General features: G+C 35.2%; 5 protein-coding genes and 2 pseudogenes across 5 annotated transcripts; 3 read left to right on the top strand and 4 right to left on the bottom strand.

Moving 5' to 3' along the window:
• Positions 1-5,489: 5,489 nt before the first annotated feature.
• LOC148689343 (uncharacterized) lies at positions 5,490-6,164 on the bottom strand (annotated as a pseudogene).
• A 5,617-nt stretch (positions 6,165-11,781) lies between these two features.
• On the top strand, positions 11,782-13,473 carry LOC137707475 (1-aminocyclopropane-1-carboxylate oxidase). The gene is made up of 4 exons (XM_068446351.2): positions 11,782-11,962; positions 12,085-12,311; positions 12,486-12,819; positions 12,938-13,473. Exons 1-4 carry the CDS (start codon positions 11,858-11,860, stop codon positions 13,238-13,240), a joined length of 969 nt encoding a protein of 322 aa, XP_068302452.1. The 5' UTR covers positions 11,782-11,857; the 3' UTR covers positions 13,241-13,473.
• A 7,514-nt stretch (positions 13,474-20,987) lies between these two features.
• LOC148689344 (uncharacterized) lies at positions 20,988-22,562 on the bottom strand (annotated as a pseudogene).
• Positions 22,563-25,815: 3,253 nt separating this feature from the next.
• Positions 25,816-26,598, top strand: LOC148689345 (uncharacterized). Its single transcript, XM_088688442.1, has one exon. The coding sequence runs from the start codon at positions 25,816-25,818 to the stop codon at positions 26,596-26,598; it is 783 nt and encodes a 260-aa protein (XP_088544568.1).
• Positions 26,599-33,775: 7,177 nt separating this feature from the next.
• On the top strand, positions 33,776-35,476 carry LOC137707776 (1-aminocyclopropane-1-carboxylate oxidase-like). Its single transcript, XM_068446693.2, has 4 exons — positions 33,776-33,961; positions 34,084-34,310; positions 34,484-34,817; positions 34,936-35,476. Exons 1-4 carry the CDS (start codon positions 33,857-33,859, stop codon positions 35,236-35,238), a joined length of 969 nt encoding a protein of 322 aa, XP_068302794.2. The 5' UTR covers positions 33,776-33,856; the 3' UTR covers positions 35,239-35,476.
• Positions 35,477-40,393: 4,917 nt separating this feature from the next.
• LOC137707836 (inositol diphosphatase DSP4) lies at positions 40,394-43,726 on the bottom strand. Its single transcript, XM_068446760.2, has 5 exons — positions 43,391-43,726; positions 42,993-43,086; positions 41,049-41,106; positions 40,911-40,954; positions 40,394-40,808 (listed from the first exon to the last, which is right to left on the bottom strand). Exons 1-5 carry the CDS (start codon positions 43,657-43,659, stop codon positions 40,623-40,625), a joined length of 651 nt encoding a protein of 216 aa, XP_068302861.1. The 5' UTR covers positions 43,660-43,726; the 3' UTR covers positions 40,394-40,622.
• Positions 43,727-64,451: 20,725 nt separating this feature from the next.
• On the bottom strand, positions 64,452-65,554 carry LOC137709159 (uncharacterized protein At2g29880-like). Its single transcript, XM_088688443.1, has 2 exons — positions 65,381-65,554; positions 64,452-65,105 (listed from the first exon to the last, which is right to left on the bottom strand). Exons 1-2 carry the CDS (start codon positions 65,552-65,554, stop codon positions 64,452-64,454), a joined length of 828 nt encoding a protein of 275 aa, XP_088544569.1.
• Between the last annotated feature and the right edge of the window lie 6,535 nt (positions 65,555-72,089).

Below are 72,089 nucleotides of genomic sequence, written 5' to 3' on the forward strand. Positions count from 1 at the left end.
TCCCCGATGATATCAATATCACTATCAGTTCAATGAAATCCATATATAATTTGGCTTCTTATATCCACATCTTTCACCTTTTATCCACGATCTTGTACCTTTTCTCTCATTTTTTTAGCCAATTAGATTGTATAAATTAAAGAAAAATCAAATATTACATAACTAATTAAACAGACGAGGGCAAAAGGTCAAATACAACTATTAGACTCACTTTTCTTAATTTAATTCACCATGTGATTAAACTATTATTGTCATAGATAGGGAAAATAGTCTACACAAATCAGCATGGTTAATACTCAATACCCTAGTTGGTCAAAATTCAATAGTCAAAGCCACCCATTATTTTTCCGTTTTTTCCCTTTTCTTAAGACCTAACAAACCAGAAGTACATATATTATTTAAGTATATAGCCAATAGCCACCCATGCATATATAAAACACAAGTGAAAATAAATAGAAAAATTGACTATTATTGATATCACATGCTCTCACGAACCCTAGAATTTGTTAAGTATGATAACTAGCCCTTCATATTAGAAAATGTTCTTGTACAATGAATTTTCCTTGGTTGATGCAACATGTGTTACGTATGTAGGTGCAGGGGCAAAGTTAAAAAGTTAGATTATCTAGAGCACAATTAAGCAGTGGCGGATGTAGATCCTCGTAGAACCCCAAACGTAGCAGGCGAAGCGCCAAATTTTTTTTCAAGTTGTTTTAAGTGAGACATTTTATCGATAACTTGTATAACCAATACTCATTGTATACTTAGCGTACATCTCCATCCTTTTTTGACATTTTAATTGTATTTTTAGATCAATATTGGTATAGTCCACAAAGAGATAAATCATATAGACTTGACTCCAATTTCTTCTTTGTGGACTATAAACTATTGATCTAAAGATACAATTAAAATGACAAAAAGGATTAGTACCGAGTGATATAATTTGTGGTGGTGGTGAGTTAATTATTATTCACCATAATTCGACTCGACGTCATACCAAGCACGGAAGGAAGCTGCAATTTAACAGGGCATTGGTTCCTGCTCAAACCACTTTTGAAGGACAACAACACAAGTTGAGGCACGTGCCCCCTGTGGCCCTTAATAAGATTTCCCACGTTTGAAAACCGCTATAGAGCTGGTAACCTTTTCGTTTATTTGCAACACGCAAGTTTTTTAGAGATTTCCCAACGTGATCATGTTCATAGCTCATGTGAGAGAGTCAGATATACAAATTTACAGAATTGAAACTGAGAATAGAGTGAAAATTTGAGACCTCTTCTAACACCGAAAAGAAAAGCATTGGTAAGTTTCATGAAGAAGAGGAAGACGTGACAAAACAGAGAATGGCTAATTAGGTCAAGCAAAACTACCGCGTAGGGAAAGAGTTTAGCGTGATTGAGTGTGATATGGCGTGACCTTCGGATCGAGTTTTTTTGCACATTAATTTACCAGTTAATAGTCAATAGTCATAGTTTTGAACTAGGAATAAGATTCCCAAAATTTCTCAGTTAATAGTCAATAGTCATAGTTTTGAACTAGGAATAAGATTCCCAAAATTTCTTACTCCATTTCCAAATGTCATAATTATCAAGTTCAAGTTTGAAACGTCTACTTTTAAACTAGCTAGCTGATTAAAAATTAAAACCCAGAAAAATAAAACTCAAATTTACAGGAGCAGATTAAGGAATGAAAAGTGAAAGAAAAAAAATTACATAGATGTCGAGAATGCTAAATAAAATAAGAATAACCCTAAGAAAATAGCACCGTTGCAATTACTTCTTTGTTATTGATCATCTTGACATGTTATTGATACTCTAATTAACATAAATTGAGTATACATATGTTATCGATACTATTTGATAACATAACACTACAAGAAAAGTTTGTAATAATTACTAACATTAGTTGTACAAAATGAAATTACCAAAGCATTTAGGGGTAGATAAGCCTTTACCATAATAATATTGTGTATACGTTGTCAATTTTCTACCAAATTTTTTTTTCTTTCTGACAAATGCTACAATAGTCGTGCTAATTGAAAGCTTTTCCAAGACTCAAAACACCTTAAATCTGTCGTGTCGACCATCCACAACTTGCAACTTTATACCTAATTATCCATGGAATTAGTGGACAGAGGAAGGGGTCTCTGTCCATTGTCCAATATTAAAGTTCAATTATTTACATCATAGCCACTAAAATGATTAATGGTCCAAAAGCAAGATGCGATATCTTCTCCATACATGTTCACGTTTTGGTTTAGCTCTTAGGATCTGTCCCTATCCGATTGAAATTTGTACATGAATTAAAAGAAATCCAATAAGTTGAAAAATCTCATTCCACAAGTAGAAGCTTCCAAATTAATTTTCATAGTGAACAGGACCTGCAGAAGATGCACAAAGAACTCACGAACAATGTGGTGGGATAGGAACCACATTTTTCATCAATTAATCGATCATATCACTTGCTGTTGCTACCAATTATCAATATGCATGGCATGTGCAATGCTTTCCAAATGGGCTTGTTTTGCTGTGTCCGAAAGCGGTTTGAAGCAAAACATTACTTTGTCCCATTGAGTGCCATAGCATTTACCGACCATTCACGTAGGATTGCTTCCCATAAACTATTACTTTGATTACTTTCCACTTTATAAAAGCAGTAAGAGATAATATTATATTTGGATGGTACCATGATCATGGGTGCATTGGATTGTGAAAGGCAATTAAAGGGGCTTCCCAAGCTTACAAGGATCACTCAATCCGTCTTCCACTAGCTATATACCTACTAAGTTTACTTATATAAAAATAAAAATAAAAAGACACATCAAGTGATGAAAAAACCAAAAGAAAAAAGAAGCTATATATTCATATTTAAAACCGGTGTCAAAGTTGCTTTAGAAACTCAGTTTTAACAACTGAAAGAAACCCTAGACAGCTATTTATAGAAGACGTCGTGAATAAAAAATTACCTCAGAGCCATGCATGACAGATTATGGTTAATATCATGTCTCGTATCCTCACCTCAACTGATCAGTACTTTCTCATTTCTATATTTAAAGCTAGAGAGTCTCAAAGTTAATTAACTTTGATGTGATAAATTGAAGGTTAAATTATCTAATGGTTTCATGAAGATTGGCAGAATTTGATTGGCCGCTGAGGTCAGATCAGGTGAATATATATGCTTTGGAGGTATGGGACTGACTCAACCTGTTGTAATATATGATCTACGTGAGGAGGATGTCTTCATGTCATGTACCGTGTAGTTTATTTCTGACTTATTTATTGAATGAAATTTATGCAGTTTCTTAAAAAAAAAATAAAAAAAAAATAGTATTCTGTTGAGTACAACCGAAAGAGAGAAAAAGTAGATAAACAATTTTCTTTTATTGGCTCTTCCTAGTATATATGGTGGGTAAATTATACAAAATTACCTTAATTATGGGTCGAACGACACTATCATACCTCATTTTTCAAAATTGACAATGTCATACCTTATCTTTAGAATTTGTTCAATGTTATACCTTCATTAGCTTGTTCGTGAATTTCTCAGTTAAATGCTGACGTGACTTGATTCGGGGCCTAGTTTCTTGCCCAGATGGATTCCACGTGGCACCACACCCAATGTTTTCCCGCCAAATGGCATCCATGTCAGAAAATATATTTGAATTTTTTTTTTGGTAATTTGAATTTCAAAATTTGAAATTTGAAATTCACTTTCCCGCCAAAATGTGAGAAAAAGGTCAGGAACCATTTTAAGCACAGATTATCATCCTTGACCTCGAATTTGAAAAATCTCACCCAAAAATGACTCATCATTTCCGAATAAAAATATGAAATAGACCAAATTATGCATAAAACCTGCTTAATTATCTAGAAATTCATAAACCTTTTAAAAAAACTAACTGAATTCATCTAACATCTCCAACCAACATTACAAAACCTACTGAATTCATAAAAACCTGCTTCATCATCCATTCAATTCACAAAAGACCTACTAAATGCATAAAACCAGTTCTAACTTTACAATTCCTTTACAAAAAACAACCATCTATGCAAAAAACTGGTGGCTAGATTGGTTGGTATTTCTGTGCTTGGTGCCTTTGGATGATTCAGTTATTGGTTTGCTTGGTCTTTATCTGCTTGGTGCTTCTAGGTGATTTAGTTACTGATTGTGAAGCCTAAATCCAAATTTCATTAAGAGGCAAAGCAAGTTTTTTAACTAAATCCAAATGTTTTACAACTAAGGAAATGGTTAAGTTTTTACCTATGTTCTCCTTGTCTTCTTTTTAGGTGCAAATGTGGATGGTGATTGTCCTTGAGTAGATGTGGATGCCTACAAAGCAATTTAAAGGATTAAGAGTCTGATATGATGTTAAAGGCTTTAAAAAACCACATAAAGTAGGAAATGTTACCTGTTTGTCCCTTGGAGGAAGATGTCTATGATGAGTTCTTGCATTATGACCTTCTTTTTTGCATATGGTACATTTCAAACTGCTTTGCCTTTTCCTTCCTAGCTTACTTCTTAGCTTAAGTGGCTGAGGAGGACCTTGAGGATTATTGGTTGGGTTTGTGGGAGTTTGTTCACCCTCATTGTCCCTCTCAGCAACTCTCCTCCTCCTCAGCCTTCCAGGTTGCCTTGTATATGTAGGAGGCAATATTGGTGGGTTTTCAGTTTCCTCCCACAAAGACATCTCATTCATCGACATTACTAAATGAGAATACACCTCCAAGTACTGTGCCTTCGAATAATAAGCATCAACATAGTCTTCCGATTTTTCTCTCTTGAAATTTATGGCCGGTATTGCATAGTTGCATGGGATTCTTGTCAACCACATATTGCTTCCCCCTTCTAGTATCAACTTGAAATTTAGTGCCCCCTAACCATTGTGCAATGCACCTGCCACTTTGAATTTTGGTTTCCTCCAACTTCTTCTTTATTTTAGGATAGAGATCTCTAACTTTGTTCACCATTATATCCCTTCTTATCTGAATTCTCTTCATCAAGAGTGTGTGAATAAAGAGTAGCATGGTGACAATACGTTTTTGTCTTGGCACAAGTATGACAACATTGAAACTTTCACAGAGATTGTTTAGCAACATGTCACACTTGGGATATGTTTCAAAATGGGACTTGCTCCAATGATGTGCAAGCTTTTTCACCAACAATTGTAGGCCTTTTCATCCAACTTCTTCATATCCTCCATTGTTTTTTTTGAAGTGGGGAACTGTTGTTGTTTTGGCTATTGACCATAAAGCATCTTTCAAAGTTTTCCCCTTGAACAGATTTCTGAACTTGGTATACAAATGTCCCACACAAAATCTATGGTGGGAATTAGGGAGGACTTTTTTAAAGGCTGTAATTAACCCCTTTTGTTGATCATTGATTAATGTCCATCCCTGTTGATTGACAATCCCAACATCAATGGCCAGTAACTCTAAAAACCAAATCCAACTGGACTTATTCTCAATTTTTATCACCACGTAAGCTATAACTCATGTTTCATCATTCGGATCAATCCTAACATCACAAAATAGCTGACCTCCATGTACACTCTTTAAATGGCACTCATTTAATCCTATCAATGGTCTGCACCCTAACTTAAACCCCTTTTTGCAAGCCCTTAAGCACACAAATATCCTTTGGAACCTCTGCCTATCCAACTTCACCTTCACAGTGCTTCTAGGGTTAGTCTTCCTCACTTCCTCAACAAAATCCCACAACTTTGTGTATTGCTCTGCATGTTTTCCCTCAATGATCTTCAAAGCCCTATCTAAAGCCCTGTAAGCCTTTCTCTTTGTACAAACATGATTCCACTTTGATTTGACAGTTGCTAAAAAGGAATCTACATGCTATGTGGGATTAAGTTTTATCCTGTCCATGTACAAATCCGTCAGCAAAGGGGACTTCAAGTTCTTGTTTGCCCAAGTTCTCCCACAGGTGTGTTCATCAAGTATGGTCTTGATCTGTATGCTGTTTGAACCATACATTTTTCTAGCATAACACTTCCAAGGGTAGCCTTTTGCACACTTTACTGTGACTTTCAACTTCTCATTCCTAGGAAAGTGGATTTCCCCATATCCATTCACTAGGGAGTACATGATGACAACTTGCTTGAATTGCACAAGATCCTTGAAAACAAGCCCTAGTGTAAGAGTGAGATTCTTCATGTCTGTTTTCTATTGAACTTTGGAAAACGCTTTTGTTTTTTGCGTCCTTCATCATCTGAAGCATGTACACTCTCAAGGGCATTAGAGTTATAGTTTGGATCATCAACCACATTTTGTTCCAGAGTTGCAGTATCAAATTCTTCTTCCCGTTGCTCTTATTCTCTTTCCCAGCTTTACTCAGATTACCTTGCACTTCTTTGCTCATAATCCCTTTCATCTATTTGCTCAAAGTTCCTTTCTTTTTTGTGCTCAGACTCCTTTGCATTTTCTTCCACAATACCACCAAACTTGGAAAACACTGGGTTATCAGCATCACTCCTATATTCACTCTCTTCAAACTCACTATATTCACTCTCTTCAAACTCACTATCATCTTCTTTAGCAGCTTCTTCATTCTCTTCTTCAACATTCCCATCAAAACTAATAGGTACATCAAAGAAGACTTCAGCATCCCCATCTCCTACCTCAGTATCCCTTTCTTCTACCTCAGTATCCTTTTCTCCTACCTCAGCCACAGATTTCCCCTTGTTCTCCTCTGGCCTTTCACCATTTTTCTCTTTCTGACCATTCCCATAATCAGCATTTCTCTCTCCTACCTCAGTCACACATGTTGTTTACACTAGTTAAGATGTGCAACAATCATTCACTTTTGGCCCTTCAATAGCTAGCAAGTCCCTATATCTTATTGGTTTAAGTGGTGTTGGCCTAACATCCCCCTCTGAACTACTTATCTCCTCAATTACCAATTTACTTGAACCACTGACTTCCATGGACTTCAGAAACTATTGCTTTTGGGTTACAACTTCTTCTGTTGTTAATTCTTCGATGTACATCTCAATCACTTTGAATTGGCTTCAAAACATTGGAAAGGTCCATGTTAGGAATCTTGTAATAGTAGTTCATGAACTGCTCACTGTATCAAACTGCCTTCACCATATCATCTATCACCAGCAGTGACATGAGGTCTTTATCACAGTTATCTATATATGTCACTTTTCCCCCATCGTAGAGGTCATAATTTATCTCCCCACCATGATGCAATTTAATAGATGATAGTTTTAGATATACTGAAATTCACAAAAAAAAAAAAAAAAAAAAAGCCCTAATTAAAAGCCAACAATAAACAAAAGAAATTGCATTTTAACCTAATCATAAGCCAACAAAAACCAAAGCACAACATTCTTCACAAAACAAAGCACATGACTAAGAAAAGCCAAATCCGACACACTATATGCAATTAACCATTTCTTGACAAGAATAAACAAAGCAATAAAGCAACAAACCACAATAAACTACCTTATCTTGACAAGAATAAACAAAGCAACAAAACAACAAACCACCTTATATCGACAAGAATAAACAAAGCAACAAACCCATTATCCAACAACTCAGTAACCATTTCGAATTAAGAAAGCATAAAACCACCTTTTCAAACAAGAATAAACAAAGCTACAAACCCATTATCTGACACCTCAGGAACCATTTCGAACTAACAAAGCATAAATCCACCTTTTCAAACAAGAATAAACAAAGCTACAAACCCTTTATCCAACACCTCAGGTACCATTTCAATTTCACAAAGCATAAATCTACATTTTCAAACAAGAATAAACAAAACCCACATTCAACCTATTCCAATAAATAAGTTTAGTATGCATTTGGAATCATCAAAAGCACAAAAAAAAAAAAAAAACTTACAATAGGTAGGCATCGTTTCATCGGGATCCTCACACATGTACCACCCCATGTCTAATCCTTCGATTTTTCTTCGAAGCTAATGGAACCCAGATGAAACCCCCTTCCAACACCAACAAAGTCAGGGAAGCGAGTCGACAAGATGATTTGGGTTTTTCGCTGAATTTCTAATATGATTGTTCAAGATTTGGAGCCACTGGTATGAGAACTAGGGTTAGGGTTCTTCTTTTTTTGGAATTGGTAATGGAATTAGATCGACATGGTTTGGGTTTACCGGGGGGAAAACCAATTCAAATGGCACACTTTACAACGTACCCTTACTTTTTTAATTTTTTAAATTTAAATTAATTTTTTTTAAAATTTTAATGGAATATCCACGTGTCATCGGGTGAGAAAGCCACATGTATTGGGAATCTCAGCTAGATACCAAATGGCGGGAAAATATTGGGTGTGGTGCCACGTGGAATCCATCTGGGCGGGGAACTGGGCCCCGAATCAATCCACGTCAGCATTTAACTGAAAAATTTACGGACAAACTAACGGAGGTATAACATTGGAACAAATTCTAAAGATGAGGTATGACATTGTCAATTTTAAAAGATGAGGTATGATAATGTCGTGCGACCAATAGTTAAGGTAGTTTTTTGTCATTTACCCCAAAGATTTTAGTATTCACATTTTGTAGTCCCCTACAACATGAACCAAAATTATCCACTTTGTTTGGTTTCTATAAAAAATAAATGATTGTCTTAATCATGTTGTAGGTTTTTACAGAATTTTTTTTTATATTTTATTTTATTTTTATAACTTTTATTTATATACTATTAGTTTTTTTTTCTTTTTCTTTCAAAACTTCTTTTAATAGTTTAAAACACTTAAATTCTCGATCGAAGAAAAGCACTCCTAAATCAAATTGTTATTTTGTATACTAAACTATTATTGCATTACAAGTTCGATTTTTGCCAAGGGAGAATTTGAACTACATTATTACTAGCTCATTGTGAGGCTTAGCCCACTCCCCCATCATTTTAGTGTAAATAATATAGTTTGTTCAGAAAAAAAAAAATCTTTAAATATTTCTCACTACCATTATCATCAATTAATTTAAATTTGAAAGCTTATGTGACACTTTGATCTTTGTTAAAATTTTGTTTCACAGCAACCACATTTGCTGGCAATCCACGTCATGCCACATAAGAATTGACATTTTAGTTGGAAAACCATCTTGTTGTTTTTTTACTAGTATTTCTAATATGGATTTTTTAACATCTTCTTTGAAGGTGCTTTTATAAGTTTATATATTCATATATGTCTCTAAGTCACACAATTGTTGCGCAAAAATAATAGAAGAAAGTATGAAGAATATAATGCTGGTGTATATTGCAAGTGTGTTGGTGGAGTAGCCTTTTAAAGGCATCCAAGATCATATGTAATTTCCTCAAATTAAATCAAAATTTAATCCATTAAATCTGAAGATAGAACCTGATAAATTAATATAATTTTTTAAGATGGCTTATTATATTAACATCCAACAAATTGTTGAATAAACTCCACATACTTAATACACCCCACGTTTGCTTTCTCAATGAAAAATTATCTTAATACACCCCACTTACTTCCCCATAATACCCTCACACCTCACATTCTCAATATACACCTTACATTTTCTACATGCACCCCATATTTTCTATACACCCCACATTTCTCAAATCTTATAAAGCTTTTAATTTGAACAAAAAATGCCGACTAGAGTTTTGACAAAAGATGCTACCTCGGATTTAAAGCATATGTGGGTTGTTTTCAATTCCACCATTAAAACCCATGTCGTCTGTTTTTAATATTTGGTGGTAATTTTAGATGTTTAATTCTTCATGTAATCCTTGTGATCCCTAAAAGATGAATACGAATATAGAAACTTGAATAATGCAACAAAATCAAGATTAAATAATTATTGATGTCACTAAAATAATAAAAAAAATATGAAGTCTTACTTCATTTGAAGCTTCCGAAAAATCAATTTTGTGTTTCATTCGTCAAAAATAATTTCTCAATCAACATGTTCATAGTTTCATTGGTTAGGGTTTTGTTCCACAATGGAGGGTCGGAGAGATTTTGATAGTTGAAGAAGATACATAATATGTTAAAAATGATTTGGGATGTATTTAGAATTTTTTAATTTTTTTTAAACCTAATAAGGTCAAAATTGTCATTCAAAGTAAGATAAATAAATCATTTAATATTAAATTTTAATGTGGGGTGCATTCAATATTTTGTGAGGTGCTAATATAAAAAGCCTTTTAAGAATATATGAGAGGAATCTAACATATCTTTATCGTATATATTTCTTAATGAAAACTTTTATTTTTTATTAATATTCATTCGAAGGTCATCCTTATATATATCATTTGAATTTGAGATTGTTTAGTCATCTAAATGTATCAAATAAGTAGACAGTTTATCATGAATATTTACTTAGTATTCACACCGTTGATTTGTTCCACATGTTTGAATGACTAAATGATCTCTAATTAGAATGATTTTGTACAAAGATGATTTCCAAATGACGATTAAAAAATTGAATGATTCCAATTATAAAATGAATAATGCTTGTGTTCCCTCAATAAAAAACCTACTTACACATTTTTACCGTACAAACATTATGGAAACCTGCTTAACATACTCTATCCGATTTCATAGTTGATGCAGGATTTATATTACATTGGCATATTGTTATTTTTAAAAGTTAAAACTATACGATCCAAGAAAATTCTATTAGATTTCGATGCTAACTTAAGCATGGAAGCAGCCCACGTGAATGCATGACGTCCGTCAGTAGATTTGGTTTGTTAAATATTGGTTGTTAATTCGAGGTGAGAAGTCTTTGATTCCGATTTAGAGCCACATATAGAATTTGTAAGCATCTCATTGTCTGTCCATTCTGTTTTAAACTGCTCATGATATCTCCAAATGGTAATTAACTAAACATTCCAAATACGGAAACTTTTTTTTACCTGAAACACAAAGCACGTCATACATAATTTTATATATTAAAATAATAATATTAATTAACATACTAATTTTTCTATTATCTCCAAATGGTAATAACACTACGTAGCTAACTTCTGATATATACTGGAAATCGCTCCACAAACACACATAAACAAATATCCATGTCTTAATAAGTAAATAAATCAAACTTGAAATAATTTTGGAAAATGCAAGAGCAAGAGCTAAGCATCTTCCTTCCAAATCATTGTCAGGGCAAACTCCAAACAAATAGGAAGTTTTGACAAAAATAAAGAAAGAAAGTTACAGTGGGGGCCATCTGCATGCACGCAATGGAAACGTGGGCCAGCCAGCAACCATGGGGTGGATTGGTCAAAGTCACTGAAAGACTCAAACAGGAGAGAGAGAATGTTTTCTTTTACGTTTTCCATTTGGTTAGTGCAAAACGAAGAAAGTATTTTCGCTCAACATCATCAAGGGATGATAATACTTAGTATTTTATTTATCATTATTAGATAAATTTAAATTTAAAATTTTTTGTAGTAGATACATATAAATGTTAAAATTTAAACTAAATCAATGATTAATAAATAAAATAATAAACATTACTACTATTTGAGAACGATGAAAATAATGCACAAGAGAAGATAAATACAACAAGGCAAAATGATTTTAGCCCGTGATTGGTCCAAACAAAGATGGTGGGGCTACATAGTTTATCCTATTTAGGAGTTTTTTTTTATATCTTTTTCCTTTTAGAATATTAATTTCCTTACAAAAATTCCTCAAGTAGAAATTAATTAACCTGACCCTACACCACCGTCACAAATATTTGCATGTGTTTAATTACTACCATTTTATTTTGTACGTTTTGGGTCGTTGCTAGCTCTATAAATAGCGCGCACACACCAAACTCCGCTCCACAAGAACAAATTAACCAAACACTTGTTCAGAGAGAGAGAGAGAGATAGTTTAGAGAGAGAAATAGAGAAATGGAGAACTTCCCAGTTATCAACTTGGAAAGCCTCAATGGTGAGGGAAGAAAAGCTACAATGGAGAAAATCAAAGATGCCTGTGAGAACTGGGGTTTCTTTGAGGTAACCATAATTAATTACGTTTCGTAATTAGCTTCTTAATTTCCATATGTTCAGTTCATCTTTCTTTCTCTTAAAAATTTCAGATTATAATGAACTTTTTGTGTTTTTCACAAATACTGCAGCTGGTGAGTCATGGGATTCCAACTGAGTTTTTGGACACAGTGGAGAGGCTGACAAAAGAGCACTACCGGCAGTGTTTGGAGCAAAAGTTCAAGGAGTTGGTGGCCAGCAAAGGCCTTGAGGCCGTTCAGACAGAAGTTAACGATATGGATTGGGAAAGCACTTTCTACTTGCGCCATCTTCCTCAATCCAACATCTCTCAGGTCCCAGATCTGAATGATGAGTACAGGTATAGCAATCGCACAGTAGCATTCCCCTTTTATCCCCTATACTCTTCGTCGGGGAAGTAAAATATGAGCGTGTGAAAATCATTATCGTTACCCTGAAATTAGTTGGTTTTCGAGTTTGAGGCATAATATGTGATTTCTGATGAGGAATTGTGATGAGTAATTTATATGTGCAGGAATGTGATGAAGGAGTTTGCATTGAAACTGGAGAAATTAGCAGAGCAGCTGCTGGACTTGTTGTGTGAGAATCTTGGACTGGAACAAGGGTACCTTAAGAAGGCATTTTATGGAACAAATGGACCAACTTTTGGCACGAAGGTTAGCAACTACCCTCCATGTCCCAACAATGACAAGATCAAGGGTCTCCGGGCCCACACCGATGCCGGCGGCCTCATCTTGCTCTTCCAGGATGACAAGGTCAGTGGCCTCCAGCTCCTCAAGGACGGAGAGTGGGTTGATGTGCCTCCCATGCGCCACTCCCTTGTTATCAACCTTGGTGACCAACTTGAGGTAATTAAAACTTAAACCAATTAACTCAACAACTTCGATCTCCGGTGCGGTTAACTGCACTTTATAAAGTTCTTCGATTTTACTTGCATATATAAACATACAACTTGAACTCCTATAGGTGATCACCAATGGAAAATACAAGAGTGTGGAGCACAGAGTGATTGCCCAAACAGATGGAACCAGAATGTCAATAGCTTCATTCTACAACCCAAGCAGTGATGCAGTGATCTACCCAGCACCAACCCTAGTGGAGAAAAACGCAGAGGAGAAGAATCAAGTGTACCCGAAATTCGTGTTCGAAGACTACATGAAGCACTATGTTGGTGTCAAGTTCCAGGCCAAGGAACCCAGATTTGAAGCTATGAAAGCAGTGGAAGTTCAGACCAGTTTTGGTTTGGGTCCAGTTAAAACTACTGCTTGAGAGTGATTAAGTACGTACTTACACTAGAAGCTGCTGGAAAAAGGGTTTTTAGCTTAAAGTACGGGCGTGTGTGAACAAAATATTTGGTTGAACTAGACTTCAAGATCTCTGTCAAAAGAGACAAGTTTATTTATTATTAATGTGGAAATCGTTGTAGAATGTAACCAAAGTCATCACTACTTTAGTGACTTGAAGATTCGTTGGTAACTAAATAAACATTATATTATCTGTTTTGCATTGTATTTTATATAGAACCAGTCATTTACATTGTAGTTAACTGCATTTGTAGATAATGCATCAACAACATATTGATATTATAAGCGTTTGCAGTATCAACGACATAAACGATAGCGAAGTTATAAATGCAGACATGCCGTCAGCATTTAAAATTTATAGTTAACCACAACGAAGAAAAAACTTTATATAGAACAATACTGAAAAGATTACGCATGGAGCTAAGACTTAAGAGTGTATATCAAATGTGCAGATCCATTAGCAGTAGCATTCAAAGCCAGCTGTGCTTAACTAAATAGTCAGCAGAATCTGTTAATTTATCACTTGTTGAAGTTTTCACCATAGAAAAGGACTCTAATTTCAGTGGGAAAAGGGATGAAGGAGGCCGAGGGATAAGGCAGCAGCCATGCCGACATGATGAACTCAAGCTATAAAGTTTTCTAATTAAAAGCAAGAACAAGATATTTTTAAAATCATAAGCTACAATATAAAACAATACAGGAGCTAGGATGGGAAAAAAGGGATTGAAGTCCACTCCTTCATCTCTATGTCCGGAAAACGCGGAGCGAGAGATCCAAACCACTCAACTTCAATTCTATGGCTTCTATTAACTCATCTCACTGACCCACTTCACAAAAATTTAAAAACTTGAATGGCTCGATCTCTTTCTCTCTCTTAAACAGTCTGAATCTCTCAATCTTCTGGACACAAAGTTTTAGAGTGGATATCATTCTGGAAAAAAAAAAAAATTAGGGTAAAGACCTTCCCATTAGTGCCAATCTAGGGATTCAGAATTGCAATGGAAAATAAGTGCTTTTGAATTTATTGAAGCCTGGAATTGCACTACACATTTTGATACTTGGAGAGAAACTGCGTTCTATAGAATGATATCCTCCTAAACAACTAATGAGTTAGATTTGAGTTTAGTGTAATTTCACATGACATGAATAGTGTAAAACACTGATACGTTGTTAAATATATAGTTTAACATTCAATCCTTGAAAATACATCTAGCACAATGGTTTCTCACAATATCTTAGGGACAATTTAATAATCATTTAATTCTTTTGGTATAAAGATAGAAGAAAACTATATGGAGAAATTGAGACTTAAGGATCAAAGAAGATATTGGTGGATGAGAAGACACAAGTGAAGGTATGAAAACAAAATCTTGAAAGGAAAAGAACTACTTGTTTTCAATTTTGGTTTTTGTTTTTGTTTTGTATCAATAAATCTTAAAATTTTTAATTTATGTGGCATGGAGGCTGAGTAATTAGGAGCTAACTACGTTTGTCAATTACTTGAATGTTGATGCGGGCATGCCAATTCGCCATCGAGCTCAACTAGGCAAATAACTTGAATGTGGTGATGTGGTAGAATTCGCTACTAATTTCTGGATTGAGTGACTTTGGCCGAGAAAGGAACACTCTCACCCTTGAGTTCTAAAACTTAAGACAAGGTTATGCAATTCACTGTGAAGTTCTAAATCTTTTGCACCATGTTCAACATCCTTAACTATATTGGTAAACACATAGGTCTGCTGAACCAGTATCAAACTATATGGACAAAGATACTCAAAGGAGATGAGTGTCTTAATTGTAAAAATGGTTTGGCTGTCTGTGTGTTAAACTCTTAATATAATAGTAATCAATCACAAAATACCCCGCTTTGTCAAGAATGCTAATAAAGTGACCTCTTTTGGTAAGGAATCAAAGACTTTTCCATACAGAGATAAGGTAGGATTCCATGAAAGGGTGTTTCAGTATATGTGACAGAAACTCGTGGTCCTCTAGTTAGATATATGCCAGGACAAAATAACTGTCATCCCATCCAAAACCAAAACCAACAAACAATACCCCACACAAATTTAAAAAATAAAATAAAATAAAATAAAATCGTTATTAACAAAATTATGTCATTATATATATATAAGTTTTTTAGCCAAAATAGTCACTGAGATTAGTGGAAAAAATGAAAAGGTGCAATTGTGTGGTGGTTTTAGGTTATTGGGTGTGTAGAGAGAAAAACACCCATCTTTATTTACTTTTTCTTATTTATTAAGGGCAAAATTGAGAGGTTAGTGGAGAAAATTGTTTAGTTGCATGTAGGGATAAAATAAATGGGTCCAAATATTTTTTTTTTAAGACAATATAAGTTCAACTTAAGAACTATTGCATGAGGAAAATTACTAGACCAAACACAAAGCTAATTATAATTGTGCGAAATTATATTATATGCAGCTTCTCGAAAAATATCGTTTTTAATGCATAGAGTTGGTTGTATGTAAAAAATTCATGGAAAGATTTCAGAATCTCATTCAACATATTCCACCCTGAAATTTGATTATGCAAAACGTGACCTTATTACCAGTCATATGTTTGATTAGATCTTGAAGAAAATTCATCAAGGATTACAAATCAAATATTGTTCATCTAACTCCACCCACATCGTGAATCAATCTCCATCGTCCATTCACAAGTTCAAACTTTATTGGCGCATGGGAACTGTTTGGTCCCTACGAAAATTGAACCTTATTTTGTCCCGGTGACCATTGGCACATTAGTCACTCATCAAAACCACGACCCAAAAGAGTCAAGGTCGTTTGCTTTGCTTGATTCTGTCTCAATAGACGTCAATTCAAATACTTAATATGTCACACGAAGTTTGCAGGAAAGCTCAACAAGAATATATTCGACATTTCTGTGCTTGTCAAGTAAACTAGTGATCATTTTAAACAAATTGGAATTGAAAGAATTGGGGCAGATACATTGCAGACAGCCACCTTTCCTTCTTTGTGGTTGGACATAAATCGATCTAATCTAATCTATGCTCTATGAACCTCACCACAGAAAGATTTCCAGTCTTTGTAAGTTGACCAGCTTCTATCTGCAATGCGTGCTTCTTTTTCAGTATATATTCCCCGATGATATCAATATCACTATCAGTTCAATGAAATCCATATATAATTTGGCTTCTTATATCCACATCTTTCCCCTTTTATCCACGATCTTGTACCTTTTCTCTCATTTTTTTTAGCCAATTAGATTGTATAAATTAAAGAAAAATCAAATATTACATAACTAAACAGACGAGGGAAAAAGGTCAAATACAACTATGAGACTCACTTTTCTTAATTTAATTCACCATGTGGTTAAACTATTATTGTCATAGATAGGGAAAATAGTCTACACAAATCAGCATGGTTAATACTCAATACACTAGTTGGTCAAAATTCAATAGTCAAAGCCACCCATTATTTTTTCGTTTTTTCCCTTTTCTTAATACCTAACAAACCAGAGGTACATATATTATTTAAGTATATAGCCAATAGCCACCCCCGCATATATAAAACACTAGTAAAAATAAATAGAAAAATTGACTATTATTGATATCACATGCTCTCACGAACCCTAGAATTTGTTAAGTATGATAACTAGCCCTTCATATTAGAAAATGTTCTTGTACAATGAATTTTCCTTGGTTGATGCAACATGTGTTACGTATGTAGGTGCAGGGGCAAAGTTAAAAAGTTAGATTATCTAGAACACAATTAAGCAGTGGCGGATGTAGATCCTCGTAGAACCCCAAACGTAGCAGGTGAAGCGCTAAAATTTTTTTCAAGTTGTTTTAAGTGAGACATTTTATCGATAACTTGTATAACCAATACTCATTGTATACTTAGCGTACATCTCCATCCTTTTTTGACATTTTAATTGTATTTTTAGATCAATATTGGTATAGTCCACAAAGAGATAAAACATATAGACTTGACTCCAATTTCTTCTTTGTGGACTATAAACTATTGATCTAAAGATACAATTAAAATAGCAAAAAGAATTAGTACCGAGTGATATAATTTGTGGTGGTGGTGAGTTAATTATTATTCATCATAATTCGACTCGACGTCATACCAAGCACGGAAGGAAGCTGCAATTTAACAGGGCTTTGGTTCCTGCTCAAACCACTTTTTAAGGACAACAACACAAGTTGGGGCACGTGCCCCCTGTGGCCCTTAATAAGATTTCCCACGTTTGAAAACTGCTATAGAGCTGGTAACCTTTTCGTTTATTTGCAACACGCACGTTTTTTAGAGATTTCCCAACGTGATCATGTTCATAGATTCATGTGAAAGAGTCAGATATACAAATTTACAGAATTGAAACTGAGAAGAGAGTGAAAATTTGAGACCTCTTCTAACACCGAAAAGAAAAGCATTGGTAAGTTTCATGACGAAGAGGAAGACGTGACTAAACAGAGAATGGCTAATTAGGTCAAGCAAAACTACCGCGTAGGGAAAGAGTTTAGCATGATTGAGTGTGATATGGCGTGACCTTCGGATCCAGCTTTTTTGCACATTAATTTACCAGTTAATAGTCAATAGTCATAGTTTTGAACCAGGAATAAGATTCCCAAAATTTCTTACTCTATTTCCAAGTGTCATAATTAGGTTCAAGTTCAAGTCTGAAACGTCTACTTTTAAACTAGCTAGCTGATTAAAAATTAAAACCGAGAAAAATAAAACTCAAATTTACAGGAGCAGATTAAGGAATGAAAAGTGAAAGAAAAAAAATTACATAGATGTCGAGAATGCTAAATAAAATAAGAATAACCCTAAGAAAATAGCACCGTTGCAATTACTTCTTTGTTATTGATCATCTTGACATGTTATTGATACTCTAATTAACATAAATTGAGTATACATATGTTATCGATACTATTTGATAACATAACACTACAAGAAAAGTTTGTAATAATTACTAACATTAGTTGTACAAAATGAAATTACCAAAGCATTTAGGGGTAGATAAGCCTTTACCATAATAATATTGTGTATACGTTGTCAATTTTCTACCGAAATTTTTTTTTCTTTCTGACAAATGCTACAGTAGTAGTGCTAATTGAAAGCTTTTCCAAGACTCAAAACACCTTAAATCTGTCGTGTCGACCATCCACAACTTGCAACTTTATACCTAATTATCCATGGAATTAGTGGACAGAGGAAGGGGTCTCTGTCCATTGTCCAATATTAAAGTTCAATTATTTACATCGTAGCCACTAAAATGATTAATGGTCCAAAAGCAAGATGCGATATCTTCTCCATACATGTTCATGTTTTGGACCTTTGGTTTAGCTCTTAGGATCTGTCCCTATCCGATTGCAAATTTGTACATGAAATAAAAGAAATCCAATAAGTTGAAAAATCTCATTCCACAAGTAGAAGCTTCCAAATTAATTTTCATAGTGAACAGGACCTGCAGAAGATGCACAAAGAACTAACGAACAATTTGGTGGGATAGGAGCCACATTTTTCATCAATTAATCGATCATATCACTTGCTGTTGCTACCAATTATCAATATGCATGGCATGTGCAATGCTTTCTAAATGGGCTTGTTTTGTTGTGTCCGAATGCGGTTTGAAGCAAAACATTACTTTGTCCCATTGAGTGCTATAGCATTTACCGACCACTCACGTAGGATTGCTTCCCATAAACTATTACTTTGATTACTTTACACTTTATAAAAGTAGTAAGAGATAATATTATATTTGGATGGTACCATGATCATGGGCGCATTGGATTGTGAAGGGAGCCTATTTAAAGGGGCTTCCCAAGCTTACAAGGATCACTCAATCTGTCTTCCACTAGCTATATACCTACTAAGTTTACTTACAAAAAAAACACATCAAGTGATGAAAAAACCAAAAGAAAAAAGAAGCTATATATTTAGATTTAAAACCGGTGTCAAAGTTGCTTTAGAAACTCAGTTTTAATAACTGAAAGAAACCCTAGACAGCTATTTATAGAAGACGAATAAAAAATTACCTCAGAGCCATGCATGACAGATTATGGTTAATATCATGTGTCGTATCCTCACCTCAACTGATCATACTTTCTCATTTCTATAATTAAAGCTAGAGAGTCTCAAAGTTTATTAACTTTGAAGTGATAAATTGAAGGATAATTATCTAATGGTTTCATGCAAGAGGCAGAATTTGATTGGCCGCTGAGGTCAGATTAGATGAATACTATTATATGCTTTCGAGGTATGGGACTGACTCAACCTGTTGTATATGATCTACGTGAGGAGGATGTCTTCTTGTCATGTACCGTGTAGTTTATTTCTGACTTATTTATTGAATGAAATTTATGCAGTTTCTTTAAAAAAAAAAAAAAAATAGTATTCTGTTGAGTACAACCCAAAGAGAGAAAAAGTAGAGAAATAATTTTCTTGTATTGGCTCTTCTTAGTATGTATAGTAAAGTTTTAGGTAAATTAAACAAAATTACCTTAATTATAGGTTGAACGACACTATTATACCTCATCTTTCAAAATTGACAATATCATACCTCATCTTTAGAATTTGTTCAATGATATACCTCTATTAGCTTATCCACGAATTTATCAGTTAAATGCTGATGTGGCTTGATCCGGGGCCCAATTCCTTGCCTAGATGGATTCCATGTGGCACCACACCTAATGTTTTCCTGCCAAATGCCATCCACGTCAGAAAATATATTTGATTTTCTTTTTGTTGGTAATTTGAATTTCAAATTTTGAAATTTGAAATTCACTTTCCTGCCAAATTGTGAGAAAAAGGTCAAGAACCATTTTAAGCACAAATTATCATCATTGACCTTGAATTTGAAAAATCTCACCCAAAAATAATGATATAACCACAACAAAACAAGTGTATTCAAGCACAAACTACTCATCATTTCCAAAGAAAAATATGAAATAGACCAAATTATGCATAAAACCTGCTTAATTATCCAGAAATTCATAAACCTGTTAAAAAAAACTAACTGAATTCATCTAACATTTCTAACCAACATTACAAAACTTACAGAATTCATAAAAACCTGCTACATCATCCATTCAATTCACAAAAGACCTACTGGATGCATAAAACCTGTTCTAAATTTACAATTTCTTTACAAAAAACAACCATCTGTGCAAAAAACTGGTGGCTGGATTGGTTGGTATTTCTGTGCTTGGTGCCTTTGGATGATTCAGTTATTGGTTTGCTTATGCTTCTAAGTGATTTAGCTACTGATTGTGAAGCCTAAATCCAAAGTTCATTAAGAGACAAAACAAGCTTTTTAACTAAATCCAAATGTTTTACAACTAAGGAAATAGTTAAGTTTTTACCTGTGTTTTCTTTGTCCTATTTTTAGGTGCAGATGTGGATGGTGATTGTCCTTGAGCAAATGTGGATGCCTACAAAGCAATTTAAAGGATTAAGAGTTCGATATGATGTTAAAGGATTTAAAAAATCACATAAAGTAGAAAATGTTACATGTTTGTCCCTTGGAGGAAGATGTCTATGATGGGTTCTTGCATTATGACCTTCATTTTTGCATATGGTACATTTCAAACTGCCTTACCTTTTCCTTCCTAGCTTAAGTGGTTGAGGAGGACCTTAAGGATTATTGGTTGGGTTTGTGGGAGTTTGTTCACCCTCATTGTCCCTCTCAGCAGCTTCTTTGTTTCTCCTCCTCCTCAGCCTTCCAGGTTACCATGTATATGTAAGAGGCAATATTGGTGGGTTTTCAGTTTCCTCCCATGAAGACATCCCATTCATCGACATTACTAAATGAGAATACACCTCCAAGTACCGTACCTTCGAATAATAAGCATCGACATAGTCCTCCGGTTTTTCTCTCTTGAAATTTATGGCCGCTATTGCATGGTTGCATGAGATTCCTGTCAAGCCATACTTTCTGCAAGAACATGTTTTTTTAACCAAGTCAACCATATTTTGCTTCCCTTTTCCAGCATTAACTTGAAATTTTGTACCCCTTAACCATTGTGCAATGCACCTGCCGCTTTGAATTTTGGCTTCCTCCAACTTCTTCTTAATTTTAGGACAAAGGTCTCCAACTTTGTTCACCATTATATCCCTTCTCATCTGAATTCTCTTCATCAAGAGTGTATGTGTGTGTGAATAAGGAGTAGCATGGTGACAATAAGTTTTTGTCTTGGCACAAGTATGACATCATTGAAACTTTCACAGAGATTGTTCAGCAATATGTCACACTTAGGATATGTTTCAAAATGGGACTTGCTCCAATGATGTGCATGCTTCTTCACCAACCAATTGTAGACCTTTTCATCCAGCTTCTTCATATCCTCCATTGCGTTTTTTGAAGTGGGAAACTGTTGTTGTTCTGGCTATTGACCATAAATAATCCTTCAAAGTTTTCCCCTTGAAGTTGGTATACAAATGTCTCACACAAAATCTGTGGTGGGAATTAGGGAGGATTTTTTTAAAGGCTGGAATTAACCCCTTTTGTTGATCACTGATAAATGTCCATCCATGTTGATTGACAATCCCAACATCAACGACCAGTAACAATAAGAACCAAATCCAACTGGACTTATTCTCAATTTCTACCACTGCGTACACTATAACTCATGTTTCATCATTTGGGTCAATCCCAACATCACAAAATAGCTGACTTGCATGGACACTCTTTAAATGGCACTCAACTAATCATATCAATGGTCTGCACCCTAACTTAAAACTCTCTTTGCAAGCCCTCAAGCACACATATATCATTTGAAACCTCTGCCTATCCAACTTCACCTTCACAGTGTTTATAGGGTTAGTCTTCCTCACTTCCTCAGCAAAATCCCACAACTTTGTGTATTGCTCTACATGTTTTCCCTCAATGATCTTCAATGCCCTATCTAAAGCCTTGTAAGCCTTCCTCTTTGTACAATCGTGATTCCACTATGATTCGACGGTTGCTAAAAAGTAATCCATAGGCGATGCAGGATTATGTTTTATCCTGTCCATGTACAAATCCGTCAGCAAAGGGGACTTCAAGTTCTTGTTTGCCCAAGTTCTCCCACAAGTGTGTTCATTAAGTATGCTCTTGATTTGTATGATGTTTGAACCATACATTTTTCCAGCACAACACTTACAAGGGTAGCCTTTTGCACACTTTACTATGACATTCAATTTTTCATTCCTAGGAAAATGAATTTCCCCATATCCATTCACTAAGGAGTACATGATGACAGCTCGCTTGAATTGCACATGATCCCTGAAAACAAACCATAATGTAAGAGTGAGATTCTTCATGTCTGTTTTCTCATTGAACTCTGGAAAGTGCTTATGTTTTTTGCGTCATTCATCATCTAAATAGTGTACACTCTCAAGGGCATTAGAGTTATAGTCTGGATCATCAACCACATTTTGCTCAGAATCCCTTTCATCTGTTTGCTCAAAGTTCATTTCTTTTCTGTGCTCAGACTCCCTTGCATTTTCTTCCACAATACCATCAAACTTGAAAAACATTGGGTTATTAGCATCACTCCCATATTCACTCTCTTTAAACTCACTATCATTTTCTTCAGCAGCTTCTTCGTTCTTTTCTTCAACATTCCCCTCAAAACTAATAGGTATATCAAAGAAGACTTCAACATCCCCCTCTCCTACCTCAGTATCCCCTTCTTCTACGTTAATATCCTCTTTTCCTACCTTTGCTATAGATTTCCCCTTATTCTCCTCTGGCCCTTCACCATTTTTCTCTTTCTGACCATTCCCAGAATCAACATTTCTCTTTTTTACCTCAGTCACACATGTTTGCACTAGTTGAGATGTGCAACAATCATTCACTTCTGGCCCTTCAATAGCTAGCAAGCCCCTATATCTTATTGGTTTAAGTGGTGTTGGTCCAACATCCCCCTTTGAACTACTTATCTCTTTAATTACCAATTTACTTAGACCACTGACTTCCATGGACTTCAGAAACTGTTGCTCTTGGGTTACAGCTTCTTCTATTGTTAATTCTTCGATGTACATCTCAATCATTTTGTCTTTTGGAACAAAATTGCGCATCGTCTGAACATCGGAATTACTTTGAATCGACTTCAAACCATTGGAAAGGTCCACGTTAGGAATTTTGTAATAGTAGTTCATGAACCGCTCACTATATCTAACTGCCTCTACCATATCGTCTATCAACGGCAGTGACATGAGGTTTTTATCACAATTATCTATATATGTCACTTTCCCCCCCCCCCAGTGTAGAGGTCATAATTTATCTCCCCACCATGATGCAATTTAATAGAGAATAGTTCTGAATATAATGAATTTCACAAAAACAAACCTTAATTAAAGCCAACAGTAAACAAAAGAAATTGTATTTTAACCTAATTAGAAGCCAACAAAAACCAAAGCACAACATTTTTCACAAAACAAAGCACATGACTAAGAAACAAAGCAACAAAGCAACAAACCGCCTTATATCGACAAGAATAAACAAAGCAACAAACCCATTATCCAACAACTTAGTAACCATTTCGACTTAAGAAAGCATAAAACCACCTTTTCAAACAAGAATAAACAAAGCTACAAACCCATTATCTGATACCTTAGGAACCATTTCGAATTAACAAAGCATAAATCCACATTTTCAAATAAGAATAAATAAAGCTACAAACCCTTTATCCAACACCTCAGGTACACTTTTGATTTCACAAAGCATAAATCCACATTTCCAAACAAGAATAAACAAAACCCACATCCAACATATTCCAATAAATAAGTTCAGTATGCATTTGGAATCATCAAAAGCGCAAAAAACACTTACAATACGTAGGCATTGTTTTGTCGGGATCCTCGTGCATGTACTACCCCATGTCAAATCCTTTGATTTTTCTTCAAAGCTAATGGAACTCGGATTAAACCCCCTTCCAACACCAACGAAGTCAAGGAAGCGAGTTGACAAGTTGATTTGGGTTTTTTGCTGAATTTCTAATCTGATTGTTTGAGATTTGGAGTTGCTGGTATGAAAACTAAGGTTAGGGTTCTTTTTTTTTTTTTTTTTCTGGAATGGGTGTACCAGGGGGAAAACCAATTCGAGTGGCACACTTTACAATGTACCCTTACTTTTTTAATTTTTTTTAATTTTAAATTTAAATTATTATTTTAAATTTAAATGGAATATCCACGTGTCATCCGGTGAGAAAGCCACGTGTATTGGGAATCTCAGCTAGATACCATTTGGCGGGAAAACATTGGGTGTGGTGCCACGTGGAATCTATTTGGGCGAGGAGAACTAGGCCTCGGATCAATCCACGTCAGCATTTAACTAAGAAATTCACGAACAAACTAACAGAGGTATAACATTGGAACAAATTGTAAAGATAAGACATGACATTGTCAATTTTAAAAGAAGAGGTATGATAATGTCGTGCGACCAATAGTTGAGGTAGCTTTTTGTCATTTAACCTAAAATTTTTGGTATTCACATTCTGTAGTCCCCTACAAAATGAACCAAAATTATCTACTTTGTTTGGTTTCTACAAAAAATAAATGATTCTCTTAATCATGTAGTAGGTTTTTACAGAGGTTTTTTATTTTTATTTTATTACTTTTATTCATATACTATTATTATTATAATATTTTTTTTCTTTCAAAACTTCTTTTAATAGTTTAAAACACTTAAATTCTCGATTTGAAGAAAAGCACTCCTAAATCAAATTGTTATATTGTATACTAAACTATTATTGCATTATAGTTTTGATTTTTGTCAAGGGAGAATTTGAACTATATTATTACTAGCTTATTGTGAGGCTTAGCCCACTTCCTCATCATTTTAGTGTAAATAATATAGTTTGTTCAAAAAAAAAAAAATTTCTTTAACTATTTTTCACAACATTATCATCAATTGTCCAAGTGCTTACATTTTTTTTTATTTTTTATATAGCTTTAATTTACATTAGAATAAGAAGTTCACTTTTAGTATCTATGGGAAAAAGGGGTGAAAACAAAACATGACCGCGTGCAATAGAATCGCATTCAGTGTTGTCTTATTATTAGTCCACATTTTGCAAAACGCTTAAGATTTTTTTTTTTTTTTTGGAACCATAAAACGCTTAAGATTTTACAAACAAAAGAAAAGAAAAAGTGGAGAGAAAACCTATTGGAAGAAGTTCTAGGGAAGTTCTAGGGTTAGTCTAAATCCTAGTCGGCAAGCATGGGTGTATGTATGGTACATTGGCTGTCATAGTTGTCATAGTGGTGACAGTTGTTGATTGTCCTCACCTTTAGTTGTAGGTAAAGCATAAATCAAGGAAGTGTTGTTCCATGTTTTCTGCTTTACTTTTCCATGTTTTCTGCTTTGCTTTTCCTTTCTTTCTGCTTTGCTTTTCCTTGTTTTCGGCTTCTGTTTCTTTTCCTTTCTTCCGCTCATTTATATGAGCTTTCCTTGTACTTGGTTTCATATAATACAAAATATAGACATTCAAAAATCAATATGGTATCAGAGCAGTGATCTCTATCGACCTGCTTCTGAGTACCGTCTTCCTGTTTCTCTTTCTTCTCCATCATGGCTGAAGAGAGCTCCTTGCATGGCGAAGAAGTAAACTCGCATGCTGCGTCTTCTTCATCTCATCTAGATGTTGATATCAATCCAAATCAACGTCTCAGTTCGGTCCTACTAAATGAGTTCAACTATCTCCCGTGGGAGAGAGCTGTCTCCCTTGCGTTAGGAGGACGATCGAAGCTTGGTTATGTTAATGGCGTGATTCCAGCACCTGATGTGTCCTCATCCGATTACAATGATTGGCTGTGCAAGGACCAGCTGGTCATGTCATGGCTGCTCAACTCTATGGATCGAAAGATTGCAGAAATCTTCAGTTATGCGGAATCTTCATACGTTCTCTGGAAAAATCTCAAAGAGATGTATGGAAATCAGAATAACGCAGCTCGAGTGTTCCAGCTAAAGAAGGATATTGCTAGTCTACAACAGGAAGGGAACTCATTTGTGCATCATCTTGGCAAGTTGACCACCATGTGGAATGAGTTGAATGTTTATCGGCCACACACCATTGACGCTGCCGTGTTGATCAAGAGAGCTGAGGAAGATAAAATCTTTCAGCTTTTAGCAAGTTTGAGCTCTGAATACGAAGATCTCAGGAGTCATGTTCTCATGAATCCTGAACTGCCTTCCTTCTCAAGTGTGTGTGCCACTATCCAAAGGGAAGAAACTCGCAGAAAAATCATGACTGTGGAATTAAAGTCAAATATACCAGAATCTAGGGTATATTTCTCAAATCACAAGGCTAGTGAAGAGAGGAGATATAAAGGAAAGAAACCCACTGTGAAGTGAAGCTATTGTGATAATGGTGGACATACACGAGATCATTGCTGGATTCTCCATCTTGAACTAAGGCCCAAGCATTCGAGGGACAGCAACAAGAGCTTCATTAGAGGAGCACACAACTCATCACCCAAGGCAAATCATACCATGACCTCTCATTCCGAGGAAGCACAGATGTTCACCTCTAATCCGGCCATGCTGATAAATGAATTTGCTGCCTTCCTTCACAAGAAACAAGGTGGTGGGGAGAATGAAGGATCAACCAGTCATGTTGACAACAAACCAGCTGCTCTACTTGGGCAGTTTGCTGGTTTTTTGGCTGGGAAAGAAGGCGTGACACAACAAGATATTCCAGGTATCTTACGATCCTTCTCAACTGCTCTTAAAATAGGTAATATGCATGATTATTGGATTATATATTCAGGAGCCACTGATCATATGACCAACAAGTCCACAAATCTGTATGATTTTAAAAAACTTTCACGTCCATCCCAAGTGTCAGTTGCTAATGGCAAGGGTGCCATGGTTGTAGGGAAAGGAAAAATACATTTGATCTCTAGTAATGTCGAGTCTGAGGCCCTATATGTTCCTTCATTCCCTTTTCAGCTTTTATCTGTTGGAAAAATCACAAACTCACTAAACTGTACTGCCATCTTCTCTCCAAAAACTGTGATTTTTCAGGATATCACCACCAAGAAGATGATTGGTGAAGGTTTTTTTCTAAATGGCCTTTACTATCTTTTCCAGCATGTTCAAACTCCCAAGGCTTTCCAAGTCACCTCAAGCCTGATTCAGGAACAACAACTTTGGCATCGACGCCTTGCACATCCTTCTGATAAAGTCCTATCCTTTTTGTTTCCAAACCTGTGCAAGGTTACAAGTTCTTGTGATGTGTGTCATTTTTCTAAATTCACTAGATTACCTTTCACCTCCTCTCTATCTAGGGCTAGTAACCCTTTTGAAATCATGCATTCCGATGTTTGGGGACCAGTTCAAGAGTCCTTTGATGGATACAAATACTTTGTAACCTTTGTGGATGATTTCACAAGGATAACTTGGTTATATCTTTTGAAATTTAAAAATGAAGTGTTGGAAGTTTTTCAAGATTTTCATAGACTTGTAAACACTCAATTTGCTTCAAATATTCATGTCTTACGATCAGATAATGGCTCCGAATATATGTCCCATAACATGTCTCATTATCTAAGCACACATGGCATACTACATCAAACCAGTTGTGTTGGAACACCCTAACAAAACGGGGTAGCAGAAAGGAAGAATAGAGACCTACTTGAAAAAACTAGGGCCCTGATGTTTCACTCGAATGTGCCGAAAAAATTCTGGTCTCAAGGTGTTCTTACTGCTGCATATCTTATCAATAGATTGCCCAGTAAGGTTTTGAATTTTAAATCACCCTATGAGATCCTAAAAGGCAGACAAATCGATTTGTCACACTTACGAGTGTTCGGATGTACATGCTTTGTTCACATTCAAGCACAAAAACGTGACAAGCTAGAACCACGGGCTGCCAAATGTGTCTTCTTGGGCTACTCTTCCACTCAAAAGGGTTACAAATGTTACAATCCCGCAACTAGGAAAATGGTTGTTTCAAGAGATGTAAGATTTGAGGAACCAATGCCCTACTTCACTCAACCTCTGGACCACTCTCAAGAGGGGAAGAACATGCTTGACTTGTTTCCAATACCATATCCATGTAAAGAAGACGCAACGGGTGTCATAAGGGACCAAACACTGAATGAGGTCCATTCTCAGTCTCACAACCTGTAGAACACACCACCAGTGGCACCTGATGAACTTATCTTATCTGAACCCTCAAGAAGTCCTTCCAACCAAGAGACTGCTTAACTACCAGTGGTTCAACCTCCCACAGTTCGTCGAAATCCTTCCCGTGAGAGGAGACTCCCATCCAAGTTAAATGATTATGTAACTTACAATGTCAGGTATCCCTTAACTTCTGTTATTAATTACAGCAAAGTGTCACCTTCATTTGCTGCATTCCTCAATACAGTTACTGAGACCTATGAACCTCAAAGTTTTCAAGAAGCTAAATTACATAGCGAATGGAGAGCTGCTATGGCAGAAGAGCTTCAAGCTCTTCACGAAAACAACACCTGGACCATCATGAAGCTTCCTAAAGGAAAGAAGGCTGTAGGAAGTCGTTGGGTGTACAAGATCAAGTTCCATTCATATGGCACGATTGAAAGACACAAGGCTCGATTGGTTGCTCGTGGATTTACTCAGACTTATGGAGTAGATTACAAAGAGACCTTTGCACCTGTGGCAAAGATGAATACAGTGAGGGTGCTGTTATCTGTTGCCATTAACAATACATGGCCTCTCTTTCAAATGGATGTTAAAAATGCCTTTTTACATGGGGAACTAGAAGAAGAAGTTTTCATGAAAATTCCTCCGGGTCATCCTCAATCAAACAATCCAGACCTGGTGTGCAGACTTCATAAAGCCATTTATGGCCTCAAGCAAAGTCCCCGAGCATGGTATGCCAAGCTCAGTCATGTCCTAGAGGGAGTTGGTTTCTCTCGGAGCAATGCTGATTCCTCCCTATTTGTGCGATCGGGCAAATCTGGTAAACTTGTGGTGCTTATTTATGTCGATGACCTAATTGTTACAGGTGATAATGTTTCTGAGATTAGTGCTCTTAAACAATATCTCAGTCACAAATTTGCTATCAAAGATCTCGGCACTCTTAAATATTTCTTAGGAATCGAGGTGGCACATTCCCACAAAGGCTGTTTTCTAAATCAGCGCAAGTACATCATTGATCTTCTTCATGAGGCAAACATGACAGATTGTAAACCTGCTCGGACACCTTTGAATAGCAACTTGAAGATGCAGTCTCATGGTGATCTCATTCCTAATATAGAGTATTATCAAAGATTGGTTGGCAAGCTTATTTACCTAACTATCACTCGTCCTGATATATCATATGCTGTGAGCCTTGTTAGTCAGTTCATGCATGCTCCAAACACAGATCACATGAAGATTGTTCACCGTGTGCTTCGCTATCTGAAGGGTTCCATTGGTAGAGGGATCCTCATGCGCAATAATGGTCATACTCAGATCTCGGGATATACAGATGCAGATTGGGCAGGGAACTCTCTCGATCGCAAGTCTATCACTGGTTTTTGCACATTCGTAGGGGGTAATCTTGTCACCTGGAAGAGCAAGAAACAAAGTGTGGTTGCACGCTCAAGTGCAGAGGCAGAATATCGTGCTATGGCATCAACGGCATATGAACTCACTTGGCTCAAAACTCTACTCTCGGATCTAGGGTTTCCTCACCCGCAACCTATGTCTCTTCACTGTGACAATCAAGCAGCAATGCACATCGCATCAAATCCTGTCTTTCATGAGCGAACTAAACACATTGAAGTTGATTGTCATTATGTTCGGAATCAAGTGCAGTCCAAGGTAATTGCTACACACTTCATTCGCAGTCATGATCAGCTAGCAGATATCTTCACCAAAGGAATGGCATTTACTACCTTTCATCATCTCCTATCCAAGCTCGGATCAATTGATCCCTTTGATCCAGCTTGAGGGGGAGTATTGGAAGAAGTTCTAGGGTTAGTCTAAATCCTAGTCGGCAAGCATGGGTGTATGTATGGTACATTGGCTGTCATAGTTGTCATAGTGGTGACAGTTGTTGATTGTCCTCACCTTTAGTTGTAGGTAAAGCATAAATCAAGGAAGTGTTGTTCCATGTTTTCTGCTTTACTTGTCCATGTTTTCTGCTTTACTTTTCCGTGTTTTCTGCTTTGCTTTTCCTTTCTTTCTGCTTTGCTTTTCCTTGTTTTCGGCTTCTGTTTCTTTTCTTTTCTTCCGCTCATTTATATGAGCTTTCCTTGTACTTGGTTTCATATAATACAAAATATAGACATTCAAAAATCAATAAAAACCCCAAGGAATTGGTATTTAATTTGTACTTTGAGTCATCTTTACATCAAACTCATCAATTTTCTTAGTTCAATGATGAGCCGAAAGTTTTTGACGTCAAAATTCTAATGAAGAATAATGTGAACTAAATCTAGTGGTTTTCTCCCCAATATTCGTCCAAAAAAGCAAGTAACTGACATAATTAATTAACAACATTAATATACAATCGATTATCCTTGTACACCTCTTGCCCTTTTCTCATCTTGGGCGGATGAATTATGAGGAATGATCTGTAATGTCCTTATGTCATTGAGGAGGTGGATTTGAACACGGAATATTAATTACAAAATAAAAGTTTTTATTAATTAACTATTTAAGTTAGAATATCTTCAAATGAGATGTCAAGTTTTAAACATAAAATTTAAATTTGAAAGCTTATATGGCACTTTGATCTTTGTTAAAATTTTGTTTCACAGCAACTACATTTGCTGGCAATCCACGTCATACCACATAAGAATTGACATTTTAGTTGGAAAACCATCTTGTTGTATTTTTACTGGTATTTCTAATATGGATTTTTTAACATCTTCTTTGAAGGTACTTTTATAAGTTTATATATTCATATATGTCTCTAAGTCACACAATCGTTGCGCAAAAATAATAGAAGAAAGTATGAAGAATATAATGCTGGTGTATATTGCGGGTGTGTTGGTGGAGTAGCCTTTTAAAGGCATCCAAGATCATATGTAATTTCCTCAAATTAAATCAAAATTTAATCCATTAAATCTGAAGATAAAACCTGATAAATTAATATAATTTTTTAAGAAGACTTATTATATTAACACCCAACAAATTATTGAATAAACCCCACATACTTAATACACTCCACATTTGCTTTTTCAATGAAAAATTATCTTAATACACCCCACATACTTCCCCATAATACCCTCACACCTCACATTCTCAATATACACCTTACATTTTCTACATGCACCCTATATTTTCTATACACCCCACATTTCTCAAATCTTATAAAGCTTTTAATTTGAACAAAAAATGCCGACTGGAATTTTGACAAAAGATGCTACCTTGGATTTAAAGCATATGTGGGTTGTTTTCAATTCCACCATTAAAACCCATGTCGTCTGTTTTTAATATTCGTTGGTAATTTTAGATGTTTAATTCTTCATGTAATCCTTGTGATCCCTAAAAGATGAATACAAACATAGAAACTTGAATAATGCAACAAAAGTAAGATTAAATAATTATCGATGTCACTAAAACAATAAAAAATATGAAGTCTTACCTCATTTGAAGCTTCCGAAAAATCGATTTCGTGTTTCATTCGTCAAAAATAATTTCTCAATCAACATGTTTGTAGTTTCATTTGTTAGGGTTTTGTTCAACAATGGAGGGTCGGAGAGATTTTGATAGTTGAAGAAGATACATAATACGTTAAAAATGATTTGGAGCGTATTTAGAAATATTTTTTTTTTAAACCTAATAAGGTCAAAATTGTCATTGCATAGTAAGATAAATAAATCATTTAATATTAAATTTTAATTTGTGGCGCATTCAACATTTTGTGGGATGCTAATATAAAAAGTCTTTTAAGAATATATGGGAGGAATCTAACATATCTTTATCGTGTGTGTGTGTGTGTGTGTGTGTGTGTGTATTTCATAATGAAAATTGTTATTTTTTTTTATTAATATTCATTTGAAGGTCATCCTTATATATATCATTTGAATTTGAGATTGTTTAGTCATCTAAATGTATCAAATAAATAGATAGTTCATCATGAATATTTACTTAGTATTCACACCATTGATTTGTTCCGCATGTTTGAATGACTAAATGATCTCTAATTAGAATGATTTTGTACAAAGATGATTTCCAAATGAAGATTAAAAAAATTGAATGACTCCGATTATAAAATGAATAATGCTTGTGTTCCCTCAATTAAAAACCTACTTACATATTTTTACCGTACAAACATTATGGAAACCTACTTAACATACTCTAGCCGATTTCATGGTTAATGCAGGATATATATATTAGATTGGCACATTGTTATTTTTAAAAGTTAAAACTATACGATCCAAGAAAATTCTATTAGATTTCGATGCTAACTTAAACATGGAAGCAGCCCACGTGAATGCATGACGTCCGTCAGTAGAATTGGTTTGTTAAATATTGGTTGTTAATTCGAGGTGAGAAGTTTTTGATTCCGATTTAGAGCCACATATAGAATTTGTAAGCATCTCATTGTCTGTCCATTCTGTTTTAAACTGCTCATGATATCTCCAAATGGTAATTAACTAAACATTCCAAATACGGAAACTTTTTTTTACCTGAAACACAAAGCACGTCATACATAATTTTATATATTAAAATAATAATATTAATTAACATACTAATTTTTCTATTATCATTTGAGACAGGTAATAACACTACGTAGCTAACTTCTGATATATACTGGAAATTGCTCCTCAAAAAAATATCCATGTCTTAATACGTAAATAAATCAAACTTGAAATAATTTTGGAAAATGCAAGAGCAAGAGCTAAGCGTCTTCCTTCCAAATCATTGTCAGGGCAAACTCCAAACGGGTAGGAAGTTTTGACGAAAATAAAGAAAGAAAGTTACAGTGGGGGCCATCTGCATGCACGCAATGGAAACGTGGGCCAGCCAGCTACCATGGGGTGGGTTGGTCAAAGTCACTGAAAGACTCAAACAGGAGAGAGAGAATGTTTTCTTTTACGTTTTCCATTTGGTTAGTGCAAAACGAATAGAGAGTATTTTCGCTCAACATCATCAAGGGATGATAATACTTAGTAATTTATTTATCATTATTAGATAAATTTAAATTTTAAAAGTTTTGTAGTAGATAGACATAAATGTTAAAATTTAAACTATTTCAATGATAATAAATAAAATAATGAACATTACTACTATTTGAGAGCGTTGAAAATAATGCACAAAAAAAGATAAATACAACAAGACAAAATGATTTTAGCCCGTGATTGGTCCAAACAAAGATGGTGGGGCTACATAGTTTATCCTATTTAGGAGTTTTTTTTTTTTTATATCTTTTTCCTTTTAGAATATTAATTTCCTTACAAAAATTCCTCAAGTAGAAATTAATTAACCTGACCCTCCACCACCGTCACAAATATTTGCATGTGTTTAATTACTACCATTTTATTTTGTACGTTTTGGGTCGTTGCTAGCTCTATAAATAGCGCGCACACACCAAACTCCGCTCCACAAGAACAAATTAACCAAACACTTGTCGAGAGAGAGAGAGAGAAAGAGAGAGAGAGATAGTTTAGAGAGAGAAAATAGAGAAATGGAGAACTTCCCAGTTATCAACTTGGAGAGCCTCAATGGTGAGGGAAGAAAAGCTACAATGGAGAAAATCAAAGATGCCTGTGAGAACTGGGGTTTCTTTGAGGTAACCATAATTAATTACGTTTCGTAATTAGCTTCTTAATTTCCATATGTTCAGTTCATCTTTCTTTCTCTTAAAAATTTCAGATTATAATTAACTTTTTGTGTTTTTCACAAATACTGCAGCTGGTGAGTCATGGGATTCCAACTGAGTTTTTGGACACAGTGGAGAGGCTGACAAAAGAGCACTACCGGCAGTGTTTGGAGCAAAAGTTCAAGGAGTTGGTGGCCAGCAAAGGCCTTGAGGCCGTTCAGACAGAAGTCAACGATATGGATTGGGAAAGCACTTTCTACTTGCGCCATCTTCCTCAATCCAACATCTCTCAGGTCCCAGATCTCAAGGATGAGTACAGGTATAGCAATCACACAGTAGCACTCCCCTTTTATCCCCCATACTCTTCGTCGGGGAAATAAAATATAAGCGTGGGAAAATCATTATCGTTACCCTGAAATTACTTGGTTTTCGAGTTTGAGGCATAATTGTGATTTCTGATGAGGAATTGTGATGAGTAATTTATACGTGCAGGAATGTGATGAAGGAGTTTGCATTGAAACTGGAGAAATTAGCAGAGCAGCTGCTGGACTTGTTGTGTGAGAATCTTGGACTGGAACAAGGGTACCTTAAGAAGGCATTTTATGGAACAAATGGACCAACTTTTGGCACCAAGGTTAGCAACTACCCTCCATGTCCCAACAATGACAAGATCAAGGGTCTCCGGGCCCACACCGATGCCGGCGGCCTCATCTTGCTCTTCCAGGATGACAAGGTCAGTGGCCTCCAGCTCCTCAAGGACGGAGAGTGGGTTGATGTGCCTCCCATGCGCCACTCCCTTGTTATCAACCTTGGTGACCAACTTGAGGTAATTAAAACTTAAACCAATTAACTCAACAACTTCAATCTCCGGTGCGGTTAACTGCACTTTATAAAGTTCTTCGATTTTACTTGCATATATAAACATACAACTTGAACTCCTATAGGTGATCACCAATGGAAAATACAAGAGTGTGGAGCACAGAGTGATTGCCCAAACAGATGGAACCAGAATGTCAATAGCTTCATTCTACAACCCAAGCAGTGATGCAGTGATCTACCCAGCACCAACCCTAGTGGAGAAAAACGCAGAGGAGAAGAATCAAGTGTACCCGAAATTCGTGTTCGAAGACTACATGAAGCACTATGTTGGTGTCAAGTTCCAGGCCAAGGAACCCAGATTTGAAGCTATGAAAGCAGTGGAAGTTCAGACCAGTTTTGGTTTGGGTCCAGTTAAAACTACTGCTTGAGAGTGATTAAGTACTTACACTAGAAGCTGCTGGAAAAAGGGTTTTTAGCTTAAAGTACGGGCGTGTGTGAACAAAATATTTGGTTGAACTAGACTTCAAGATCTCTGTCAAAAGAGACAAGTTTATTTATTATTAATGTGGAAATCGTTGTAGAATGTAACCAAAGTCATCACTACTTTAGTGACTGTAAGATTTGTTGGTAACTAAATAAACATTACATTATCTGTTTTGCATTGTATTTTATATAGAACCAGTCATTTACATTGTAGTTAACTGCATTTGTAGATAATGCATCAACAACATATTGATATTATAAGCGTTTGCAGTATCAACGACATAAACGATAGCGAAGTTATAAATGCAGACATGCCGTCAGCATTTAAAATTTATAGTTAACCACAACGAAGAAAAAACTTTATATAGAACAATACTGAAAAGAGAACGCATGGAGCTAAGACTTAAGAGTGTATATCTAATGTGCAGATCCATTAGCAGTAGCATTCAAAGCCAGCTGTGCTTAACTAAATAGTCAGCAGAATCTGTTAATTTATCACTTGTTGAAGTTTTCACCGTAGAAAAGGACTCTAATTTCAGTGGGAAAAGGGATGAAAGAGGCCGAGGGGATAAGGCAGCAGCCATGCCGACATGGTGAACTCAAGCTATAAAGTTTTCTAATTAAAAGCAAGAACACGATATTTTTAAAATCATAAGCTACAATATAAAACAATACAGGAGCTTTCAGGATGGGAAAAAAGGGATTGAGGTCCACTCCTTCATCTCTATGTCCGGGAAACGCGGAGCGAGAGATCCAAACCACTCAGCTTCAATTTTATGGCTTCTATTAGCTCATCTCATTGACCCACTTCACAAAAATTTAAAAACTTGAATGGCTCGATCTTTCTCTCTCTTAAACATTCTGAATTTCTCAGTCCTCTAGACACAAAGTTTTAGAATGGATATCATTCTGGAAAAAAACAAAATTTAGGGTAAAGACCTTCCCATTAGTGCCAATCTAGGGATTCAGAATTGCAATGGAAAATAAGTGCTTTTGAATTTATTGAAGCCTGGAATTGCACTACACATTTTGATACATGGAGGGAAACTACGTTCTATAGAATGATATCCTCCTAAACAACTAATGAGTTAGATTTGAGTTTAGTGTAATTTCACATGACATGAATATTGTAAAACACTGATACGTTGTCAAATATATAGTTTAACATTCAATCCTTGAAAATACATCTAGCACAATGGTTTCTCGCAATATCTTAGGGTCAATTTAATAATCATTTAATTCTTTTGGTATAAAGATAGAAGAAAACTATATGGAGAAATTGAGAATTAAGGATCAAAGAAGATATTGGTGGATGAGAAGACACAAGTGAAGGTATGAAACAAAACCTTGAAAGGAAAAGAACTACTTGTTTTCAATTTTGGTTTTTGTATCAATAAATCTTAAAATTTTTAATTTATGTGGCATAGAGGCCGAGTAATTAGGAGCTAACCACGTTTGTCAATTACTTGAATGTTGATGCGGGCATGCCAATTCACCATCGAGCTCAACTAGGCAAATAACTTGAATGTGGTGATGTGGTAGAATTCGCTACTAATTTCTGGATCAAGCGACTTCGGCGGAGGAAGGAACACTCTCACCCTTGCGTTTTAAAACTTGAAGACAAGGTTATGCAATTCACTGTGAAGTTCTGAATCTTTTGCACCATGTTCAGTATCCTTAACTATATTGGTAAACACATAGGTCTGCTGAACCGGTATCAAACTATATGGACAAAGATACTCAAAGGAGATGAGTGTCTTAATTGTAAAAATGGTTTGGCTATCTGTGGGTTAAACTCTTAATATAATAGTAATCAATCATAAAACAGCCCGCTTTGCCAAGAATGCTGATAAAGTGACCTCTTTTGGTAAGGAATCAAAGACTTTTCCCTGTAGAGACTTGAGATAAATAGCCAGTCACATGCTTAGAAAGAATACCCATATATCCAGTCGGTCAAAACTTCCAAGGCAAATTTACTCTACGCTTCGGTCTCGTCTATCTAGTCAGTCGCCTTCACTGGTTGCATTGGACAACCCCGTCTATCCAGTTGGTCGTCGTTTGTAGGTTGCCAACCCAAACTCATATATTTAGTCGGAATTTGTGCTAATGGTTAGTGAATCAGTTAGTTTTCACAAAAGAGTGTGAAAGAGTTTCGCATACAGCAGTTGATTTGTGTTGAGTTGAAGGTCTCCTTTACATTGCTAGTCCTCCTGTATTTATTAGGAATAAATTGCCTGATGCCCAAGATTGTCAAGTTGTAGAGTTCCGATAGTATTGCAACTTCTCAGCATATTATGTGAATACACTTGGTATTATCTTTACAAATCCTTTCCCACTGAAACTCCATCACTACCCAACCTCAGCTCTTCAACTCGAACTTCAATTCTGAACCTAGACTTATATGCGATTAATTCAACTTCACCCAAAGGCGAATCCTGATCCAGATCAATCCTAATCTTCGAGCAATCCTACTACACTTAGGACTCGACCACATCAGAAACCAACCCTGATCTTCAAGATCCTACTCCGCCAAGGGCTCGGCCATCCAACAATAATACATTACTGGGCCGAGATTCACATCCTCCTTTCTGGATTGAAATCAATTCAGGCCGAAATAAAATTTCAAGCTCAAACAGTGTCATTCTGCTCACATATTTTTTTCCAGGCATTTCTTCACACGTTTCATTCCCCTTTAAAATGGCATGCTTTTCGTCTATCTTTAACACCATATAAATATTAAAATAAAAACACAATAGTTATTAAAATAGATTACGAAAAAATATATGTTTTAACACTCAACATAATGAGAAGTTTCTTTTGAAAAAAGAAAATTATCACCAAGAGTACGTTAAAATATAAACCAATGCCCTGTTTGGATCATGACGATATGTAGTTCAACATGTCTATAATATATATGTTATGACTCCACTGAGTTGACCTCTAAGTTGATACCGATGAAGAAATCACCGTGGTTGATCTGCACTTTCCTTTCGAAGGGAGAGAACTAATTTCATTATTCCAGCTATATATATATATCAACTAATGCAGCTTATGGCCTCAAGTTCCACGCCGAGGAACCAAGATTTGAAACCATGAAAGCAACAGCTTAAACAAAGTTTTTGGTTCAACTAAGATTTGACGGTCTCTCGCCTAATTTGTGGGAAGTAACCAAAGTAATCACTACTAATTTATAGTAATATAATATGACTTCAAAACCTGTAAAATAGAGAGACGAAAGAAGCTGAGGCCACAAGGCAGCAGCCGTGCCGACATATGCTGAGCAGCTTAAGTTTTTGGAAAGCAGGAATAGGGGATGATTAGAAGCATGAGCCAAATATAAAACAATTAGAAGGGTGCTTTCAAGATGGAAAATGGGTATCATGATGTACACTTGGTTTAAGGCTAAACTAGTTTAATTAACACCATAAAGACCTTTTTATTTGTGTCAATGTTTCCAGGATATGTGACAAAGTTAAAGTAAGTGCTTTTGGCTTAACTGAAGCCGGGGATGGCAGCTCAAACTACTTTCGGGGGCGTGGAGAGAAAAAGTGTTTTGTGATATTCTCCTTTCGTAACGAGTTAAATGATAATTTTACAAGATACGAACACTGTAAAAAACGAAACACTGTTAAATCTATTATATTTCGTATTTAGCTTTCACTTACGCTAATCATCGATTGTCTTTAACATTCAATTGTTGTCCATACATCTGGCACAATTATTTGTAGCAAGATCATAGGAAAGGCTTCAACTTATGGAAGTGGAACAAGAATCTAATAAGTATCAAGTACAAGTAGAACCTCAAAAAATATAGTTTAAAATCAAAGCTGCTTTTTTAGGTTTTAATCATGGTTGGAAACCTCAAGGCATTCAGAATCTAAGAAAGATCGACACCGCAAAACAATAAAAAAGGGCACTTTTCGGATAATTTTGTAGTCTAAAGTGAAGTTTATTGAACCAAACATTCATATAAAGAAGAAGTTTTGTGCTAATTTTATGTCATTAAACTTGATTTTTGCACCTTTAACCTTAAAAAATAACAGCCAACTTGAACTTTTTTTAAGTTTCCTTCAACAGTAAAGCGCTTCTTCTTTTTTTTTATTCCTTTTAAAAAAGCGACTTTGTTTATTTCACTAACAAAATAACTTTTGTTGCTTAAGGACAAGCCCTAGTTGACAATCTAAAAGCACTTTCAAGGGGATTCATTTGCATTTACTTGAAGGTGGAGGGAGACTCAGAGATCCTTATTGATATATTGTTAATGTGAGTATAATATTCATAAGCTTGCTTGTATGTTTCGAAACATCTGGTTTCATCATATCTATTGTGTGGCTAATTTTTCGTGGTTGATGTGTTTGTGGATGTCACTCTTCCCCCACAAATGCACCTAATGAGGCGAACTTTCGTAATTTTAACTGTGTGAGAAGATTTTGTTTGTAACTTTTTCCCTTTCTTAACATGTTTTATTTACTTTACATTCTGAGTAAAAAAAACTTGAAACAAGACTTGTTCCATCCTCGATCTTCTTCGTCATTTGTTTTAGGACTTGATTATTTTGATCGTCGATGTTGCTATTCTGCTTGAACTATATATCTTTGCACATACCACCAGTAAACTAACTCGTTTGGATGTGCTTTTAAAATGACTGAAACCGTTTTTGAGTTACAAAAGCATTTGAAATGCTTTTCTAGGATTTCCTCGCATTTTTACCAATGATTGATTCTAAAAACTCTTTCATAAAATATGCATTCAATCATTTTAAAAGGAGCCCTAATGTAGGCACTGTGTTTTATACAAATGTTTTTACTAATAACAACTTTAAAGTTAAAGATCAATCAAGTAAGTTGCCGGATAACAGAACATGAATACGCATACATTGTTTTGTTAAAAGATTTTAGTTCTAATCATTCGCAAGAACAGCTCGAGAGGAGAAATTAAAACGGAAATCTTGATTTGCATTGGCAAGACGTATTCGATGTCAACTTAAAACTCTAATCGAGCTAACTACAAGTTTTCAAGAAGAAATCCGGATGCATCTGCTGCCATAAATTGTTGAATAAATATACCAAAAACACAGCAGAAGAAAAGATCACGAAAAAGTTGAGTCTCAAAGCACACAAAGTGAAAGTGATATTTTATATAAGGATGCTTATTATATTGAATTCAAGGAAAAATGAAGAAAAAATTCCTTTTCCGCTGAAATGCATACCAGGAACTCATCACCTTTCCCTATTTTATTTATTCCATAGTAGCTAGGAGATTCGGACCTACGATTGATTCTCTTCTTCGACTAAAAGAAGCAAAAGCCGTTCAATAATACGGGGCGACTTTACCTCTTGGAACATGAAAATGTTATCGGCAGATGTTTCAAACTTGAAACATCAAACATCTCCATAAACCTCTGATCCGCAACTCTCGCTTTCGCAGCTGCAAACCGCTGGTATTCGTCAAAAACAGACGTGAGGCACCATCTCTGCAATTTTCTCAAACACCCTACCAGACAACCCGTTCGATGCTGAAAAAATACGACCAAAGTAAGCAACCATCTACAGCGTATAATGCCATTGATTACTCAAAATCAGGGTGTGAACATATAAGAATCCAGTAGTCTACATACCTTCCCTCGTTTACAATGAATTAAGACAGGGTGATTCCTTACATCTGCATTGCGGACAAGTAAACTAATGTAAGCCACAGTGCTGTAATTCCGGTTCAGTAAGAAATTAAGTGAAACATTGTTAATTCTGTGTCGTACCGAGGACAACTTTCAGCGCTTCACGGATTGTATCATCCGGGATGTTTACAAAAGGTTCCTGAATGCACAATTCAATTTTGAAGATCAGTTCGTATATTGTTGGATAATTCATGTTAATAAGGAACTCTATCATTGTTTCCCAGAAATAAAGGAAAACTGATCCTAAATCGGTGTATAAAATTACTGCACGCCAATCCGATCCACTGTCCTAGGGTGAGATGGTACCAACTCCTAGAGTGACAAGTACTTTCATACATCCCGATGATTTATTGTAACTACATTGGCAAAAACACAAACTCCCGAAGATGTCTTAGAACACTCATCCTAGAAACCATTTGAAAAAATTGTCCAGCGTGCATTTTAAACTTCACCTCACAGAATGATACTCAAAGTAAGCATGCTTGAATTAAAACAATTGGGATGAGATAAAATCAATCTAGTGTTCCGATACGGTTTCTGCAAAGCTTCTTGCACTTAGAACTGTAAGATATATCTGATACAGAAGTTCATTAGAACAGTTCTGCGTCAACAGACAGTATCAACGAAAGGAAATGATTTTCACCCTCCCATGTTCTCCTCATGCACTCCCCAGCTCATTTCTATCCGTTGATTTCCCATTGATTATTCAATCCTATGGCTAAAAACAAGAGGAAGTGCAAGGGGATAAAAGAGAATGCGAATATCATTTCTCTTGACGAAATACGCATCACATGTTTCCTTCAGTACCAAAAAGGGACACAACATTAATCAGTTTAGATAATTCATCCATTAAACAATGGAAAGAATAAACTCATGTGATTAGTGTACATCCCACAAACATAAGGTAGGATTCCATGACAGAGTGTTTCAGTATATGTGACAGAAACTCGTGGCCCTCTAGTTAGATATATGCCAGGACAAAATAACTGTCATCCCATCCAAAACCAAAACCAACAAGCAATACCCCACACAAATTTATTAAAATAAAAAAAAAAAATCGTTATTAACAAAATTATTTCATGATATATATAAGTTTTTTGGCCAAAATAGTCACTGAGATTAGTATAACTCCTCACTTGGTCCTTGAGATTTAAAATCGATATAACTGGTCCTAAGTTTTTCCACTGTCAACTGCTTTGGTTATTTCGTGAAAAATCTCAGTTAAATAAAGAAAAAAATGACAAAATAGCCTTACTTTTTGTCAAATCAGTTTGGCCTTTATTACATTGATGTTGTTTTTGTCATTTTAGTCTTTATTTAATAGATTTTTTTCACGAAAAAACCAAAATAATTAACGGTGATAAATTCAGGGATCTCTTCTATTGATTTCAAATCTCAAGATAAAAATGAGAAGTTGTGCCAATCTCAAAAACCATTTTAGCTAAAATTTCTTATAATAATTATTGAAGTTATCAGATAAAAGGAACAACAAGAAGGGCATCCACAACAAATGGCCATTATGACTCAACTAACAAAGCATCTTGATGAGGATAATGGAGTATTAGTTAAACATGAGGAACATACGTACGATTGTACGAGCCTCATTCTCTTTGTCACTTGGTGACCAAGGATTTATGGTCACCTATTGCTAGATTTGATATCAAGGGCTGAGATAAAACTTTAAGAACACATTTATTTATTCTTCATCCTTGATATCAAATTTATGGGTGAGTGACCACGCATTCGTCGGTCACCATATAAGTAATTATGTACTACTTGATTGATTTATTCAGTAAATATACACACACGTATATGTACCCCGAAAATCAGGCAACTCACAAGTCTCCGAACCCTACTTCATTAATGAACAATCCAATCACTTTTCTTATCTCTTACTACAGGTACCAAGTACAAATCTTCCTCCCGATAGTTTAGATTAAAGACGGTCCATTTACGATGATCAATTTAAGTAGAAAATTAAACATAAGCCTAACGAGATCCAGTCGAATTGAGCAATACACATACCTTGTAGCCTTCAATTCCAAACTGAAAAAGCTTAATCCCGTTGGACTTTAAAAACTCCGTATTCGGCTCTGGATACGGCTCCGGACACAAACATCTACATACATGTGTACATAAGCACATTAGGATTACATAATTCAAATCCAAAAATTAAACAAAAATTTCGAACACTTCAATTGCACATGAAAATTTGGTGTAACGGCGACAGACTCCGCTTTATTAGAGTATGTTCTGAGTTCAAATTTCATAAACGACAATTATTAAATAAAAAATATACATATAACACTTTAAATTAATCACAATTATCTTTCTTCTTTTTTCCGGAAATGAAATTAATCAAACACTTACACACGCATATACACACACGCACATGTATATGAGCAGTAAACGAATTTGCTTACATGATGGAGCGAAGGCCTAGAGTGTGGAGGAAGGAGAAGTTGGCGGGCTCCGGGAAGCCCGACCTGAAAATGCCGTTATCGACCAAGGAGAAGTTGAGCGGCGGAATGAAGAGGTCGTCGGCGCAGTCGTCAGCGCCGGAGGTCTTCTTCGCCGGAGAGAGCTGGACGCCTCCGCTTCCGGCGACAACTTCGATTGTTCTGCACATCTCGCTCTCGCTGTCGGTCTCTTGATCCTCCGGATGATGAAGATTATTGAGCTCCAGTTTCATGTCAGCTTATCAAAAGAGCAGACGACTGACGAGGAGAGACAGAAGCGTCGTTTTTATAAAGGGAGAAAGTCGGGGCTTTTGGGGATCGTTTCGGATATTCCTTATAGCCTCTTGCCCATTCCATTTTTTTTTTTTTTTTAAGGAAATTAATGAAAAAAGTTTAAAAACTTTAAATTTTAACGATAAGGACAAAATAAAGGGTAAAATGAACAGTACTGTGAACTTTTCGTTAAAACTTTATTTTTTTTATTTATTTTTTTATTTTTGGTGAAAGACAGTTTAAAAATGGATCAGAAAAGGAAAGAAGAGAGAAAGGCAGGTGGCGTAGACGAGCAAGAAACGGGTGTACTTTTTCTCGTTATTTTTAAAGAAAAATTAATGAAAATGATTTGAAAACTTTGAATTTTAACTAAAAGGATAATATAACGGGTAAAGAGAATAGTATTATGATTGACTTTTTAATGTAAAAATATGGTTTTTTTATTAAAGTAAATAGTACCGATAGCTTTTCGTTAAAGTTCCCAATTTTTAAATAGTAGTAATGCTGATCACCTTATTTATTGCTAATTTTATATTTAAATTTTTTACGTTTATGTCTATCTATGATCAAAATATCAAAATTAAACATAAATTAAACAATTTAAATTTATCTAATAATGATAAATAAATAGACAGCACTGAGTACAAATATTTTGGGTCAAAGAGTGGGGGATTTATTATGTTTTTGTACACTTGCAAGATTTCGAGAGTTATCTTTACAAAAGTAAAGTTCATTTTTTAACTTCGTATTTCTATCATTCTTGTTTTTATTTTATTTTATTTTTTGTTCGTGCACCATGCACCGTGCACCGTACACCGAGTTAATTTCTTGCCGATCATAAAGTCGGAGTGTGACATCGTATTTGGGCGCCACTCATGGAAAGGGCGCGTAACAACCTTAATTTTCTCTTTTTCCACATAAATGCAATTATTTTCTTCCTTTTGTTATGAACATCTTAATTATTGAGTAGATAGTCAATTATTGATGTGATCGCATCAAAGAAGAATCGGCCGCTGGAAATTTATTTTACTGAATTTGTAATTTGGTATAAAATTTGTCTTTCTTTTTTATTCTGTGTGTGAATGAATAAAATAAAATAAATTATGAGAAAATAATTCAACCTTTCATTTAAAAAAGTTTGCATACTTGATATGTAATATCTCAACAAAGCAATTAACAAATGTGATTTGAATAGTCTTACACGCCGAGTACTCAACTTTGCTTATTGATTTACGTGCACGAATGAAATTGTTTTTGTTGATGTAGATTGATTATTTTGTTAATTTTAGGACAGTATACATGAAGTACAACGAAACATAATTCTTCATAACGTCTTTAACTATATGATTAATTTTACTGATCACTCCAAATTGGGCATTTCCTTGCATAATTATACCATATACCTCCAATCATAATGATTCTAATGACTTGTTTAATATTCCAAATGATGATCCAATTGAAGCATCAACCTCCTCCTCACAAACTCAGAAGAACAAAAAGGCTTTTGCCACTTTGAATATTTTAATATCTTATTGAGAAAAAAAAAAAAAAAAAGGGCATGGAAATGGTACATTCTGTGGAATATGCTTACTGCCATGAGTGAGAGACAAGGAGGTGGCGTCTTTGTATTATAGTGCCTTTGGGAATGCGAGGCCGCGCGCCACGTCCTTTATCTCGTCGGCTTCTGTAATATCCCACCACCAGAAAAAAAAAAAAAATATATATATATATATATATATATATATATATATATATATATAAAATAAAATTGAACCCGAAGGGCTCGCTCGCGTTCTCTGAGTGATTACTCATTGCTGACTTGGCTGCCTTGCTAGGTGTTCGACGTGGCTTTATAAGAGCAAGTCTATCTCTAAAAATGTGTTGGCATTCAGCCTATTTAGTTCACTCAAATGAATAGTGATTGACTTCAATAAATAATAATTGATCAAATGCATCTTCAACCGTAAAAAATGCACTAACACAAAGTCTAAAAAATGACCTCGCACAAATGCATCTTCACCTTTAAAAAATGCATTGGTACCTAGCTTATTAAAATAATAATATTTTTTTTTTGCAAAATAAAAAAAAAAGTTAAATTTAATTTTAGATAGGATTTTTAACCAATCTTATCACGCCATATGTCATTATCTGAAAGTACTATTTTGTGGATAGATTTCCGATAAGATTTTCAACCAATCCTGACATGTCACATGTCACTATCTGTTTACAATAATTTAGCCAATATTTCGATAAGCTTCCACGTAGCCATTTTTTTTCACAGAACAGTATATGAAAGCTTTGGTTGAAAGTGTTGAAAATATTGAAATGTGGTGTAAGGTGAAAGCTGATGGTTAGGTATTTATAGAAAAAAATAATAATTTTTTTTTTGTATTTTTAAACCATTTTTAATATTTTTTTATTAAATTAATTAATATGGACATTTGGATTTGAAAAAATTCAAATCCAACAACCCAGATTTGGACACGTGGCCAACGGTCATAATTCTAACCGTTTTCTACTTTTATTTTTTTACATTTTTTGGGGCGAAAATCGTGGACCATTGATCTTGGGATCGGATCGGACGGCCCAGAACACGTCACATCACTAGCTGTTGGGTTTGAATTTCAAATTTTTTTTATCGTTGGAAATCCAATTGCCCAGAACGAGCCACGTGGCTTCTCCCGCTCCCACTTTATTGTGCCTGCAATGGTAGGCCCCGCTGCCTTTTTTTTTGTCGGGAATGCATGCCCATGCGCTCATATTTCTCATGCGCCTGACGCAAAAAAATCGATAGTGCCTTGTGATGTCATGCCAATGCCAACGTGACGTCACATAGGCGGGGACATTGCTCAACATGTTTTGGGCCGCCCTACAAGCTGGCTTGGGCTGGTGTCAGCCTATTTGGATCTGCTCGAGGGTTTTTAAGGGAAGCCAACCTATTTTTGAGGCTTTGTGCCAGCCTACCCCAATGGGGTGGAGTTGCTCTTAAGGCTAGTTTGAGGTGACAGTGTTTTTTTTAAACTGCTCATGTTGCGTTGTAAGAATACTGTGAAATAAAAACAATTAAGTATTTGGTAAATTATAGTGCTAAAAGTGCTTATAGCAACAAAAAAAAAAAGAAAAAAGAAAAAAAAAAGGTAGTATTGTTAATATGAAAATTTCATTAAAAGTTACCATTCATCTGCCTCTTATGAGATAAACACTTTTTTGAGAAGTATAGTTAGAGTTGCTTCTATTTTAGGCCCATGATTTTGAAAAAATACTCTTTTTTTTCTTTTACCAGACACAATTTTTGCTCCAACTTTTTTAAGAAGCTGCTTTTAAAAAAATTTATACAACTCCAAATTAGCTCTTAATCTATTCAAATTATAATCCTTGTTGAGTCGTGATGATAGTTATTACGTTGACAATGTTACGCGGTAATACAGTATATGGTGAGTATATGGATTCTAAGATGACGTTTAGAATCTTGATTAATCATATTTTCTTATAGGTTGGGTGTTGATTTAAGTAATTAAGCTATTAGATACTCGACTAGTTTTGGTAAAATGGGTTAATTGATGACGTTTAGAACTTCACATGGTTTGAGGCTTTTGGAGCTTTTTAACTGAATTATTCAAGGGGATTTCTATGTATTTGATCATTACTGACATTGGACTGAGTTTTTGTGAATTTAAAAGTTAATCCTGTAAAAAAAAAAAATTGCTTAACTTTTTCAAATTTGGATCAAATAATAGGGGCATGAATATACGAAGGAGTCATGGATCAAGTAGTCTAGCAAATGACGATATCTCATTCGACTAGACCAAATAACTACATGTAAGCATGTATAAACTGAAAATCTTGATGAATTCTTTGAGTTTTAAGATTAAGAGCTTGTTTGGAACTGATTATGTAAGAAATATTTATATGTTCATAAGTGTTTTGATAAAAGCATTTCATTATAACACGTTGAATTTTTTTATTAAAAATTCACTTGGAAGTGTTTTTTAGTACATGACATGTAATTCTCCAAAATATACTTATACAACCAATAATCACTTCTAACTAAAATATCAAATGCAGTCATAAAGTGTTTTTAACTTTCTAAAAGCAATCAGAAACACAAACATAGTCTAAGGATACACAATAGCACACAAAGGCATGAGTCTACTATCCTCGATCACTCTTTTATTACTAGAATATTACTACTACACGTTAGAGGTTATGACATTTTAGCTCTTTTTTAATAATGTAAATTGCATTGATATTGTCTTCAACTTAACCATCGCTTCTAATTGTGAGAGTATTTGATCCACAACTTTACCTAAATAACATTCTATCACACCCAAACCACGTATCTGTGCGGATAGACACAAAACACCCTCCCATGGCCACCGCCCACCACCATCACATATAATGACTCCACCCCTATCGCCCGCCACCTACAGGTACAGCACCCAAGACCTTCTCCCTAATAAGTTAGCCCCTCCAAAAAATATGACTATGACATGACGTGGAAATCAATGAAGATGACATATCCCACCAGACCAATACGGTACATGTATATAATTGATTATGGTTGTCACACCCTTAATTAATAGCATGCATGAGTGATCACTGATCATCGGAAGAGTTTTTGTGGATATATTTCCAACCTCTTTCGGCTCCACAAACTTACTTACGTAAAATAATGGAAGACTTTGGATGCAATTCTTAATTATGAATATTTTTTTATTGAAATCTTACTGATTTTTAATTTTTTATCGAAGTTCATGAAATTAATGTAATAATTTATTTCTATGTATGTTACTATATTTTTTTTAAATTAAAAATTGAAATTTATAGTTGTTTATATTAATGAAATTTTAAATAAAAAATCATAATTTGTGTGAAAAATATTAAATATAAATTATACTATTGTGTGTGTATACACACACATGCACATGGGTACACACACACGGGTACATTCTTCAAAATCACAAAAAAAAAAAAAAAAAATTAAGCTTAATAACATTAGTAAAGTTCTTCGATTAAACTTGACATAGATACATTCTCAAATCAAAGTAAAAAAATGTACCCATATAAGTTTAAAAATGGATTAGAAAAAAAAATTTGAATAGATTTTATATAAAAAAAAATTGTACATTTTACATATAACAAATTTATATATTTTAGGAGTTTAATAAAGGTGTGAGTATTAAAATTCTAAATCAATTATTAATTTTTATTTTAGAAAATTATGTCACTGACATGTGAATTCATTATTACATTAATGCTAAGAACTTGAATCAAAATCTAAAAATTAATAATATTTCAGTCAATGAATAACTAAGGACCGGATTTTAATTTTTCAATAATAAATATACAATGATTTTAATCCACCCCATCGTTTTCGAAGAAAGATGCGTTGCGTGCTCAGCCAGCATGATCCAGGATGAATTGTCAAGACTATTGAAAGAAGCAAATGCCCTTCGGATCATCGATGTTATGTTTCCACTTTCCACCAAGGATAAGGTACAACAAAGCGATAGATGTTGTCAATCTTTCCAAGTAAACATCATATTACTTTAAGTTTTTCTCCAAAGTTAGTAAACTCCTTTATAAGTCATGCATCCTTGATAAGTTTGATAAGTCACTCTTATATTTTCCTATAGTACTGTGTTTATATTGCAAGGTGCTTATAACTTAAGCTAGTTAAAATCATTTATTCTTGTACTTGAAGTCTTGATTTCGATTCCTCCCGCCCTTGATTTCACTATTGCTTGTATAAAAAAAATTGCATTTATATGTACGACGCCGTTTTGAAATTTAGAGTTTGTAATAGAAAGATAACTATATGCATAAACATGTAACCACAAATCTGTAAGAGAATCATGCACTCGAGATTTTATATTTGACTCTTGACTAGTGCCATTATCACTTTGTATAAAACTATGAGCATGAAATCCAAATTTAATTGTTGGTTAGCGTTAATGGTCCTTTTAATCTTGGACCCTCCCATACGTGCAACTTAAATTTGGCTGGTTTATATTGGACGGTATCGTTACGAAGCATTCTAACTTTTAGGTCGGTTTTGGCACTAGCATAAATAACTTGTTTAATGTGATTAGTGCATTTGAGCTTTTGCTCTGGCCAATCTGTTGGTATAATTATGTCCACAAATAATAGTTGCCCTTCAAATTAGGTCTAACGTCTACAATAATATTGATCGTCCAAAACCATCTTTGTTAATTTTAGTTTATTTTAGAGAACAAATTTTTAGATTATCTTTTGTAGACCACATTATATAACGGTTGATAGTTGAACCTATTCTTTAAATTATTAAAAAAAAAAAAATCCAACCATCAACAACCACATCATATGTTGTATAAAAGATGGTCTAAAAAATTGGTTTTCCTAACATTTTCCGTTCTCAAATATTGCTAGCTAGCTGGACCTCTCCCGATAATTAAGAAAATGTTACATTTCCTTCCGTCGCTATCGTTTACAGAGTCAATAAAATAGATTGAATTAGCTCCAAACATCAAAGCTTTGTTTGACATTTAAGATTCAATTATTTTCAAGAGGTAGCTAGCTAGCCACCAAATTACACGAAGTATAATTCATTGCTTCATAAAACAAATTAACCATTATTCTGTCACCCAATTCACTGACTGTTGATAATATATATGTGGTGTAATTCAACTCTGTATGAGGAGAGGTGATCTTGTGTGGGGAAGCCAAATTAGGGACATGTGAGGGGTTAGGACCAAATTGTTGGCCCAGTTAGCCTAACAAATCAAGAGGTGGTGGGGTGTGGAGTGTTATTTGTGTCAAGGGCCAGACGAATGAGGAGGTTTGGCTTCTAGACCTAAAACTTTCTCCTTTATAAGAGCATGCAAAGTCTCTTACCTTTTCGGTATGCAACAACACTCCACATCCTCACACGCCTCATGAATGGCCTACACTTGTGGCTATTAGGATTGTATTTATGTGAACCAACATGCTTTGATATCATCATAACACTAACTAGCAATAGAATAATAACTCAACTCCTTATAAGGACACCCAATGCCTCTTAATTTTCTGGTTCGAGACTACACTTCATTTCCTCATAACAAGGCATCAAATTATCAATCAAGTAGACTTCAAGTTGCATTTGCATATTATGCATCAAATTGATTGGTTAACAACATAACAAATCAAAGTGCAAACGAATAACGCGCGTTGAGTGCTAGGGTTTAGGGTTTAATTTGCATCGTATGCACCAAAGAAGATTATGTATGGGAACTACCTTCCTGCTTCATAGTTCGAACCGCAAGACACGAATCTTGTGCTTGTTAAACGAATCACAATCTGTTTGAACTTTGAACAATACACGTAAATGGAGACCTAAACTATGACAAGAAACAAATAATGCGTGTTTGTCTAAACTCGAACATGTCCTTATTTTCTCAGCATGCTAGTCCTCTCAATCAAGCCAACCCTAATTTTAATACATGCATTACAAGTTCATATAATACAGAAAATTACGTAAATGCATGCATGGTTGCGTATGGCATCTTTGCCCACCCATGCTTTCAAATGGAGAATTTGTGTTACTTGTACGGACGCCAAGCTGGATAGGTTGACCATGGGAAAAATGGGGTTGTGGCTACATTATCTTCTGAAGCAAGCAATAATTGGAGGGTTTGGGTGGTTTCGTGAGAAATGTGACAGGTGACTTTTGAGTCTTGACTATTTGTGTATTACTTCGCCGATCAAGTATTGACTTGTTTGCGGATAAGAAGCACAAGCAACAACATTTGGTTGGATGGAGAATATTTTTAATTACTCTCTCTGATTTTTTTTTTTTTTTTTTTTATATGTTGAAAAACTGTCAATTTAGATTTGGAATCCATGTGGAAAGAATCTTGTGTGAAAGTCAAGTTCTCAAGGCAATTCAAGTGTCTATTAGAACCTCATTAGTTGCGTATTGTATCAACTATCAAGTGCAAATTAAACATCATAGGAACAAATTCTTGATAATTTCAATTCAATTTTCAATAAGATGAAAATCAATGGAAATTCTCTTGCGTACATTTTTATTCATGAATGAACGATTGAGATTTAACTAATTAAACTTTTTGATCAAATCTCAACCGTTCACATGTAAAAAAAAATGTGCGACTGAGTAAAGCTCATGAAATTATTGCCTGATTATTGTGGAAAGAGATTCTCTCTGGATCTCTTTCACCAAGGTCATCGGATCAAGTGATCCGAGCCTTTGAAATTTCATCCAACAGCCCACCTATTTTGATCCCTTAAAAACTATAATAATTTTTTACCGTTAGATGAAATTTCAAAGGTTCGGATCATTTAATCCGGTGATTTTGGTAGAAGAGATCCGAAGAAAATCTCTTTCCGATTATTGTTTCTATCAGGCCCACCTTGGAAGACAGCCTACACAGATCCTTGGTCTTGGATTGTTGACACTGGCAGGGGCCCATTGCAAACTTGATTGGTTTGTCAAATTCCTCACAAACCACGAATAGTTTTTACATGGAATTATTCAGAAACCATGCATCTAGGACCAACCCTAAAAATTCACCCAATAAGTAGCATAAGGACAGACTCCTCATATTTCCAACCTAAGCATAATGCCATAATGCTAACGTTTTAGGTTTGATTTAAAGATACTTGGGTTCCATCATAAAATCAATTTGGGGAGTAGCTCAACCTCTTATAAGTCTTTGCAAGGCCAACATGCTCTGATATTGTGAAAAAAGTTGAGTTTTCACTATAAAACCATTTGGTAATATGAGGAGTAGTTCAACTTACTTATAAGTCCTTATAACTCGTCCCTTCTCCCATCAATATGAGATTCATTATCGACATAATCATGTCGTTCTTAAATATCATTACGAAATTTCTTGATACTGTTATTTGGATATAATTTAAAGATTTTATGGGACTGCTTTTGTTGCAAATATTTTCACTAAAGAAAATGTAGTTTCCTTCGGATCCTAGCATTACTCTTCCGCTTATAAATATTTGAGTTTAAGCATCGAACTTATGAAAGATATTTTCTTGCAGGAATCCATCATGGACTTATGAGTGTTAACTTCTCGTGTAGTTGCCGTTGTTTCTAGGACTCCCAACTAACACCTCACATGCATACACTGTTTTAAAAATCTCTGCCTAGGGTCACCTAAACGTTCGGCGACTGGCCACCCCCTTCTGATTAGCCTCCAAGCATTTGAAAATTTAGAAAGTGCGCTTAGACCCGCTACCTGCCTAGGCCACCCAAAACCCGCCTAGGCACCTTTCTAAATTGCAACTCTCACTTCAATAGAAAATTGATAACTTTCATTTTCCATTTTATTTTTTCAATAAAAATGTAAGAGACTTGTCGAATACTTGGATGAGTACTCATTATATGTTTGTTCCCCATGTTTTAAATATTTTCTAATACTTTATAATCTACATGTAATTTTGTTTTGCAATTTATGCATCTTACTACAATTATGTGTTAAGTAAATAAATAGACACCTATTTATACAATATATAATAATTTACTTCAATCCGCCTAGTTCACCTAAGCCCCCGCCTAAGCTTTGCTTAAGCCATCTCCAACCAAGGGCTGGCTAGAGGGCTCGTTTTAGCCCTCTGGCCCTTCAAGAAATTAATATTTTAATGAATAGTACAAGGCTATATTTTCTTTCATCTCCAACCGAGGGCCAAAGGGTCATATGGCTGGTTTTAGCCCTGTCACAAAAAAACTGTCTCCAACCGAGCGCCAAAGGGTCATAGTGCCAAACATAATTTATTATTTAAAAACTACAACTGAAATTCAAATCCAACGACTAAGTGACGTCAGCTAGCCGTTGGATTTGAAAATTTTTTTTTGCTATAAATAGGTCGGATATTGGGTTATAATTCACACAACTTTGAATTCAATCTATTTCAATTCAAGTTTGCAATGAATTCCAACTTTGGATCCTTTTCAGATTCTAATTGGGGGTCCTTATCCAATTCCAAATTGGAAGAAAAATGGGTGCAAATGAGACAAAAAGATGAAGAGTCTGATGAAGAAGTTTAAGTAAGGCGCAACAAACACAACAGAGCAATAGCCATGGCTGCGGCCATGGTGTGTCAGCCAACTAAGGAACAACCTCAATAGGGTGGCTCTGTTCATGGTCACTCTTACAAACCACGAGATAGAGCGATGATGCATGCCAATCTGATGAACAACTACTTCAACCCCAACTCGGTGTACACATAAGAGGATTTCAGACGTCGCTTCCGGATGAGGCGTCATGTCTTCAAGCGTTTACTTTGTGATGTCCAGCAGGTCAATCCATACTTTCGACAAAAGCAGGACAGAGCAGGCCTCCCTGGTTTCTCACCTCATCAGAAGGTTACTATTGCAATTTGAATGATGGCCTATGGCTCCCTAGCTGATTCGATGAATGAAACCCATGGTATGTTTGAGTTTTCATGCCTTGATACTCTTGAACAATTCTGTGACACAATTGTTCAGGTTTACAAAGAGGAGTACCTCCACGAGCCAAATCAAGAAGATCTGAATCAGCTTCTTCGCAAAGCTGAAGACCGTGGGTTTCCGAGCATGAAAGGGTCATTAGACTGCATGCATTGGGATTGGAAGAACTGTCTCACCAGATGGCAAGGAGGCTTTAGCGGAAGGTTGAGAAAACCAATTGTTGTGTCAGAGGCGGTTGCTTCATATGACACATGGATCTGGCATGCTTTCTTTGGAGTCCTTGGATCCCAAAATGACATTACAGTTCTCAAGCGTTCACCCCTCTTCAATCGCCTGATGGAGGTTAAAGCACCTCAACTTGACTACTACATCAACGACCGTTAATACAATATGAGGTATTACTTGGCAAATGTCATTTACCCAAAGTGGGCGACACTTGTCCAAGCAATTCCAAACCCTAGGAATGACGCGGAAAAGTTGTTTACCTTACACCAAGAGGCATACCAGAAAGATGTTGAGAGAGCTTTCAGTATTTTACAAGCACGATGAAAGATCATCAACGAACCGGTAAGAGGGTGGAGTTGAGAAAATTTGGACTCCATCATGATGTGTTGCATCATATTACACAATATGATAGTGGAGGATAAGCGAGATAGGTATACTGATGGAGAGTCCGATGACGACCAAGAAGATCCAAATAGGTCAAGAAGGGCTCGTGCAAAAGTATATGATAGGCCGAATTTGCCTTTCAATCCAAGAATTGGTAGTATCTCTATAAATGAGTACATGAGGCACTATAGAATGATACGATCCTGTGCCACAAACGTACCTACAATAGGATCTTGTTGCACATCCTTGGGCCAAAAGAAGCATGGAGTAGGCGTTTAAGTTTTATGTTGTTAAACGTTTTTAAAAATGTTGTTTAAGTTTCATGTTGTTAAATATTTTTTTTATGTTGTATAATTTTTTTTTTCCTTAATGATATTTAATGTTGTTTCATATTGTTTAATGTTGTTTCATGTTACTTAATTTAATTTAATGTTGTATAATGGCTTAGGAAGTTATAGAAAAAAAATAGAATTTCAAAAAAATATGAAACAAATTTTGTAAAATAGAATTTATTGGAAAAAAAATGAAATTAAAAAAAAGAATATGCAACAAATTTTGTAAAATAAAAGTTATAGGAAAAAAAAAAGAACTTAAAAAAAATATGAAACAAATTTTGTAAAATAGAAGTTATAGAAAAAAAAAATAGAAGCTATGGGAAAAAAATTTTGTAAAAAAAAATAAAAAATAAAAAATAACGACTAGCTGAAGTCAGCTACCCATTGGATTTAAAAATTTGTTTAAGAATTCATGTCGGATATAACTGACAGGATTAATAACAATGATGTCGGTTATATCCAACAACAATTCTTAAATTTCTGGCCAGCCTGGGGCTGGCTGGCTGGCCGGATTGGGCCAGCCCTTTGGCCCTTTCAGATTCCATGGGGCCCACAAGCTCTCTGGCCTAGCCCTCTGTTGAAGACAGTTTTTAGGCTACTTTCGGCCTTCTGGACCCTTCGGTTGGAGATGGCCTTAGCCACCTAGGCGCTAGACCCCAGCTTGCCACCCGACTAACACCTAACGTTTTCTAGAACCTTGTTTGCACACAATGCTAGCTCCACAGATATATAGTATATGGGATTGAATTTAACACAAGAGTACGCTTTTGATTATTTGAGAATACTAAAAGTCCAATCAATGACTATCTTTGTTCTTTATGATTACTTAATTTGTCCTTAGTCTAGGTTTTTGTATTTTTGTTTTTTACGTCCCGATCCTGACATACGTCCATGATCAATACGTGACGTCACCATGTACCCGTCTATCTAACATACCCCACCTTCGAGATATGGACAAAGCACAACTCAAGATTCAGATTGCATAGTAATTTTTTGTATACTTTATGGCTACATCTAACCTCCCCATTAGACTACCTATATAACCTAAATAAGGATCAAGCCATTCGTAGTTTACCATTTGTTAAACTCTGAACTTTTCGTAAAACACTTTCTAGCAAAAAAACATAGAGTACCAACACTACACATCATGCCACTCACACACACATGTGCTTTCCAACACCATTCCACAATCACATCAATCAATAACACATACAAGACACCAAAATACAAGGCTAGAGCGACACAAATCGGTCGAAGCCTACATCTCTGAAGAATGTGATTTCAGACCACTCAACGAAATCCAATAACATCGGGTTTTGGACCACTCAACGGAACCAAAATACCAAGCGGGATTCCGGACCACTCAACGGAATCGCAGAGTAAAAGGGATTCCAAACCTCTTAACAAAATTTGAATGAATACGATTCTGGACCACTTAATGAAATCCAAGGCAGGATACGATTCCAGACCACTCAAAGGAATTGTAGAGCATGAGGGATTTTGGACCACTCAATGGAATCCAGACAGAGCAGGGAACCGAACCACTCAACGGAACCCCAGCAGAACCGAATTCCAGACCACTCAACGGAACCAAGCGGAATTCCAAGAAACATAACAACTGCTCGAAGAAACAAAACATGAATCAAGTGCACAATTTACAAAGGCTTAACAAAATGAAACAAAGCACAAGTACCAAATTTAGAACGGGTCAACGAAGCGAGAAATGAAACAATATCGAAGCAAACAAATCCCTATGACAATGGGTTAACGGTCCACTACTGGTCCTCGCATTTCACAAATATTTTCAATCCACAAATCGTATCACATTTCATAACAATAGATCGATGGTTAAATATAAAAATACATTTTAATAGAAATCACATTTAAGAAAACCAAGTCATATCCACAAAGAATACTAAATATGAAAACAGGGTAATAACCATATCACATATATTAAAGTCACTTACTAACCAATGTAGGCCCCCTAGACTTCACTTAGTTTCTAGTAGTACTAATTTTAGTATTTAAAATGATTCGAGAGATGTTGACCAAAAGTCAACTCTCAGTCAACGGTGGGGTCCAAAACCCTACGTGATTTGATCCGAAATATCTATCCACGGATTCCCAATCCGTAATTCCCAAAAGTCTCATTTATCTTCTAGAACAATATCCTAAAATTTCGGAACGATTCGACGGTCATATCTCCGCCAATTACTTGAATTAGGTAGCGGTTAACAATTAGTTTTACAAACTTAAAAATTCAATTCATCAAGATCTGTACGTCGGATTCCTGATCCGTTAATTTCTATTATCCTCAAATATTACATATAATAACATATTAAAATTTGGTAACGATCTAATAGTTGGATCCTCGATTTTTATAATGATCAAGTGGTGGCCTCTAACAAAAATATGTTCAAACGACGGGATTTCATCAATCGGATGTCACATATGAAATCAGGGTATTGAATTTAGCCTAGAAAGATAAAGTTGGCCCATTGGTCACGCGTCGCCGCATGCAGTGGTTTCCGGCAAATGAAAACCCAATTTTTCGACGAACTCCAAAATTTACCAAATTTTACAGGATTGTAAAGCACAACAAAGGGAAGAACTACTTGGGCCGAAATCCAATTCAGTAGGGAAACACCTAAAATCATCCTTGATCTGTTGGAAACCCTAGAAATGGGTGTTCCTCGATTCGTTGAATTCGCAGCTCCATCACCCCCAAACTTGTTTAGGCTATGTTCCTGGACTTAAGAGATGCCTGAGGGTGCGTGGTGATGGTCACGGAAAACCTTTCAAAAATGGCAGATTTGTTGCCTGCATCCACGAAGCCCTCGACTTTGATTTTCACGAAAAGACAACAAATCAACTCGGGTTTTGGGTGGAAATGGAAGAAGAGTTGATGCTGAGTTGCTTCCAGGTGATGGGTGGCCACAAATTGATGGAAAAACAGCTTGAAAAGGCGTCAAAAAACATGGTGGGAGTCGGGTTAGGTCGCACAGGAAACAGGTTGAGGGATCCGATGCTTCTCTTTTCTCTCCCTTCCTTAATTTCTTTCTTTCCTCATTAGGCAGCCCTCTCTCTCTCTCCATTCCATCATTTCTCTTCTCTTCTTCTTATCATAGCCACACATGTTGCCCCACAGATCATTGCTCCAGCAAATCTGGATCCTTCCAGATAATGTTTAAATGACCATTTCACCCCTGTCTTTGCTAGTTTATATCTCATTCTAAGCTCCGTTTGGTGAACGGTTTTCGCCTACGTGCTCGTGAGGTCGAGCTCTGTCTAAATATGTAAATAAAAGTCACAAAACATATAGGAATTAACTACGTCCTCGGAAAGTCCGTTTAGTTCATTAAGGGCATTTTCGTCCTTTTACTTATCGAAAAAAACTATACGCTGTAATTATAAACGCGTCAAAACTAAGAATACGAAATACGTAATTTTAAATAGTGAAATTCGGGGACGAGATTTCACATAAGACCTCTCACTCACAAGTGAAGAAGAATACTACTAGCCCGTTGTACTAAGTGACCCATTATGATTACATAATTGATCATGCTATGCTCCATTGAGCACAATATAATATTGAGCTAATTACATTTCACAACCTTCAATTTTGGAGTAATTTTTAAAATGAATAAGGTAGTTTTAATTTTCTCATATGGCTCCATAAGATTTTGAAATCGTATGTTCGAGTTTATGACTGTCTAGTCCTTCATTAAATTGATGACGTGCGTGGCAAGTGCGAGCCCCATTAATGAGTTAACGTGGTGTAGAACACTGATCATCATGGAGCTTCAACTTCTCCTTAATCAATTAATGCTTTATGTATCAAGATGACAACCAATTGCTAGACACTACGTCCAAATTGTGTAGGTGTGGCTTCTACGGAGCCTAAAAACTGTGACATGACTCCAATTAACATAAGACATTCAAACAAATAAAATGGATTAAACGATACAATTTTTAAAACCTCAAAAGTGCGTTATAAAAAATATTGAAACCTAATCTATTTTGAAACCCAACTCAAACCTAAAAGCAAATCCACCATTGCTTATTGCCTTGGGGATAGGCAACCCAATCCACTCTTCCCCCTCCCCAAAACACCCCAGCCCACTCGGGCAATTAGACCCAAGACGAGCCCGATGGAGAAGTCAAGCAATAATCGTGTCCAATGCCTTGCCTATGTGGCGTAAGGCTGACGTCAGTCACAATTTAAATTATTAAAAAATTATAGAAATTATAAAAAATTATAAAAAGCTAATTAAAAATATAAAAATTTATAATATTATTTTTCTATAATACCTAACCATGTTCTTCCATTTTACACTACATTTCAATATTTTCAAATACTTTTCACTAATCTTTTATTATTTTCCGAAATTAAAATAAAGTTATCTTTATTATTTTATAAAATAAAAAATAAAAAAAATTTAATACGAATTGTCTACGCGGTTTAGGGGCAGAGATGTACTTGAACAATTATTGTTCATTACAAACGGTTACTGTTCATTTAAAGAAATTGAGTTGCTTATTACCCAGAGGATTTCCTACAGTGTTTTAAAAGATGTACAAATGTAGGTAACCCTAAATATACTTATACCAAAATGTCGTTAATATATAGGAGATAGATATATAGGCCCCCCACAACAATTCATGTGACAACAATGCATGTGACATAGTATGACGTAAAGGTTTCATGATGATGATCTTCGAGTAATCTTCACGGGTTTGAATCAGATATACACACCTACAAGTTGGGTTGGTTGGAGCACTCGAGTGTATGAAATAAATAGTTGCAGAAGATAAATCTCTGTAATTATATATTGTACCTCCAGGAATGGCCAGAGATTTGTCAGCAGGCCAATACATATTCACTTGGCCAATGCCCGTTTACTGTTAAATTACGTACCCAAACCTGCAGCTAAATTAAATATAAAGAAATTTAACCGTTTGAAAATGTGTAATAATATCTGAGCTTGACTTAACAATATCACAGGAGGGGCCAGCTCTGATGAGAGTGCAGAAGCAGCAAAGGGTATAATAATTACGTGAGACATGAGAATTAGGGTTTTGGGGTTTTTGGTTTTGTGTGATTTTGGAAAGGTTGCAGAGAGGGACAAAAGGCACGGTAAATAAAGTATCGGTTGCTGAAGAGACCCCCATTTGTATCTAAAAACTCCTTGGGCTTTGTTCATGTTCTTTCTCCATCTGTACCTGTATCAGCAGCAGTAAGAGAGAGAGAGAGAGAGAGAGAGAGAGAGAGAGATGTAGGTTTGAATTAAACGGCAAAGATTTGCTTGAAATGTTGAGAAGAGTAAGTTAAATTCAATGGTCAAAACCCACTTTTCTTTGTTTTATGCAGTCAAACTCAAAGCTACTACCTCTGCATGCATGTAAATTTGTAATGCAAGGCTAGCTGTGATACAAGTTGCCAACCCTATAAAATAAAAGAAAAACTAATGAAAAATGTTTGAAAACTTTGAGTTTAGCGATAAGGAAAAAATAAAAGATAAAGTGAATAGTAACAAGATTAATTTTTTTAGTGTAAAAATGTGGTTTTTTATTAAAATAAATAGTACCGATGACTTTTCGTTAAAGTTCCCTAAAATAAATGCACCAAATTTTTTAGAAAGATGATTTTCTCACACACTTTTTATTTTTTATATAAATCAAATATAAACAACGGCTAAAATTAAAAAAAGAAAAAAAGTATGCGAAAAGCTAAAAAAGATATGTGTTTATTATTTCTTTATTTCTTTATTTTTTTTATTACATGTTCTGATGCAAGACAAGTCAAGAATCTCAAAGAGACGGGAGATAGGTAACCTAGAAATCACTCAACCAGGAGCAAAGGATGAGTCAAGGGTCTTCAAGAGACGGAGGATAGGTAACTTGGGAATCACTCAACCAAGAGCAACGAAGCTTGCTCGACACTACTATCGCGGATTCACTCATACGACCAATTTATAAATTCACTAATTGATGATTAATTTTTAGTACATAAGAAGCACTTAGGGTTCCAAAAGCGCTTTTTTAGTAGATAACTTAATACTAAGGATTATAGTTACTAGGCATTTAATTAAAACATGACTTTGAAAGATGAAAAGCCACCAAAAACATGTTTAATACAGGAACATATTAACTGTCGTGCACTGCATCATGTTCTTTTCCAATTTATCTTCCAAGATCAATTATAATTACATCTCAGTTTTGTAAGAATAAAATTTATTTATTTATTTATTTATAATATTTTGAAACAACAATTCAAGTGTAGTGATAAACGTTTTTAATTACTTGAGCTGTAACAAAGTCCATTCCAATATAGAGGAAAAGTTTAACAAGTAAAAGGGCAAAACTAGTAGTTTGACCAAAACAAATTTAGGATGTGGCGGTAGAATTAGCCCTTGAAATCAGTGGAAAATTCTGTTTAGAAACAAAAATACAAGAACAAAAGCCCAGAAGAGTCCTTAATCAGGAAATTGATTTGATTTTTGAATCCCAAGAAACAAACTCTCATTATATATGCAAATTGTCTCTCCTTGGTTCTTAGCTTGAAAACGACATCACCATATTCTTCTATTAAAGACCACAATTATACCCATCAGTTTTTATTCCATTCTGCGACCACTCCCTCGATGTAAATATCATCACATCCGTATCCCCATTCTTCATACCTTCAGGGCACTGTTCAGCAGTAGTTCTAGTCAACCCTAATACCTCCGTCCCCTTCTACTTCATCTTCTCTCTCTCTCTCTCTCTCTCTCTCTCTCTCTCTCTCTCTCTCACCATGGCTCAATTGGTGGATGGAACCTTGGTACTACGTTTCATGGTTCTCATGGCTGATCCAGCTGGTGAAGTAGTTGGCAGCATAGCAGAAGAAAAGAGAGTCATGTGGTGGTAGACGTCAAGGCGGTATCTCTCCTGAGCTTATTCTTTTTATGTAATTTTTTTGTTTCTTTAACACTCCACGAAGAATTTTCGAGTTTTCTTGACCTTGCAAGCCCGACAAAGTGGAAGTGCAAGTCAAGATAGCTCAATATGCAAACATCCCATCTCCGCTTCGTGGACCTTCTTCTCCCCCTTCTATCCCTCCTGAGCTATTTATCTCCAACTGCGCGGTCTTGCTTGAGTTGCAAAGATGTTAATGTAATTTCTTTCGTTTTTGTTTCAAATGTATGAAATGCTTTGTCTTGTGAGATAATAAAAGTTTGAACGGTCTTCCATTTCATGTGTAATATTTGTGTGAAACAGTTTAATTTACAGTTTGTTTAATTTAGAAAGTGAGTCTAGCTTTTCTTTGGCCAAACTAGTCAAGTTGTTGGATGTATGATCTCGATGCTATCACGAAAAACCTAGTGTAAACTTCAAAATCTTTTTTTTTATCTTAATCTTGTCGAACTTTAGCTCCTTAATTAGCGAAATGCTGAGAAAGCAAGTTATAGAAATAGGAAAGTCTATCTTCTTTTATTTTTGACAAACGACCCTATGTTTTGGCTTTGTAGTTCATAACTCATATTCAACCTCCCTAAAAATTTCAATGTGACAGTGTTAGCTTTAAAAACAGGTTCAAGAAAGTGAAATAAACTTCCCTATTTTTCTAGAAAAAATTGTGGTTAACCATGAACTATATGCCAATTGACACACACTAATATTTCTCTCCATTTATAAATGGTGTGTTTCAGGTTTGACTCACAAGAATCCAATATTATTTTTCTCTACTAATTAATATTTTGTTTCCACTTATTATTATTGACCTATTGTACGGCTTAACCCCTACTAAAGTAGAACATTGTTGTTTCAAATAAAAAAAGAAGGTTACCAAGTTATCTAACTTGGTAACTCATAAAAGTGAAAAATAGGCAGAGGGGTGTATGGGAATCAAATACCATATAATCAAATCTAATTATTAGGTACCGAATTACAATGGATTGTAATGTTAAGCTCATGTAATTTTTTTTTTTTTTCCATATGTCGTAAATGCAAGGGAACTCAAACGTGTTCTTTTATAATGTCGGTTGTTCACATTTTTTTTTTTTTATAATCTAACAACATAAATTAAAAAAATAATATATAGTTATCTCCATTTCAAGCTATAGTTACAGTCGATGATCAAGAGGTCATGAATGAGTCACACAAACTACTCCAGACAATTAGACTACAGAATGACGTAAATTGTTCACGTTTCTTTCATTTCAACCAAATAAATACAAATTAAATATACATGGCGTTTTCCAGTTTTAATCAATGCTTTTGTTCGTTACGTGCATCGGTCGAATAGAAAATAAACACGGAGAGAAATAAAACATGGTCGTGTTACTACCTCTTGATGTCACAAATTCGAGTGTCAGCTCTAGATTTACGTGTCACACAAATTCTCTCAGCATCTCAGATCAGATGTGTCCAACTGTCACCACTTTTCACTACTTTGCTCTTTTTCAAAATCCCACGATGAAGTCACTTCTTCACATTTCACCAAATTTGACAAAAGAAAATGCAAAATTCATAAACAACAAATATGTACTACCATCAAAAGAAATTTCACATCTATCCCGTTGTGATATGTCGTTCGTCGCCCTCTAAATCTCACACCGAAAATCGTAGTCAATTTGGATTTCATGGAATTTTAATAAACTTTTTTTAAGTAACAGATTTCAAAGGATTTTAAAAGATTCTCAATTATGTATGGATTTCGTCAGATTTATATGGATTTCTAATATGGATTTGTATGGATTTCTTTTGTGGATTTCTCAAGATTTGGACTTCTTCAAAGATTTCTTAGGATTTTATTCTTAGGATTTTACCCTTAATCATAGACTGGGAGACATCTAATCTAAATAGGATTGCTATCTGGTAGTTCATTATCATAATCTCCACAATAGACCAAGAAATACTAATTGACGAGCTACTGCTTACAAAGTGTAAGAATGTCGCGCACTAATCTAGAATCAAATAACAATGAAACACAAATTCATTTCAGAAAAGAACGAAAAACACTGATATAGAAACCTGAGAAAAAGTGGAGGGTGCTCCACGAATACTATGATCAAGTAGAGTTCGGATTTCTTCAATTGGGGGAAGCCGAGCAGCCTTTTCCGTTAACAACAACCAAAATTCAATAGAGCTAAGTCCTACATTCCCACATTCAATTTCCTACATATAGTCTAATAGCAATAGTACATTATCCAAATTCAACAGAGCTAAATCCTACATTCTCACATAATATCATTAATTAAATTAAGCACATCATTCATTAAACATAATCCAACATCATTCAGTTAACAACAAGTATGAATAAGCCAATTAAACATAATCCAAAATAAAACGAACAAAAAAAACTAATGTATCATGAGTCATATCATTTCAAATTATAGCGTATCCAATTTGACCTTTCTTTTGGTGACATCTTCAGAAATGTATCCTTTTTGGTTTTAGTATCGAGCAAAGCAACCGCTTGATAACGAGTAGGTTCATCCAAATTTGGGGTTTCCTTGATGACATCTCGTATAGAATTTTGTCTCTCTCTATCCTTATCCCTTTTCTCCAATAGACTATGGACTCCTCGGAAGTCAGTGGCAATTGAACCGAGAGTAAGTGAAATATTTTCCATAATTCCAGCTTGATTAGTGGTCTCAGATGATCTAGTATTCCCTTGGTATTGGGTTCTGTTTCGTTTCCTACGGTTGGTGATTTCTAGGGGAATCTCTAAGCTAGTGGCTTGAGTGGGTAAGAATGGGGATGATTGATCGAATGATGAAGTTTGGTGTGATTCTTGGTTTTGATTTAGTACAAAGCCCCCATTTTCCTCATCGTAAAACAAGTTCTCTATTCCAACTTGTTCATCTTCCTCTGTTCCACATTGTCTATCTTCCACTACAAAAGTTCTTGCATCAGTTTCCTCACCCAATCCCAATGAGTGTTTTCCAGTGGCAGTTGCATCCCCAAGTACGATTTGCAAATCTTCAAAGTCATCAAAAGATTTTTTACGAATGCTTCTTTGGTCTGGGTGGGCCTACAAAATAAACAAGAAAATCACAATTGTTCAATAAACTATAAGTATACATTCAAGTTACATATAATATTTTAAATAAAAGCCAAGAAGCTCACCCTAAAGTATTCTTCCCAAACTTCGTCATCAGCAACAAATCTCTTTGTGTTTGCATCCCACCCAAAGCCAGAGTTGCTTCCCATAAGTTGACTATACCTTCCATATTCTTTCTTAAAATATCTCATTCGACTTGTGTAATGCTTATAAATTTTATTACACTTTAGTCTTTCATTAAGTACCGGAAGTATTCTTGTTGTCACAATATCCTTGGTTAGCAAGCCATTAGCATCACGCCATCCACGCAATGTAGCTTCAACGAGCAATTGTAACAACACTTTGCTCTCTTCCAAAGTCCAAGCGCTATAATCACTTTTGGCCTTCACTTTTCCAATTTCTTGTTGTTCGTCTCCCATTTCTAATTACAAGTGTGATGGAAGCAGTAGCAGTAACAAAAAAATCAATTCAGGACATACTTAACAAAAACCATCCGAATCATATAATATGCAATGTGTTAATAAAGCAACAAAGTACCTTAATTAACCAAACAAATACAGTAAGCTCTAGTCTAATCATAATAACCAAATTCATGAAAAAATGCTAATCATAATAACCAAATTCAATACAACAAACAAAACTAGGGGAAAATATTCAATCTAAACTCTTAACAAATGAATAGAATAATACGAATGACCTGTGAATGATCATTTGCAGAAACCAAAAATCAACGCACCACATCAACAACAGTCGGAAAGAATCTCCAAAAGTTGATATATACAAAAAGAGAAACAGTTTCCTCAAGCAAGAGAAACAAGAATTTTCCCAACCATAAAGGATTATATAATGTTGAAGAAATCTCGTTATGGTTGAAATCATACAATAAAGAAAGGCATCAATTCAAGGATTTTCCCAACCATAAACGATTATATAAGAGATTTTAGAGCAAAGTTCCACTCCACGAAACCTTTGAAACTGCCCTCTTTTTTTATAGCGAAAAGAAAAATGGACTAGTGATCAAAAACTAGAATTTTGATCCTTAATTAACCAAACAATGATAATGGAGAACTAAACACAGATTAAGAACTAAACCCAAATACACTTCTAATAAAAAACAACAATTCTTGAATTCTCACATACCACGTATATTTAAGAAATAATAATAAGGGAGTTTTTACAAAAAGTCCACGGTACTGTTCACTTTAACGAAAAACCACATTTTTATACTAAAAAGTCAATCCTGATACTATTCACTTTACCCTTTATTTTGTCATTGTCGTTAAAACTCAAAGTTTTTAAACCCTTTTCATTAGTTTTCCTTAATAACCCATCAAATTTATTCAATCCCCTTTCAATTATTTGGCGTAAAATATCCAAAGTTCCTCTCGGCTGGTTAAAAAAACATGCATATTAGCTAATCTATTGCATGTATATTAGGTTTTCTCTTTTCATTGCATTACATGTATCAGTTTTTCAAAACAATACAACTGAAAAATAATCAACACAAAAAGAATGAATTCGAAGAAGCTAGGGATATGTGGAACAAATGATTGAAAGGAATGCATAGATATATATGTGTGTGTATATATATATATATATATATATATGAGAAGCTAGGGATATACGGATTTGTGGAACAATTCGTATAGATATATATGTATGAGAAGGAATGCAGCAGTAATCTGTGAAACAAATCAACCATACCAAAATCATACAAGTTGGGAAGAGAAAAGCAATACCTTGAGGGGATAGAGGAAGACAGTGTGAGAGGAAGACTGTTCCACTTCTGTGATGAACTTGAAAAGAAATCACATGGGGTAGGGTTGGATTCTTGATGGCCCTTTGTATATATACCATCCACTCTCAAATTCCTCAAAATCCCTCAGTTATTAAAATCCTAATAAATCTTTGACATTCTCACTACCCCTTGATTTGAATGTATTCTTTAAACTCTTAATCGACTACCCCTTGATTTGGGTGTATTCTTCAAAATCCTCTTAAATCCTAATTTGACTACATTATGATTTCAGAATCTTTTAAAATCCTCTTTTAAAACTCTAATCGACTACATCCAGATTTTAAAGTCTATTAAAATCCTACCAAATCCTAATTTGACTACACCCCTAAGTTATAAATGACAACAATCCAACTACCTCTTGATTCGCTAATCTAATCAGTTATATGCTCTTATACATTTTATAGGGCCTTGGAAGAAACAAAGCCTTACTGAGTTTAGGATTGCCAAGCAATGCATTCCCCTACTAAGATCAGTGATCCGTGCCTTACCAATGTACTTCTTAAGATCAATTCTAAGGCAAGAAACTACAGGTTGAATATCTGATATATATTCTTTAATAAATTACAGACCCTATTGTTTTCTTTTGTTTGTTATTTTTATAGCTTGGAGGAATAAATTCTTTGTTGGCAATAGAGTACTCCTCGCGTGTTCCTTCTACAGTGATTTTGGGGATGGATGTCTCTCACGGGTCTCCTGGTTGATCAGATATTGCTTCTGTTGCTGCGGTAATTACAACTTCCAGTTTCTTTTAAAATATCCATCAATCTGTGAATGGTCATTTTGTTAATCCTTCAATTTTTTTTTGGGAGTTTTAGGTTGTTCGCTCTCGAAGTTGGCCACTTATTTCAAGTTACAGAGCAGCCGTTAGCCTGTTAGAACAGTCCTAAGCTGGAGATGATTGATGTTCTATACAACTATACAGGCCACTGGAAAATGGAAATGATGCTGGTATTATCAGGTATTTAAGCAGGGAATTTAGTATCATAGCAGTACATCACGTATCAAGAAGTATAACTTTAAATGAGACCTGATTACACTATATTTTGTGAAAAGTGTGATGTAATTAAGAAGAATTACGGACTTGTGAACTTCATTTATTTGAAGTTCATCACTCACTGCCTAATTCCTGCATAATCCCCGTTCGGCCAAGAGCATTAATGGACTGAAGTGCCGTTTTTTGTTTTCTTAATATCCAGACGGTCAGATTTACTAAATAAGATCTCGTAAATTCAATGGATGCATCATGCCATATCCAAAACTAAATTGCAACTATGTAAATCAGCATTAAGAAAGCAAAAATAAGGTGGACCGTGTTTGATGATTCAGTTCAAACAAATATTAGTACATTTATATCGGCCATACCAAGGAGAACGGAATTATTGGATGAGAGGCTGTGAGTGAGGTGGGCGGCAACAAGGTGTGAGCCCTAATTGGGATGGGATCCATTGTTTTGCAACTTAGTGAAACTAATTTTTCAACCTATTATACCATGACATGTGTGTGTATATATATACTTAATTAATTATTAATAAAACAATTCGGTTCGGTTCGGTTAGGCCGGTTCTTGTTCATTTGAAACCGGAACCGGTTTGAAACGGTCCGATTGAATTTTTGGCTCAAAGTTGACTTTTCTGGTCAACACGGTTCTTTTCGGTTTTTTTTTCATACAGTTCGATGGATGCGGTTTTGCAGTTTGACGGTTTTTATGCCCACCCTTATCTAAAATTACACTCTGCTATAGAATTCGTTTACCTTTTTAAAAGGAAATCTTTTCGAAAAGAATTATGTTTACTGCTGATTGTGATGGGATGGGATGGAACTTTAAATATTGGATTGACAATGCGAAAACTAGTTTTCGTATAGTAGCATAAATGTTCATCAAGCATAAAAGGGTTTTGCAGTATTTAGCTTTTTTCAATTTGATCAGAATAATTTGTTTTGCAACTCAAGTTTCTAACTCACAATCATATTCATTATCTTTTGTTTGCATCATATAACAGGGAACTTCGAGGCCAGCACACTATCATGTCTTGGTTGACGAGAATGGATTTTCTCCCGACTGACTTGCAATACCTCATTCACTCCCTTTCTTATGTGTAAGCTTTTCATTTTCAACCGCTTTCATATGACTTGGTCCAAACAATCTCTTAATGGATATTATCTGTATGTATTAATGTATATTTGCTTATTTGAGGTAGCAGAGGAGTAGAACTGTAATCACCGTTGGCAAATTAAGCACACTTAACGACATTTTGCAGTGGCGCCCATTTGCTATGCCCATCTTGCTGCAGCACAAGTGGGGCAGTTCATGAAGTTTGAGGATCTGTCGGAAACTTCATCAGGGAAGGGCAGTGTCACTTCATCAGAGAGTGTCCCGGCTCCAGAAATCCCTAAGTTGCATGAGAATGTCCAGGGATCAATGTTGTTCTACTGAGTCTCAGCGATGCTGCTGCTACCTTTCTTTGCGAATACTGCTAATCTGGTTAGCTTTTTTACTCTAGTTACTCGGGCGGGTACAGGGGTAATACATTTAGGAAGGACAATCCCGGCTTACTGTTAGGAGGGACGGAGAATTGTATACACACACAGAGATCAACAACCACTTAGTCTGGTTTGTGGACTATTTTTTGGGGATTTATATGTTACCGGAGGATGTTAATTGAGGTTTGTGCTTTGGTCTCTACAAGTAAATTTGTCTCCCTTGTTCTGGGTTTGACAAGGACTACATATGCGCTGAATTCCGGATTTCTGACCTGAAAATGCTTTTGGAATTTTACTATATCGAGTCGTCGGCTTAGTAGTGTTTCTATATATTCATCTCTATGGAACAACTATATATGAGAATCATTTACTTTTAATACTACTAGCTGGGACCTCTTTTTTATTTTTGTTTTTTATGAAAGGGTAAAGTTACATTACAAATAAAGAACAAGTACAAACATAAGGCCCAGGTAAGCACAAAAGAAAAGACCACAAAACACAAAAAGACAAAGCCCACTAAACCACAAAACACATAAAACAAACAGGAAAACCCTAAAGAAGCTACAGTCCTTATAGTTGCCACCACTGCCACAGCTCCACCCCACTAGCAACACGATCCACCGCCCCCCCCCCCCCCCCCCCCAAACGCCTGAGATCACACCATCACGAACCCTAGAGTTGGGGAAGAGGAAGGCTGCATCATCTTCCAATGACCACCACAATGATCGCTGCCACGAAACAACGGAAGTCCGCCGAAAGAAAGATCCCACGAGCAACAACGCCAACAAGGCAAACACCGAGGACCAACAAAGGTGGTGGTGCGTACACTTGAACCAAAGCTCTACACACCCTCCCATAAATCTGCGACTAATCGTGGTGAACATAGGCGGTGATTGATCAGAATTGAGGATGGATGGAATGATGATAGAGCCAACTGATGAAGATGATGAATAGGGATAAACCGAAGGAGATGGAGGAAACAGTGATCGGGATTTGGGGCTCAAGATGGTGAAATCAAAGGAAAGAAGAGCATTAGGGTGGTGATAGCGTGATGTGCAGATTGGGACGAAAACGGAACGGGTAAAATTGCACACACATGAAGAGAAAGGAAAAGAAAAGGACAGAGGAAAAGCATGAGATTGCCATCGACCTTGGCCACAGATAAGGCCGACGGCGAAGTAGATCGACAAAAGCAAAAACACTTACAAACAGAAGACACCGACCAATAATATTGTAAACGGGTCAAATTCCAATCGGATCAGCCTTGATCCATATCCAAATCTATTTATAACCTCACTAACGGATTCAGTTGTTGACCCATATTCGAATCAGATCGGATTTAATCCTTATTAGATTAATTTAAGACCCAGAAAAGATTAAATTCTTTTATTATAGTTTTATATTTTTAATTAAAAGTTTTATGTTCAGTAATAAAAAAATTAAATATCAGTGTATTTATTGCATAATAAACTTAAATTACCATTATACAAAACTATAATAATATAAAAATCAAATAATATGTTATATAAAGTTAGATCAGATTATTATCAGATCGGATTTGCCTCAATCCAATCTGGATTTGTTAATAATTGAACTCAGATGTTATTCGAATAATCAGATTGGAAGATGCGATCCATATTATTTTTACTACTCCATATTCAATTCAGATCCATCCTAGTCAAAATATGATCCATTGACAGATCTAATCACGACCCAAGTATTATCCTTTTGCTCGTTTGGTTCTAATGTATATAAATTTGGACCAACATAATCAGGTGTATGGTCAACTTTTAGCTTCAGTAGGTTCACATATATGTTTGGTATGATTCCACATTTTTGGCCTCTTTCAAGTTGTACCCTTTACTTATTCATTACTACCCTTATTTAAACAAGGAAACAAAACAATGTATACAAAAATAATTACAACTTACTTCTAATTCTGTCAACTTCTTTTGGTAAATGTAAGTTAGACCATCTCCAACCCATGGGGTAAAGCTTAAAATATAAGCTTTAAACCCCCTCCAAACCATCTCCAACCATTGGACTAAAATAAGCTCTGGAGAGAAAATATATCTCTAGCTAGATTTTTCCTAGGATTAAGCTTGGCTTAAATTATTCTAGATCCACCAAACTGTCATATTTAAAACATTTTTTTGTTTTTCACTTATACTCTAACGGTTGTGATAAAATAAGATCAAATCTAATGGTTAAAAAAAATATTGACAGCCCAAAATTAAATTTAACATCTAAAATTATTCAAATTGATTTCACTTAAAACTTTATAAATACATAAGTATTTGTATGATTTTAATTACTTATCAGAATTCAAATATTTTTATATTAAATGTTCATAAAAATAAATTAGGAGAATCTACATAAATTTTATTTTCAAAAATGTTAACTGAAAAAAAAAAAAGGCTAAAATCATTATTTAATACTCTTAGGCTAATATTTTAAGCGTCGGTGGAGAAAAACGGTTTCTGGGTTAGGGTTTAAAAATTTTAGCTTAAATTTCAAAATGGTCCCTGTGTTATAGCCATATTACCAATTTAGTCCCCGTGTTTTTTATTTGGCTAATTTAGTCCTCATGTTTGTCTATGTTAGCCAATTAAGGACATTTAATTCAATCTATATTAAAAAAATAATAATAAAATAAAAAACTGATAAGAAAAATC

The sequence above is a fragment of the Pyrus communis genome, chromosome 17, assembly GCF_041283825.1.
Source record: "Pyrus communis isolate YQ-2024b chromosome 17, ASM4128382v1, whole genome shotgun sequence".
Classification (NCBI taxonomy): domain Eukaryota; kingdom Viridiplantae; phylum Streptophyta; class Magnoliopsida; order Rosales; family Rosaceae; genus Pyrus; species Pyrus communis.

What these genes read in the sequence shown, in the direction of transcription:
- LOC137707475 (XM_068446351.2), top strand. Translation starts at nt 11,858, where the DNA reads ATGGAGAACTTCCCAGTTATCAACTTGGAAAGCCTCAATGGTGAGGGA. An exon ending in AGAACTGGGGTTTCTTTGAG is followed by an intron (nt 11,963 to 12,084) that starts GTAACCATAATT and finishes CAAATACTGCAG; the next exon opens with CTGGTGAGTCATGGGATTCC. An exon ending in ACCTTGGTGACCAACTTGAG is followed by an intron (nt 12,820 to 12,937) that starts GTAATTAAAACT and finishes GAACTCCTATAG; the next exon opens with GTGATCACCAATGGAAAATA.
- LOC148689345 (XM_088688442.1), top strand. Translation starts at nt 25,816, where the DNA reads ATGGCTGAAGAGAGCTCCTTGCATGGCGAAGAAGTAAACTCGCATGCT.
- LOC137707776 (XM_068446693.2), top strand. Translation starts at nt 33,857, where the DNA reads ATGGAGAACTTCCCAGTTATCAACTTGGAGAGCCTCAATGGTGAGGGA. An exon ending in AGAACTGGGGTTTCTTTGAG is followed by an intron (nt 33,962 to 34,083) that starts GTAACCATAATT and finishes CAAATACTGCAG; the next exon opens with CTGGTGAGTCATGGGATTCC. An exon ending in GATCTCAAGGATGAGTACAG is followed by an intron (nt 34,311 to 34,483) that starts GTATAGCAATCA and finishes TTATACGTGCAG; the next exon opens with GAATGTGATGAAGGAGTTTG.
- LOC137707836 (XM_068446760.2), bottom strand. Translation starts at nt 43,659, where the DNA reads ATGAAACTGGAGCTCAATAATCTTCATCATCCGGAGGATCAAGAGACC. An exon ending in AGCGCTGAAAGTTGTCCTCG is followed by an intron (nt 40,955 to 41,048) that starts GTACGACACAGA and finishes TCCGCAATGCAG; the next exon opens with ATGTAAGGAATCACCCTGTC. An exon ending in TTCATTGTAAACGAGGGAAG is followed by an intron (nt 40,809 to 40,910) that starts GTATGTAGACTA and finishes GTATTTTTTCAG; the next exon opens with CATCGAACGGGTTGTCTGGT.
- LOC137709159 (XM_088688443.1), bottom strand. Translation starts at nt 65,554, where the DNA reads ATGGGAGACGAACAACAAGAAATTGGAAAAGTGAAGGCCAAAAGTGAT. An exon ending in TGACAACAAGAATACTTCCG is followed by an intron (nt 65,106 to 65,380) that starts GTACTTAATGAA and finishes TTTATTTTGTAG; the next exon opens with GCCCACCCAGACCAAAGAAG.